At 51.0% G+C, this 69,637-nt stretch overlaps 3 protein-coding genes across 6 annotated transcripts; 2 read left to right on the forward strand and 1 right to left on the reverse strand.

Annotated features, from left to right (window-relative positions):
- Window positions 1–9,211: 9,211 nt before the first annotated feature.
- Window positions 9,212–17,381, reverse strand: SPATA2 (spermatogenesis associated 2). Of its 4 annotated transcripts, none has more exons than XM_086622978.1 (4): window positions 17,272–17,311; window positions 14,304–14,376; window positions 13,951–14,107; window positions 9,212–12,148 (listed from the first exon to the last, which is right to left on the reverse strand). In XM_086622978.1, the coding sequence occupies exons 2-4, from the start codon at window positions 14,315–14,317 to the stop codon at window positions 10,895–10,897; spliced, it is 1,425 nt and encodes a 474-aa protein (XP_086479104.1). In that variant the 5' UTR covers window positions 14,318–14,376; window positions 17,272–17,311; the 3' UTR covers window positions 9,212–10,894. The 4 variants fall into 4 exon arrangements, with proteins under 4 accessions (XP_086479104.1, XP_086479103.1, XP_086479102.1 ...); XM_086622977.1 differs by having other exon boundaries at window positions 14,234–14,376; XM_086622976.1 differs by lacking the exon at window positions 17,272–17,311 and adding an exon at window positions 17,348–17,381 and having other exon boundaries at window positions 13,951–14,376.
- Window positions 17,382–18,724: 1,343 nt separating this feature from the next.
- Window positions 18,725–25,611, forward strand: RNF114 (ring finger protein 114). Its single transcript, XM_086622740.1, has 6 exons — window positions 18,725–18,855; window positions 19,512–19,662; window positions 21,362–21,468; window positions 22,253–22,367; window positions 23,276–23,383; window positions 23,607–25,611. The coding sequence occupies exons 1-6, from the start codon at window positions 18,725–18,727 to the stop codon at window positions 23,670–23,672; spliced, it is 678 nt and encodes a 225-aa protein (XP_086478866.1). The 3' UTR covers window positions 23,673–25,611.
- A 4,633-nt stretch (window positions 25,612–30,244) lies between these two features.
- SNAI1 (snail family transcriptional repressor 1) lies at window positions 30,245–32,842 on the forward strand. Its single transcript, XM_086622970.1, has 3 exons — window positions 30,245–30,323; window positions 30,875–31,378; window positions 32,661–32,842. The coding sequence occupies exons 1-3, from the start codon at window positions 30,245–30,247 to the stop codon at window positions 32,840–32,842; spliced, it is 765 nt and encodes a 254-aa protein (XP_086479096.1).
- The last annotated feature ends 36,795 nt before the right edge of the window (window positions 32,843–69,637 follow it).

The raw sequence follows: 69,637 nt of genomic DNA on the forward strand, positions 1-69,637 counted from the left end.
TAACAAGCTACAAAAGAATCAGTGTCTTGTTGCTCAAAACATTGTGGAGAGACACGAGAACTTGCACCAACCTCTCCTGTGCGTTTCCTAGCCCTGTGAGCAGCACTGCAGGTCGAGCTCTCTGGCACAGACGAAGCCACCCAGCCCCACATTAGGCAGCAGCATGAACCAGCCATTTCACACTCTGAAATGAATTCCTCTAATTTTTGTTTTATTCTTTTCCAGTGTTCAAAGTCTACTTTGAACATATGCAGACTTAGTATCTCATCGAGTTATTTTATTTTAGGAAAACACATGGCAGATTAATTTCCATTAGCAATACATTAATTTAAATAGATCTTTGGCTGGACTTTCAAATTGTTTCTAATTAAAATTCCCTTTGAAATCCATCAACTTCATTTGCTACTACCTAGCTTTTCTGCATTAGAATATAAAACTAGTATATCAAGGAAAAGTTACTTTTGCATGTAGAGTCATTAGATACTACTTTGTTATCGGTCTCAATTTTTAAGCCAATTCTTCCTCCTCCTCTCTGAAGGACTGTCAGGCAATAGCTTTCTCCCCTTATCTTCCTACTGATACTGTTCTTTGGCACTAGTGTAATTTCTTTCCCACGTTTCTTTACTCCATGGCTTGATAGTTTTTAATGAGCCTTTCACACCTGTGGCTTTATCTAGCATTAATTCTGTACCCTCAGTTCCTCTCCTTGTTGTACAGAACAGGTTCAACCACACCATAATCAGTGGTCCTCCACTAGCATAAAACCAGCACAAAGATTACGGTGCCAGGCTTTGTTTTCAATGTAAAACTGTGTCAGTCATGATTAAAACACGGTGCCTTGGAGACTGGTGCACAAGGTAGTTTGGTGGCTCAATCAGGTTTCTAGCAGACAATTTTCCCTAATCACAAACCCACTTAAAAACCTCTTTGTTTGCAGATGATGGGAGAGCTGTTGACTGAACAGAACTGGAAATTGGGTTCCCCTGCACAAAGCTGCTTCTGGGGCAAAGCTGTCAGGTGTCATGACATTATTGTATCAGGGGAAAAAAACTTTTCAGCTCAGCCCGTCAGGGAGGTGGGTGAAATCTGGACATCCCCAGCAGCTAAGCTGATGCTTTTCACAAGCATTACATTCCAGGGAGTGCAAATGGAGAAACTGGGACATGACTTTCAGTTTGACAGGGAAGGTGTCTGCTGACAATGAACGAACCTCCCTGTGATTTCAAGCTTTGTTGAGGGAAAAAAAAAGACAGATTTTAAGTGCCACGGAAATAAAAATATCCCATCACTTCATTTTATCGCATCACTCTGAACAAATGCAGTGCTTGTTTTTCAGACTACTTTTCAGATGGCCCTACAATTTCTGAACAGAAAATCCACAGTGCTGAGCACTGACAGAAAGATCACTGCTTCTAGCTATTTTCTAGTCATATGGAAAATATTTGACGGAGGAAATGAAGTCCTTCATTGGAGAGCTTGAGTGATAAGCTGCAGGCAGAAAAAGCAGAATCAAATCAGTGTCAAACCTACATTCACTCCCAAGACATGCGAGCATCCTACTTGAGCTCAGTAAAAGTAATTTTGCCAACAGGCTCTGAGCCTGTTGAAAAGAAGTACGAAGTACAATGAAAGGAAAAAGAGAATTTTTAAATCAAACATTGAAAAGTACCAGACGATGCCCACAACCTGCCCCAAGACTACAAACTCAGGAACAGCCAAGAAGCAAAATACAGTGACTGTACCCTAAGCTTGTACTACAGCAAGGAACATTCGGGTTTAATCATTCCTAAGCAGGTAAAGTTCTTGTTGGCAAAGTCCTGTAGGTTTTGCACTTCTGCAGCTATATGTTGCTTCCTAGGATCTCTCATCTTTCTTTCCCCCAAATCATGTTTATAGACCTCACAGTGTATAACACACCTCAAAAATAATTTTACAGAAAACATATTGTTTTCTTCCTCAACTTCCCATTGTATTGCAGCTAAACCCAAATAGAACAATGGCTACATGCAACATCTTCATGTCTCAACCCTGCTTCTGCTTACCAAATTCCCTGCAGAACAAGACCAGACACTAGGTTCCAAAAGTATCTAGACCATTCCAACATTCAACAGGCTGTATTTTAAGCAGAGAGCACTAAACCAGGATGAAAGAATTGAACTCCAGCTGCAGGCAATAGAACAACACTAAAGACAAATTTGTGCCAAAAGTTTTAGGTGTGAGTTACTAGTATCTGAATACTGCACCTTCTCTCTTTCATTACGAGAGGAAGTTCTTGGCCAGGAGCATCATTTTATTAAGCAGCACATAATGCTCACTGTAGTATATACAGTAGCACAGTTATCATGCTCTATTTCACAGCATTAAAATGAACTATTCTCCAAGCAGGAGAAATTTTCATATCAAAGATTCAAACACTACAGGCTTCAATGCTGCCAGAAGAGATTCTTTTAATTTTCATATGCCTCTAAATAGTCTAAGACTTCACAAGTTGCAGCGGAAAGTGAATCAGACTTTGATTCCTGAAACAGGCCGAAATCACTAAAAGAGTCCAAGCAAACGGCAGTTTTGAAAACCTAGACATGGCAGACTCGTCACAGAGCCAGGCAGTGATCTGTGGAGTAGAGAAGGCATTTCAAATGAATCAGTGCTTCTCTACCTGAATATCGAAATGCAGGAGTAAGAAAGTGGGGAAAAAAAGGATCCCTAAGTCTGTGCACGTAAAGCACCTTTGAAGTTTGAACAAACTCTGAAAATGTAAGACCCTCCCAGTGGGACAAGGGCCACACACAGAGCAAACACTCCTTTCTATCCTCAAGTACTCATCCATTCTAAGTCTTATTTCTATTACTGATTTACATGAAGAGGTTTTGTGCTCTCAGGCTGAAATTCTCCACTGGAGACCTAGGAGTGGGAGACAAGAGCCTAACGGCATCCTCTGCCTAGCTGACATCTCCCCAGTTCTGTCCTGGAGCAGCACCAGGACAGCCAAGCCCCTGAGCAGCACAGGCACTGCAGCCCATCCCTTTGGTCCATAGGGCACCACGGCCTCCAGTACCAGTTCTTAGGGCATGGAAAGCGTGGGCAGACAGTGAATAAAACATCCCCTTAAACAAGGTACAAAGATGCCTTAAATCCTTATCAACACAAGATCCAAAATGCTAGATCATCTATGTGGAAGCACTGTCTATAAAAATCTGCAGTATCCCTGAAATATGATGCTGTTCTGCCATTAGGGTTCATCTTATTCCTTAAACTTAGTTTCTACCCTTCCTACTCACACTGTGTGTTCACTGCAGAAACTATACATAAATTCTTCTCCCAGAAGCTGACCAAATTGATCTTACTCTCCCAAGACAGAGTCTCACTGTGCTCTGTGTCCTATCATCATGAAAGCAGCTAAGCACAAGCAGCAACCTATACCAGAGTGCCATCTATAGCTATTTCACATGACTTCACAGCAAAGCAGAGCAGAAAATGCACATGCATGCTCATTCCCTTTCCTGGCATTAGCAATATCTCTCGGAGAAACTTCTGTCATTAAGGTCTGGAGAATAAGAAAATGTAACCACAGCAAAAGATTTAACAGTAGCTGCCCTAAGAGGGGCTTTACTTCTCCCAGAGTGAGAGGCGGAGCGTGGGGAATAAAGCCCCTCTCCCCACTCTCCCCTAAAAAGGAGAGGCAGAACATATGCATACAGCCCACTGATTTCTGCTGAGGTGGCTCAGAGCCAGCTTATAAAACAGGCTTGTTACAGCTATAAGGAAACATCTTCTCGTTTAATACTGTGTGAAAAGATGCTAGAACAGGTTTGCATTTTTAGGGCCAGGAACCAAGCATAAAGCAAACAGATGGAAATGGCATTCACCCCTCAGTGCACATCCCAGGACCGACACATGAGCCACCTCTACCGGCTCTTTCCTAGGGAAACCAAATTCCTGGGGAGGTGTTTCACAGCGGCGCTGAGCTGACCCCTCCGGACAGAAAGGCTTATGGCTAACCCCAGCAAGGCAGCCTGAGGAAACAGGTTTTGAACAGGTGATGTGGCAGATGGCATCCTTGTCCCCTTCTGTGCCTGCCACTGAGTCAACCCGCGCTAGCTGCAGCCAGTAAAGCCACACAGCCACCCTCCTCCCTGGGCATACCCAAGCACTGGTGCCGCCAGGCACAGAGCGAGCTGCCAGTGGCACTCTGCTGATTGTCTCCACCATCACCTTTGGGGTCACAACACAACCCTCTCCATGTGAATAATTAGACTCCACTGCATGCTTGGCTGTAATGGAGAATATGTCCCAAAAACCTGGCCAAACAAAAATCCCAGCACTTCAGAGTTAGACAACCCCACCTGCAAATCCCAACCAAGTGGGCAAAGTGCTGTCAGGTGTCTGCTGGCTTCTAGTGTCAGAAACTGCCAAGGAACAATTAGGCAGCTATTTTCAGGGGTTGCATTCAGCATTCCCACCCAGGTACGCTTCACCTAGGAACACAGAAGGAGTCTTTGTGCCAGGACTCAGGTCTTCAGGAGATCCTCCAACCCTGTGCTAACATAGGTGTCTAAAAGGGTTCCTCTGTGCCCTTTAAGGGACCACACAGCTTCTTTTCATTAGTCAGTGAGCTTCTACCAGCTTCTGTGGCTCCACTGTGGGACCACACGCACACTCACCACTCCCGGTGATGCAAGGGACACACACAGCAGACCACACAGGAGAGGAAGAGGCCTCTCCTCTCTATCACAGAGCTGCCTTGTGGGAAGGTTCACCATGAATATACTAGTTAGGGTAAGTGCACTAAGACATGCAAACAGGCTGTTCCTTTTTAGACTTGCTGGCTGGTAGCATCTATTTTGATTAACGGTTAATTTATTAGGGTTTGGATCCACAACTGGGTCACTACGGAAGCTTAGCCTTGCCTAACTGGAAGGCAAGGTGCAGAGCAGAGTTTACATATGTGCAATGATGGAGAGACGTGCAGAGATTGCTGCTTTGGTGAAGACAGTTCACCATTACTGGCCATGCTTTAGAAAGCTGGTCTGTGAAAATTTCAGGTAAGGCAGTTAAACTACAGCATGTTGCACACAAAGGTACAAAACAGATTTTACTTACTCTGGAGGAAAGCAACATTTTTCCCTAAGGAGTTGATGAGCAGTTGTGGGTTGATTTTTCTTTTTCTTTTTTTTAAAGCAGGTTGATGACAAAAAATCTCAACAGTATGACTATCATGAGAATGATTTCTCAAGCAGGAAGCATGACAGCCCCACACCCACAACAGCAGAAGCAGCTGCCACATGCAAGTTGTCAGCCACACACTGCAGGTCTGATCCTGCACTACTTAAAGCTACTTGGAGTTTGACGTTGTCTTCAATGCAGTGAAATGCACAATGCAGAATTAACTAAAAGCCCAGTATACGAGAGGAAAAACAAATGGGTGGTACCACCCAAGTCAGAAGGTATTTTGCATCCTCATCTCAAAGCAGGAACTTCTATGACAGAGTCCACCCTGAACAGAAGTACCAGGACCACCACTTATACTCAGGATCCGCAGCACTAAGAAAGGATCCCACCAATAAGAAATATCAGTAATTAAAGCAATCTCTAACCTCATCTCAAGTTCTCTGCAATATGACTTCAGCGCTTCCCAGATTCCGAATGCTGAAGAGAAACTACTTCTTGATGGTAAGCAAAAAAAAAAAACCAAAAAAAAAAACAGAGCAGGTTGTTTCATTTTTATCTGGAACATTTCCACCTGCCCACCTCTCTTCTACACAAAGCCTTTCCAAGTTCAGTGGAAGTCTATGCCTGGCTTTAAGCACAGGCAACATAGGAAGCTGCTGGGTGTCAGGAAGATTTCCATAGCCCCTTTGCCTCTGCTACCATAGCAGAAAGCCATACCTGCTGCTGCCAGAGAGAGGATGAGGAGTAGGGGGAGCTGACTGTAGTGGTGGAGCAGCAGTAATCATAGCCTCTGACCCTGCGGTTCTTCAGGGTAAGGAAACAGCAAACCCAGCTCTCCAGGAAGGTATCTGTGGCATCATGGCCCAGATGGGGGAAGAATTTTGCCTGCATAACAAAAAGCTTGGAGTAATTCTGCCTTACAAAGCAGCAGAAACCAACTGGCAGCACCCCACTGTCCCTGAGCAAGGCAGTATCTCCTCTGCTTACAGAGACTCCTAAGGAGATGAGATCCTTTCTTTTGCAGAGGTCAGGGCACCAAAGCAGCTGTTGCTAAAAAAGCAACAACTCATAGCAGTGACAGAGGTCCCCTAGCCTGTGTCACACTGTGAAAGCAGCAAAAGCAACGCAGGAGGGGAAAAATTAAGGAATTCTAAGGATTGCTGCACTTCAGGCACTACTATGTGCCAAAAATTCCTGGTTACAGGTCAATCACCCCCACAGCTCTAAACAGACAACCTGGTATTACAATTGCCCTTTCTGGCTTTGGCACAGAGTCTGGCTGCAGGCAGCTGCCCACCAGCACATCGTCTGCCTCTACACGGGTTACCTTGTCGCAGCGCTCCAGACTCCAGGCTGAACCGAGGACCCACTACACAGTATAAAATGTGCTAGGACATTTTCAGTGCAGAGAGCTTCCAATGCTGTAAAGAACAGCCTTGCTTTCCACACATTAGCACATTGGAATCTGTACAGCAAGCCTGTCAAACAAAGCAGCTGCTCTCTGGCTCTCCTACACCTCTCCTCAGATGGAAGAGCTTCAATTATGTGGCATGTCTGCAGGATTTTACAGTTAAAAGAGCTGCTGCCATATCACATACTTGAACCTTCTGCCATATCACACACTTGAACCTTCCTCTAGGCACTGCGTAAGAAGATCTGATGCACTAGTCTGTTTTCACATGGTGGCTCAGTGCAAAAGGTTGCCCTCAGAATTTGTTTTTCACAGCAGAGGTGTAGGAGTATAACACCACAGAAAGCTACTTAATTACTGATTCCCTGCCCCTACCTTTTCAGACTGGCAAGACAAGTTATAGAAAATATTTTCTAGGGAAATACAATCAACTGTAGAAAAAAGTAATTAAAAGTAACTACAATATCCAATTCTATTTAATACGAGTTCTAAGACATTTACATACCTACAATCTTTAGACAAACACAACCACATCCGATGATTTTCAGGAGGAGGCATGGAACATTCTTCACAAATGGTCAGAAACATTTGTAGCCCAACTCAGTTGCTGCTTAGATACCACAGTAATGGCCATGCTAAAAGGCCTAATTAACTCCCACTGATTTCAGAGAAGTAGCTAAGTTAGAGCCAAAACAGGTCCCTCAACATATTACCTTAACTTACAGTCACCTCCTGCTTTTCTCTGTCACTCTGGCAACATATCAATTACCACCATGCTCAGACTAGCTCCTGTTTCTAAACAAATACTGGAAAGGTGGATCTTTCCCCTTAAAAAGATTCTACAGCATAATTAGCAACACACACTAAATGCTTGTAATCCACAGTCATCTTCCTGAAAAAATAAATTTAAGGAGCTGTCAGTTCAAACCGTCAAATCTGAACTACTTGACAGCGTACTGAACCTTTAAACTTCTATTGAGAGCAAAAGACAGAGCAGACACGCACAGAGGTCTGTAATCAGAAATGTCAGACAGTAAGACAGCATGAAGTCTTGTTTTATATGCACCAGAAATACATCAGCACAAGAAGCATTGCGGTGTAAAATAAGATCTCCTGCGAGAGCATTTTAGTCACCTTGAGCCTGATTTTTATAATCATCCCTGATACTCCCAGTAACCTCAACAGATCGTAAGATCAGAGGACTTGTAGAAATGGCACTTCAAGCGTTTAAGCATTCACCTGACATGCTTTAACAGGAAGAACAAACGAAAAAAATAATGTAGTTTGGAACTTGAGAAATTATCCTGCTCCAGAGCTAGCAGGATGAAAAAGAAGCCAGAAGGCCTAACTCAAGTGCCAAAGAGTGCATCAGTAGTACCATACATCTTCTGTGAGATGCAGTTTACATCGGGAAGCTAGTTAGAAAAAGTGCAGATGATATCAAGAGTCAAGGCTGGAAATCAATGTAGGTTAGCTTCACGTCACACATGAAACCTGTTCTCTACCCCACATTAGTCCGTCTGCTGCAGATTGCTGACATATTGGCTTACATGCTCTTACGGAACAAACTGAGTCATGCTGCTAAGACTTGAAAATAGACATTTTTAAAAAAGCTCTGCATTCTGCAGGCAGTACATCCAATTTCACAAAGCTGAGCCTCACGATACACACGCCCCTGCCCGTTTTGTCCCCAAGATTACCTTTGTGCACCAAGTCATTTCTGCATGCAAAACACAGTTGTGAAACAGACAGCTACATGCACTCAACTTTAAGAAAAGTTAAGCCTTTTCTTAAAGGCCTCTTTATTTTTAAATTCCTTCAAAACATAAATTAATTTAAACAAATCAGATGCAAAACACCTGCATTTTAAATTAGCATATATTTTACTGTATCAATCACAGCAACCTCATACAGTAAGATACACAAAAATAGAGCATGGTATCACTTCAATTCAACACAGTTTTGTACTACAGTATTCCATGACATATATACACAGGACTTTTCTTTTTCAAAGCAAGTATAGTCCCTGCTATGTTCACCGTAAAAATTACGTGGCATCACAGTTTTAGTTATTCACTGTAGTGTGAGTAGCTGTATGGAAATTGAACTAGTGAACTAGAAGATACACTGTATAGCAGCCAAACAGGCATGACGCTTCAGAAGATGAACAAAAACAAAATAACCACTAAAATGAAAACCACCCTTAGACTGTATTTTAATAGTAAAATCATTTTTAAATTCTTCACTATATACATAATGTATCTACATTTGTGTCATTTTATATATATATGTATATATTTATAAAAAACCATACAAGATTTTGAAAACCTTAAAATCATTCACCTAAACAATATTCACCCAACCTTCAGGGTCAGCAAGGCAATACTTGCCTGTAACGTTATGTTCAGCTGCAGTCGCTTGATTCAGAAATTTCCCTGATTGCTCTCACACACCATTCGCTTTGTTTCTTAGTGCAAACTGTACAGTAACTTATTGTTCTCAGCCCTCTGTAAGACTCGAGTTTCGTCTTATTTCCATAATACTTTTGACACCCATTTATGGCTAAAATTATTTTAGCTATTTTACAATGTTAGCATATATAGTCCCCCCCCCACCTCAAGCCCTCCCCCACCCAAAAAACGTAAGACAAACGATCATTCATGCATGTTTCTGTCACACAGGGATCAATGGACATTTAAGTTTAGAAGTCTAGACTCTAACAGTGTTTAAAAGAAAACCCTAAGTGAATAATTTTAGTGCAAAGTGGACTACATAGTTTACATCTCAGCTAGAGTTCTTTACAGATATTTTAAACACATTTAATCCTGCACATGAGATTGTGTTGCCTGATAGTTTGTTCTAACTAGCTAGTTGGAATAAGGAAGTCAGAAAGAGTCTTGTGGGTTTCCTTTTAATAAAAAAACTAAAGCCTATTCATAATCAGGTGTGGTTTGGGAGTCAAACTGTACAGAGCCTAGCACAGAGTCCTGGTTCTCGGCTAGGGTTCGTTCCTATGTGCTACAGTAATACAGATAAACATTATTATCTGATTCACATCCATAACTGATGGGTTTACTTTAACAGGAGTCACAAACGAGCTCTGATTTTTAACCAGGTCAGTGCTTTACTTGCTACAGACTTCACAGTGAATTTGGAAGCAAGCATAACATTTATACTTACAATTTCCATAACCACAAAGGAAAAGCGTGCACTGAGAACCAAAATCCTGCAATTCTTAGACAAGACTCCACTTAGACTAGTGGTAGCCCTATCAGAGGGGAAAAAAATGTCACATTAAAAAACCAAAAATTGATCAGAGCCAAGAACATCAGTCTTCCACAGTGACTATAATAAGCTATGAAATACAGTACAAGGAAAAACAAAAAGTCACCTGAACAAATAACCCAGAGAGACTTCATAGTTATAATGATCTTACCACTTTTAAGAACTCAACATATTAAATATTTATTAAAAATAAACTGTTTCCAAATTACCTATTTACAGTACAAAGAACAGTACTTAATACATGTGCAACAGAAAGTAAAGAAAATTAGTACTCATCTGGAAGGACAACACTCTAGGCATAATTTAAGTGACACGAATATAGATTCACCTTTTTAAAATACCATACAGAAAAAAACAATAGGATGATATTGGCAACACCAGAAAATAAAGCACGTATTGTCCAGATTCAGAGTATGTAAGCTTGAGATAAACAACTGGGAGATAAGGGGAGAAGGAAGAAACATAAAGACAAAAGGAAGAGACGCTGTGGTGTTTGCATTTCGGAGATCAAGAAATGCAGACACACTTCAAAAAATAGTCCTTGTTGGCAAAACAAGCCATTCATATATTTCTTGCACATTTTGAAGTCATACTTTATCAAAAACCGGCAGTAGTTTCATCACTCATAGAAAATGAGAATCTTAAACTTTTAGACTTTATTTTCAAGCCCGGCATGGTCTTATTTGGGCAAGGAGACGACTGCAATGTAATAGGAAGGTGTTCTCTAAAATACAACAGCTGCCAAGTTTTAAAGAAAAATGTGCTCTTCTCCCCCATTTAAATTGAAAAGCGATGATCATTTAGGAGTTACTAAATTATAGCAGCATGAAATCTAATGTATCTGCAGCATCTGTGAAGCCACAAAAATCAAGAACTGGCACCTGCTCACTGAACCATGGTTCCAAATACTTGGACACGTCATTTTGGTAAAAGGTCAGTGTATTTTCTTATCAGTGGAGTTAAGAACATTAGTTAGGATAGCCCTTTCCTCTCCCCCTTTCCCTCCCCTCCAAAACAGACTAATCAAGTCTATCTATAAACTACATGGGACAGCTGGGACGATTTATAGTTTAACTGATTGTTAGGCATGAACCTGTGAAGCTCGCTTTTTCTACAGCAGGGATCATAATAGTAAGCACTGAGGCAAGTGTCACATGAGACTTTTGAGCAAAACGTGCAAGTGTTTGCAGCTCCAGATCGGTTACAAAAGCCGCAGCGTGAGGTGCCTGAAGGTTTGGATTTTGAACTGAATTGAGCAGCTCTCTCTTGACTCTGAGTCTGTGATGCATACTGAGATTTCTCCCTTAGAGCAGATGCAGCAGACAAGCCATCACTTGGAAGTGGTTTGATTGAATAGGTGCTCTGTTTCACTGCTGGGTATTCCTGCCTAGAGTTGAACAGATTGTCACACTTTTGGCAAACAGAAGTGCCACAAGGTATGCCACAGTTTTGGCACTTGAGGGAAGCTGTCTCTTTGGCTAGGTGGGTGCGTTTGTGGTAAACAGGGTTGGCATCATTTCTTAATAGCCACACATCAGGCTTAATAGCTTCTTGTCTTTTAAAATTTAACATACTTCTAGAATCGGGATCAGTATATAAATCTAAGTCCTCTTGAGCAGAAAAGTAGGAACTGTAAGGGACATTTGTTCTTAGCATGCCATTGTGATGAGATGAAGTTGGCAAGAATTCATCTGAACACCCATGTGGGGAGCTTGACACTGTCAGAAGAGAGGGTGATGGACGGATAATTTCATCTTTGATGTCATCTTCTGCATCAACTAAAATTGGTTCTTTCCTGAGACTCAGTGAGCTCATCAAAGGTGGTTTCTTACTTTCCCAATAATTATCATATGTGTCCACTGATTTAGAAGGCTTGCTCACCTTTGGCTTGAAATAATCTTTAGAGGCCCGTTCACTTGCTGATTTCTGAAGTACCATTCGTGCCATGGAAGTGTTTAAGTTTTCTTTGCACTCTGCACGCCGTTTCATGGCTTCTGAGCAGCCTCTAACATCTTCGTTGCTATTTTTTCGTTCATTTATGACATCGATCTCTGAATAACCTTTATCCTTCACTTGCAAGTGAATTTCAAGAAGCTGCTCACATTCCACTTTGGCCAAAAAGAGTTCAAATGAAACCATTTTCACTTGAATGGCATCAACCTGCTCTTTGAGCTTATACATTGTTCCCAGTTCTTGGACATAGCCCATGTAGTTCAAAATCTGCCTTACATCATCTTCAGTTAGAGCAGACTTTACATAATAAACAAAGGGTCCAGTGTAGGTCTAAGGGGGAGGGGGGAGGGAATAAAAGGAAAACTAGGTTACAAATTCAGTGGTGGACTAGATGTTCAGATAATTCAGTGACAGATACTACACAACTAAATAGAATAATAATGACAGTGAACACATGCAACTCCCATGGCAAGATGAACTCCATTTCTGCATCCCTCCTGTTCAGCAGATGGAAATTCCGCATGAGGCAAACTCAAAGTAGGAGAGTTTTCACTGAAATTGAAATCCTGATTAGCATAATGTCCTCCCTGTTGATTTAAATCACTGTGCTATAGACTAACATTAACTTTTATGCGTACCGGACACGCTTGCATTTACAAGCAAGTCTACCACGAAAGGCAAAAAGGCAGAGATTTCATGTTTTGCCCCTGGACAGGGGCTAGCTAAAGGTAACAGGAACTCGGAATTACTGTAGCAGTACCAAAGTCCTCTTCAATTCAGCCTTAAATACAGTTGAAGTGTACACTTTTTTGTGAATTACTATGCAGTTTCAAATGTCTGTTTTATTTAATTTTATAGCAAGTCAAGAACTTCCACTAAAAAAAGCCCCAAACCCAAAGATATGAATTTGTGCAAGTTGAAATATTCTTATCATCTGGCATACCTGAGGTATGTTCTTAATCCAGTTCAAACTGGTTTGGATTGCAGGCAAGAGCAGCCTGCCCATCACATCTTTGTACAGAAAGGTACTGGATCCACAGTGCACAACCAAAGTCAGTATCAGCAGTTCATCAAGAGATATTGTTATGGTTTGAAGTGGGGGGGGAGGTCTGGGTGGCAGAAGCCACGACAGATATCCTCGTCGGATCAGTCAACATTTCAAAGGCCAGAACTTAAGTGTAAGGATGAACAAGATTTATGGAGAGATCTTGAAGAAAGGTAGTTTCCCCTTGGGGAAACAGAGAACTCAAATGTTCTAATAACGTTCAAATTGTCTGCTACATAGTGAAATAGTGTCTTTTTAAGAAAAACAAACAAAACCACTCATTACCAGTGCACTCGACCTGCAAATGACTTTAGTCTGTACCAACAGTGTTTTTATCCAGGTTTCAAGTTTTAAAACTGTTCTTGTAAGTCACCTGCAGCATTCATTATTGAAATGCTGAAGCAGTTTTGAATAAGCCTATAAGAACAGGTAAAAATCAAACAAAAAAAAATTGACAGCGGAGAACTCACTATCTGACTTCCAGCACACAAGTTGAGCAATATACAAGTTCCTACTTTTCCCTCTGAGATCCTGGCACAGGTAAATAATTTGAAAGTATATTTAAAATCAAAACTTCATGAACTGAGAACTGACAAGCAGATAAAAGATATTCTGGAAAAAAATCTTTCAGAGAAGTTCCTTTACCATTATCATATAACTTGTGGGAACCTCAGCAAAGCATCCACTTGAAAGCATGCACTGGTTGTGCTCCATTAATAGCTGTTGCAAGACAAAAATCAAACTTTGCGTGAGCTTAAACATGACTTGACTGCTCACCCTAGAAATTAAGACACTGTAGTAGAACAGGCCGAACAAAAACCTTAAATAAGATCTTCCTCTATCTTATGGTTACATTATAAATGCAGATGATACTTGTACTTCTGCTCTCAGGATACTCTCACCAGCACAAACTTCACTTTACATAGGAATTTTCCTATGGCTTCTGTCTATGTACAGTTGGTAAACAAATATATACGTCATGGTAATAGGTAGAAGAAAAGAAGTCTTTAAAGGAAATGCATGAAATATGTTAAAAGAAAGAAAAACGAACCATGTTCTCACTATGGCCACACATAAAATGTCTTACCTTAATACTTTTAAACTCCTTTTTCCAGGGGTAAAGAAAGAGATTAATTCCAACTGTCTCGAGCATGTTGAATGCATTACGGAGAGAATGTAAACTTGAGGATTTCACAGATCTCAGTGAGTTTTCAGCCATCTCGTAAAATTTTATCAACCGGAATCTATAAAAGGGATCAATTTTGGGAAGGCAAAGTAAGGCTGCCGCTGCCACTCGCAAATACTCATCATTAATAGGACGCTGCTTGTTGTCAGAGGCATTCAATTTGCATTCATGGAACTGTACATACTTCCTAAATAAATCGTCTTTATACTTTGTATCCATTGAAATCAGTTTTTATCTCACACTTGGGCAGCTACCTTGTCTCTTTCATGGTTATTCGGCAGTAGGTTGATTATCTGGCATTAAGAATCTTCAGTAATGGCAACTCTTCTGAAATAGAAATTGAAAACAAAGACAAGTCATCACAGTTGCATAAATCCCAGATGTCCACACCATCTAACTGCTTCACAGGATACTATGAAATGGTTCAGAGTAGCAGCTCCAGAACAGCTTCTTCAGGCTTCTGAAAAAGCACAAGTCTACAGAAACACTGTTGCCCTGCTTTTCCACTGTCATCCTCTAGTCCTCTTCTGTTACCCGACTAAAACAGCACAACAAACCTGCATCGAGCAAGGCACTGAGAGTTTGATGCAATAAAGGTGGTGTAGGCACAAGCCCAGACTGAGGGTTCCTTGGCTTAGGAACCCAAGGCTAATGCAATTCACAGCAAAAAAGTGAAAGGAGAAGCATGAGTTTTTAGGGTTTCTTCTCTGTGTTTTACTTTGCCCTTTCAGTTCAAACAACTTACACAAACATTATTTTAATCAGTCACTGTTTTGTTGGGGTTTTTTTTGCCCTGCACAGTGATATAAAGATTTAAAAAAAAAAATCCCACAAAGAAGTCTCATTTTGCTCAACTTGGAAAAGTATCTACTTCCCCGCCTCAGGTGGCACAGGACTGTCCCTAGACTGAGCAGATTAATTAACTTTACCTTTCTATTTCTAACATTTTCTAGGCTTTTGACTGCCACTCATGTTCCACCTGATGGCACACCCAGGCCATCACTGTGCTGGGAAAGCTCTGCAGCCACCCTACAGAGAACACTCTGCAAACTACAGCCAAAGTTTCAGCTGAATGCTGGCAGCTGCAAAGGAGATGGTAATCTTTTCAGCAAAAAAACCTACACCTGACATTTGTAGCTGCTTTATTACAACAGAGCACAAAATCATCTCTGTTTTTACATCATGTATGCTTTTGTTTGCAGGGATAGTTGCTTTTACGTATATACTGATCTACATTTTCACCTCACTGAGCTCACACACTGCACAGAAAGAGCTGGTGACAAAAGAAGCTTCCTAATGCTACTTTAACAAAACCAAGGTAATTAACAGGCCGACAGACTCCATATCTCGACTGCCTGAGGAACTTGTGATCAAAAAGCAGAATGCAGGCTTTGGTTTTTAAATGAAATTGCAATCTAGCCCTTATGGACTTCCCAACTGCATACCAAAGGGAAGGGGAGGCGGGGGAAATCAATGTACTGTTTCGGTTACAGTCAGTCTGAAACAGCACTTTAGAAAAGACTTTCCACCCAATATTAATTGCAGCTGCTAGAATACTGATCAATGCCCCCACACACTTCTGTTAAAATGAAAATCGCTGTTAAAAGCAAAATTAACTGAATGAAAGGAGCCATAACACAAACTACATGGCGGGGGGAGTCCACAAACCAACAACTAAGAGGCCAGAAAAACAAACAAACAAAAAATCAACAGCCAAGCAGTTAATATTACTTGATTAAAGGCTGCACTCAATGACAACACCATGCGGGAAAAGTTAACTAGCAGTTCAATTTCTGCTCAAAGGCACACTGCTCTCGGTCTTTCCACAATCAGAAATTGCACTGATGTCAAGAGACAAGCTGTGAATCACACGAAATGTGGAGTTCTAAATTAACATCTGAGCATAAGGGACAGGAGTAAACTCTTCTCTCTCCCCAGATCTTTCCTCCTTAAGTTGTGCAAGATGAAGTCTGTGGACAAAGACAAGAGCACATCTGTTCCTTAGCAAGAGCAGCTCTGTGAGAGAATTTCAGAGAAAGATCTTAGTCTGGCACATCAGTAATACACCCCCAGGACAAAGAACGATCCTGTGCTGACAAGGAGCTGGATTAAGTATTACAGTTCTTCCACCTCCACTGTTAATAACTACTAAACGAAAGTGCTTGGTTACGCGTACAAGACGTCAGGATTAGGAAAGTCCCCAAATGAAAGCCCTTCATCACGGCCCTATGGACTGCGATGCTCGAAGCCACCGCCAGCTCTGATTTTGACTTGTGGTTTGTACACAAGCCAGAGTCCACACAGCTGAAAGGCAAAACACAACAAACTGAACAGGCCAGCAAGCCTTCGCAGAGCTGCTCCTGCACACGCACAGCTTCCAGAAGCAAAACATCCCCATCCCAGGCAGCCCACCCAGCAGCAGGCAGGCTCCGAACAGCTAACAACCATGGTTACAAGGCTCGATAAAAATCTCAATATGTGAGCAGGCACAGATAAATATAGCTTTAAGAAACACACTGGCTGACAGAGCAGATCAGGTAACAAGACGGTTTTGCTGCAAATTATTGACTGAAAACATCAAGATTTCATGGAGATGCGTCCAGTTTCCGTTGGTGAGACAAGAAAACATTGCTATCTATCTCCTGGGTCAAAACCTCCGCTGAAGGAGCCAACCGCTCTGCCCACTCCGGGCTGCTTGGCAGGGCACAGCCACGCAAAACCTTTACAGCACCAGGGGAGAACATAGGACAGGGACAATCTTCTCCTGACCCAGGCTGAGCAGACCAGCGCTGCCAGGCTTTCACCAAACACTCGAAAAGAAAGCCAACCTGAATACAAAGGCTATTTAATAGCACAGGAGCGCGCCACATCGCCGAGGAATTCCAGACCATCAAACACGGGAGAAGCAGGGAACAACACGCTAATTAACACCCGCCCGAAGCCGTTTCGCTCCTCGGTTCTCACGAAGACACTTGTTGCAGAGACGCCCAGCCCGGCCGGGAGAGCGGGACGGGGCCGGCCGGTGCGAGGAGCCGCGGACACGGCCCCGGGACACTGCCTTCGCCTCCCCGGTGCGAGCGGCACTCGCTGACCGCTAAGCCCCGGGACGACCCCACAGGACGACCCCCTCCAGCCTCTCACCGGTAAAAGGGTGCAGCGCCCGCCACCCCACCCCGCCCCGCCGCCCTCGCCCCCGGCAAACCCGCCGCCCTCTTCCCTCACCAGTCAGCGCCGCGCCGAGGGCCCGCAGCCCGGGCGGGCACAGCTCCCCACCCCGCGAGCGGGGCCCGTCCCTCACCGCTCCGCGCGGGGCCGCGCCTGCCGCCCGCGACCCGCCGCCGCTCAGCCGGAAGCGCCTGATGACCCGGATGCGGACCGCGGACCCTCGGCCCTGGCGCACTCCCGCGACGCGCCGGTCGCGGCCGGCTGTCTGGGAGGGCTGCCGGCGGGTCGCGGCGGGCCACGCCCGCCCTCACGGCTCGGCCTCCCGGCGCCGGCGCTGCCTGCGGGAGGGGGCGGCTCACAGGGGCGCCCCGGAAGTGAATGGCGGGGGGAGCCGCGGGGGGGGGCGGCACCGCCCACTGCCGTTCGCAGCGCATCCGCCGCGTGACGTCAGCGGGGCGGGGTGCGAAGGGGCGGGGCGACCTCGGCGGGGCCCGCCCGGCGGAGGGGCCGCGGGGCTCTGGGCGGCGCGGTGTCCCCCGCCGGGTCGGGGAACCCTCGAGGCCCGCCGAGCTGCGGAGGGCCACGGGGCTGGGGCGCAGGCCGCCACAGCCAGGGGCAGCCCGGGGGGCGGGCAGCGCCCGCGCCCCTCTCGTCCCCGCGCTGGGTGGCCCGCGCGTAGCGCGGTTGTGTTTGAGAGCGCGGAGGCGGTGCGTGCGCGGGGCCGCGGGAGCGAGTTGAGCCGGTGTGAAATACGAAGGGCTCCTGCGCAATGCGGGCTGCTGGCAGCCGCGCGCCTGCGGCGCCGGGACCGCGCCGGGGCGGCTCTCAGCCCCAGAGCCGGGAAGGCGCCGCCGTCAGCCGGAGTCTGTGGGAACAAAATGGATGAACAGCCTCCCACCCAGCCCTCGGGGTGCTCCCTGGGCTGAGAAGGCAGAGAGAAGGAATGTAACCGGGAAACGAAGTGGCTGTTTAATTTCTGTGGGATGTATTTATGCACTAACTGTAACACGGATCGATTGTTAAATCATTGTTCTCTTATAAATAGTTTTTGTACTGCCCTGTCTTGGAAATCGCAGAGAAGAGCTGCGCTGCCCTTCCCTTGAGAGGTCAGTGGTTATTCTAGAGCCAGAACAGCCTTAAGGGTAAAGGGAGGAGGCAGCGCCATCGCATCCTGCTGCCCGGCGATGCGGACACCCGCTGACAATAGAGCAGACACACGGACCGGGCCTCGCTGTGAGCCCGCGGTGAGACACCCCCCCTCTTGCCGCTGTGTGCCGGGCTGCTGTTGCAGTCGCTCGTTTCCCATGCCCGCCCTCCCCTCCGAGCGCAGCCCCGCGAGGAACCCGCCGCCGACACGGCAACGCCCCGCCGGGCCCCGGCTGTGGCCACGCCCCCGCCGCGGGCCACGCCCACCGAGCCTGCCGCTGGGGGCGGTGCCTCGGCGGCAGGGGCGGTGCCGCGCATGCGCACAGACCCTCCCGCGGGCGGGGCGCGGCGCGGCGGTGGGAAGATGGCGGTGGCTGGATGCGGCGGCGCTTCCTCCCGCTCCCCGGAGCGGCGGCACGACCCGCTGTCGCGCTTCACGTGCCCTGTGTGCCTGGAGGTGTACGAGAGCCCGGTGCGCGTGCCCTGCGGACACGTGTGAGCGGCTGCCGGCGGCGCGGCGCGGGGGTCTGAGATGGTGGCGGCGGCGGCGGTTTGGGGCCCTTTCAGCCCTCGGTGGGAGGGGGGCTGGAGCTGGAGCTGGCGCCGGCTCCGCAGGCGCCTTCCTCGGCTGGGGGCCGTGAGGCCTTGCGAGGGAACTGCGGCTCCGTTGCCCGTAGCCCTCCTTTTCGCTCGCCCGGGAGTGGGCCGGGCCGGGCAGGGCCTCCGCCTTGGCGGCGGGGGCTGGATCCCGGTGTGGGGTATCGAGTCAAGCGGCGCTGCCGGAGGACGAGAGGGCTCCGCAGGCAGCTCTGCTCTTCAGCAGCGTCCTGTGGGTGGCCTGAGGCTTCCGTGAAAGGAAAGAAAAACCAAAACAGTAGGGAAAATAGCTAATATTCTTTCACTTTCGATTGCTTTTCCTCCTGAAAGATGTGGAAACCGAGGGAGCGAAGCACTGTCCAAAAACCAATAACACTGAGTGTAACAAACTAGAATCTTGTTTCTCCCTTCATGCACAAACGTCACCATTTTATTAGATATTGTTTCTTGAGGCTTCCTTATCACTTAGGGTAGAAGACAGAAGGACTCTGGGTATTTATGCCGCATGTCTAGGAGGGCTATTCTCACCACCTACTGTTTTTCTTCCACCCTAGCTTTTGCACTCCGTGCCTACAGGAATGTCTTAAGCCGAAAAAGCCGGTTTGTGGTGTCTGCCGCAGTACCCTGTCACCTGGTAGCAGAGCTCTGGACTTGGAAAAGCAAATTGAAACAACAGAAGCCACTTGCAACGGCTGCAATAAAAAAGTATGAAAGTATTTGAAAATTAAGTGCATGAGGTGCGCCTGCTTGGCCGTACTGCTTAGAGGAAAATAAAATGCTTGTTATTCAGTATTCTGCAGAATCAGATCAAAATATTTATTGTAGTGTCCTGGTTTTGGCTGGGATAGAGCTAGTTTTCTTGCTGGTAGCTTGGTAGCTTCTCATAGTGCTATGTTTTTAGATTTGTTTGAGAACAGTGCTGATACTGTGCTGATGTTTTTCGTTATTGGTAAGCAGTAGAGCTAATTTTCTTCTTAGTAGCTGGTATAGTGCTGTTTTCAGATTTAGTAGAAGAGCAATACCGATACAACACTCATGTTTTTGGTTGTTGCTAAGCAGTCAAGGACTTCCAGCTTCCCGTGCCTTACCAGATGCGCAAGATGAGAGGGAGCATAGCCAAGGCAGCTAACTCAAAGTGACCAGTGGGATATTCCATATCATATAACGTCATACTCAGTATATAAACTGGGGGAGTTGGCTGGGGGTGGTGCGATTGCTGCTTGGGAATGGGCTGGGCGTCAGTCTGCAGGTGGTGAGCAATTGTATTGTGCACTGCTTGTTTTGAATATTCTTTTATTATTGCTGTTGTTGTTTTCTGTCTGTCCCATTAAACTGTCTTTATCTCAACCTATGAGGTTTTTTTTGTTTCTTCTCCCTATCCTCTTATGGGGAGGAGTGAGCAAGTGGCCGCATGGTGGTTAGTTTCAGTTAGGGTTAAACCATGACATCTGATAGGTGCTAAAGATATTTTATATAGGCAGCACCCAAATGCTGACATTCTCCACTCTTTTTTTATTATTACCTCTTCAGGAAATGAGTTTCAAATTAAAAAGACTGATTTTAAAATTATACTAAAATACTGCTTCTGAAGTTGCTTCTGTGAGCATGTCTCTGTGGGAGGAATGTTGTAATGAAACGGTGGATGTGGGCTTTAGATAGTGATCATTTTGGCTCTTAAACAGAAATTTATTTGCTTTCTTTGAAATAGTTATGAGTTAAAGTTGTCTTATATGGGTGGTGTATTCTGTAGACTTACTGTTTGCATGTTGAATACCTGTATAGCATCCTTCCTGTCATTTCCCTTCTCTTTGTAAAGTTAGGCTTCTTAGCAAATATCTTAGCAGATGGCAGAACAACAGGAAAAGGTAATTAGACACGCAAAGGTGGGGTAACAGTTCAGTTAATTTCACTTTTTGTTTCTGGATAGTGTCTTCCTTCTGTTTTCATTCCATCTGATAGAAAACTGTAGTGTCTTGAATTACAGATTTCCTTATTGTAAATCTGAATTTTCATTAATGGGATTGAACAATTAGCAGTCAAGCTGCAGCAAGTTCTTTACTAAAAACCAAATTATTTGCCATACACTGTCTCTGCTCCTCAGCAACCAGGTAAACAGCCTTTATATGAAGCATTTTTTTTAATACAGTATAGCATAGGTTAAGAAAAGTGAGCTGTCCTGAACAGCATTCTATTTGTAAAATACTACCAGCAGCAAAGTTACAGATTAACTAATCTGTAATCTCAAAGCTTTCTGCCTTGCCAGCTGAAGTGTTTGGGTTTTTCTGCTTTAATGCTGTCTGCAGAAAGCTGCTTTGTTTTACATGTTTGCTACTTCTGCTTAAAATTGTAGAACTAACTGCAAATAGTTTAAATTAACCTTGCTATGCGTTTGTTGCCTTCACAGATGTATCTCTCAAAGATGCGTAGCCATGCAGCTTCTTGTTCAAAGTACCAGAATTATATAATGGAAGGTGTGAAAGCTGTAACTAAAGAACCACTTCACAACACCAGGTAACTAATTCTTCTCTGGAAATACTCAGGAGTTTTTTTGTCACAAAACCAGGGCTGTTACTGATTAATCATTATAAAAATCTCAATTTTGATTCTTCTGGGAAGAGTCCTTTTATCTTTAAAAAAAATTAACTGTGTTATGGAGTTTCATGCAAACTGCAGAGTTTTGGAGTAAAAGCAGACTTTGCCTCTTTGCTCAGTTTGGGTATTAATTGTTTAATCCTTTCACATTGTTAAAAACTAAGCCTTAATCCTGCATCAGACTGCACAGGCAAGCTGTTCTGCTTTCTACATAGTCCGTGCATTAGACATCTTAAAGATCAGGGTACTCATTAGCTATTTTTTAAATAAAAACTTTATCTTTCTGTCTCTTGATTGTAGTAACTTTTAGTGAAGGGAAGCTGGAATTGATTGCAATGCCCTTATCTGCATTGTAACATACTGAGTGATATACCTTCTGCATTTAAAAAAAAAAAAAAAAAAAAAAAAAAAAAAAAAAAAAACATAAAAAAACAAGATGGTAAATGGCATTTATAACATTTGTAGAAGAGCTCTCTTTCTGTGCAAATGTGGGTGATATTAAGAGTTCCTTAAGCTATTGTTGAGGATTGAAAAGCTGATTCTTAAAATGAGCTTGTCTTAATTGCATCAAGTAAGACTATTGCTTTAAATCATTTGTATCCTTTAGAGCTGGTAAGACAACTTTTGAGTATCAAATCCTAAAGCTTTTACTTTTAACTTTCTTACAATGATAAATAACCTCTTTTTCTCCCCCTCCACCCAGGAACTTCCCAAATCGCTTTACCTTTCCTTGTCCGTATTGCAGCGAGAAAAACTTTGATCAAGAAGGATTAGTTGAACACTGCAAAACATTGCACAGCATGGATGCAAAACAAGTGGTAATAAAAAGTCTTGGTGCAAGAATTGCAATGAAGTCTAGTCTTAAATCCCTTTGAAACAATGAATTAGAGACTTACTCTTGAAGTTAAGTACATATTTATAATTACTCCTGTTAAAGTCAAATGTGGGTATGCTGTTCATGCATTTAACTTTGACATAATTCTGATGCTGGTTTTCGATACACTCTCTGGAGGTTGCTAGTCTTTGTTACTGTTGCAACTAGATCACATCCTCCTTTCATATTTGAGAAATGGCAGACAGTCAAAGTTAATTAGGCATAATAACAAATACAAAGTTAGTAAGATACAATTTCAAAAAAATGTCAGGCATTTAATTTTGCCCTCTGCTGTTTTCAGCAAGAAGATACTATAAACCATTGGGAAAAATGCTTGCAAAAAACAGTGTATTGTTCTAGTCATCTTTATCTGCTGATACTTCCTCTCATATAAAAGGAATTGTGAAACATGAAATTGAACTTGAAACTTTGATTTATCTGGAAAGTTTTTTTGAATTCCAAATTATTTAGAAAAAAAGTTCCTTTTTTTCCTTGGAGAGGAGTGATCTTTGCCAAGGACATCAAGGTAACTTTTCTGCTACTGCGAAATAAAGGCTGAAATCTTACAAAGCAAACAGCTATAGTCAATTCTGATTTTCAGAATGCAGAGAGAAGAGTAAGCCATTCCAGTTCAGAGGTCTAAGAGTTGAATTAAAATTATTTGGGGTTATCTGAGGCTTTTGTATTAAATATCCCAGGAACTAGTTAGCATCTCTTTGCATATAGAATAGTGATTGTCACAAACCTTGAACTTCAGTCTTCCATGCTGTCTCTGTCCTGCCCTTCCTACTATAAATGTTAAAGCACTTAACCATTGGGCTGTAATTAGGTTTGTTTGGGTTTTTCTTGAAGGTTTGCCCAATTTGTGCCTCAATGCCATGGGGAGATCCAAATTACAGGAGTGCTAACTTCATGGAGCATCTTCAGAGACGACATCGCTTTTCGTATGATACTTTTGTGGTATGTGTTTCCTCACCCTTGGAATACAGCCTGATGACTCTTAAAACTCGGCTTTTTTTACATAGCAAATGCTGTGAAATGTCTTCCATGCAGATGCTATCGTGAGAGAAATTGGATTATTGGCAAGTCAAAGAAACAGACAGCTTTTGTTCTGTTCTTGTTTGGTGTTACATTAACCAGCATGGCCGTTGAGTAAAAGAATTTCTGTACCCTTTGTTCATAGGATTATGATGCTGATGAAGATGATATGATGGCACAGGTTTTGATGCGTTCTTTGCGGGATAAATGAACCACCTAGAAGATTAACTGTAAAACCAAGCTTCCATGAGGGGGAAATGCCCAGCATCCTCGCGCTTCTCCCTGTACATCCCAAGATGAACTCAGGCATCCAGAAATATGGAAGACTTTTTAATCTCTATCTCAGTTTCAAATCCTGGTTTGATAGTTCTGTACCACTCAGCCTTTTGTTAACATGGTCTATGCTATTCAACGCTGTCAGTCTAATTTTCTTAATTGCTTCACACAAAGCTTAATTGTAATTCAACATGGAGGAGACAAATCTGTTTTCCTTTACCTATGCCGATTTCTTGGTTTCTTTTGCAGTTGTGCTCATTTGACTGTCTAAAAACAAAAACGTTGCAAATGGAATAGCCTCAACTAGTTAATAAATATCTCTTCCCAATCTCATTTACGTATCTTAAATGATAGTATGAGAGGTGTATTTGTAGCTGTTTTCCTTTAGTGAGACCTCTAGGTGCTAACTGTAATTGTCAGACCAGCTCTTGTTTAAAGTGACCTATGATGCCTGTGATTTCATAACGTTTCCCAGTGTTTAAATTCTTCTACACAGCCTCTCACCTATATGGAAAACATGTCTTCAGTATGAGTCTTCAAACTACAAACTTCCTTAGCAAATCTTTGCACCTGTGTAAGCAGCTAGTTCAAATTATTTTAGTTCTATGCATGATTATTACTTCCTTCCATAGTTTCGCCATAATTTCTAGCCTGAAAAATAAACATTAATGTTGATCTTGTTTAAAACTGATGCATTTTAACTTATCTTAGCAAATATTAATCATATTTTCTGGCGTTATGATTAAATTTGTGGTTTTGAAACTGATTTTCTAGTCATTTTAAGCCTTATGCTGATAGGGGAATTCACAGATATTTTTTTTTTTGTACCTCTGCTTTTTATTTAAACTAAAATTTTCGTATATCTTCCTAGTTTTTCTGTCTCTCAAGGCAAGCTGGTAGCAAAGCTTACCAATAATTCATAGCACTTGCATAGCACTACCTTTCTGCATTACAGATTTTAACAGGTATTTGAATTCCTGTTTATTTAAATGTTGCTAAAGTAGCTGAAGCTGTACTTAGATTGTTTTCCATATAATATTATATGTATAGTATGCAGGTATAGCTTTCAAAGAAAAAGTAAAATATAACCCAGAAAGCAGGATGACAATTCCAGTACATGGTAAATGGATACTCTATACTCACGTCTACACTTTTACTATAGAGATTTCTTTGTAGTTTCGTGTTTTCATTAACTGCACAGTCAAGATGCTGAGACCTACCGATGAAAGACAACTGACCAGAACGTGCAAATCACAGTAGTGTTGAGATGTCTAGTCGAATTTAAGCATCTTTAATCGGAGCAGTGGACCTGCAGCACCACAGAATTGCATTCTAATTAATTTATTTGAGCAGTAAACTTAATACGATTGCCCTCTGCAGACTGCAGCATAGCCTTACCCTTAAAACAATGGAACACACCCCAGCTAAAACCTCATGATTAAACTTTGTGTCCAGCCAGACCTCTAACATTCGAGTTGAATTTGGTTTTAGTATGTTTTCTCCAACTTGGTATGGGCTGTTACAGACTCAAGTATATCTGCTTGGTGACTTGAGGCTCAGTCTTGGGCGGGTGGGGGGGAAATCTCATGGTACTGTGGAAAAAGTAACTGTGTTTTGGGTTGGTTATTTTTAGTGCTCGATAAGAGATTACAATGTGTCAGTGGTTGGATGGGGATTTCTGGGTTCTGGCTAGAACAGAGTTTGGTGATGCTCATTGACCAATCTAGATTTCTGCTACTATTCTAAGTGCACTTCCATGCAATTGCGATAAAATGTTTAAGGAGCAGTTAGAAGCTTCCGAGCAATTACTTTGTCATGTTTTTGACTTTTGAAGACAAGTTACAAATAAAGGTAATTTAATTTATAAAATCCTATCTTTGTGTCAACTCTTGTGATTTCTTCATTGTGGTCCATACGTTTCATTTCAGCACCTTCCTAGAAACACGTCTTGCTGGCTGTGTTACGCTGCAGGGAGCACAACAGACATTGAGAAATAGAGGCTTCAACTTGTGGCTTCCTTTAAATACTTTGTACTGATCAGTTGTAACTTTATTTATAATCTTTCAAACAGCGGACCATGCAGGTTATGAAAAATAGTTCAGATTGAGTTCAGAGCAAGTTTGAGTAGAGCTGGCCAGACTACTGCAGGTGCAGCCATGTATTTGAATACTCTATAAGCTGTTGTAGAAACAACCCCCAGAGTTTCTTGTTAAATCGGGAAAGCGTGACTGTCCAACAGGGCTTTTCTGTAGATATCTTTACAGCTGCCATAGTTTTAACTCCTCTGGCTGTCGAGTTTGTGATCTTTACAGCTTTGTGTTGTCCTCAGTTTAAGTAGCTCCAGACAAGGAGGTGAAGGCTGGCTTGCAGCAACGACCAGTCAGAAATTGCTGGTGCTGAGCGATGGTACCCTCACTGTCTGTGCAGACCCATTCCTTGACTATACAGCTTCGTTTTGATTTGCATCAGTTTATTACTTGGGAATTATTTCACAGAAAGTACAAACCAAAAATATTGACTGGAAAGTGCTCGCTGGTTCTACTTTAACTTTGATTGCGTTAGTGTATGAGGAAGAAGCAATGTCCTGGTACCTGCTGCCTTGATAACAGCAGAATTTACAGCGCTGCTTTCTGTGCTGTGATGAGCATCCGTAGAACTGCTTGGTGCTACCTGACTTCTTACTCCAGCTGCTGAAGAGCTTTGTGTCTCTATGCTGCTGATGTTATCGACTTAACACTTACAGACACATTCACACATGCTGTGGTATGTCTTGCTGATACTTGCTAGTTGATTTTAAAAAGACATTCTGTTGAGAGGCACGTGTGCTCGGTGTATGGCCTTGATTCATCTCTCTTGTATGCACAAACTCCTGATGAAAAAAAGCCTTATTATAGAACAAGCTGGTCTGGGCTTCTAAATTCAGTGGAGTGTTACTGCAGGAGAGTGAAGTACTCTGCCAGACCTGCTCTCACCTCCTCAGCAGCTGATCTTGTAGCCGCAGCAAATGCCAAGTGCCCATTGTTGGTGATAATGCAATCGGGCCACCTCGGACCTGTGAAATTCACAGCGTCTGGCACAGGGAGTCAGCCTTAGGATGACAATTAGCCGGAGGGACAGAATGGGAGGAGACAAGTTTGCAGTTGAGCTATGAGCTATTTTTTTAAATGAATCTGTCTCAGGTCAAAGACTGATCTTAATAGATCTGAAAAATTGTTGTCAGCATTAATTACCTAACACAAAGACATCACTTCACCTGGAATTACAGCAATAAATCCCCCTGGTCTCCTTACACTGGGCAGATGAGATCTTGTGAAGGATTGTATCTACAATAAAGCATTAATGGTATATTCTGGGTCCCCATGTCACCTGATCAACACAGACACAGCAAATTTGTTTCAAGGTCTTCAGCCAGCTATACTGGATGATCACTGGTAAAACCAGTGTAGAAGGATTAGTGTCTCACGCGATACCAAGGCCATGTTCAGTCAGAGAAAAGCAAATGAGGGATGCGCTTGCAGTCCTAAAGCTTTTATTTGGTTTAAATATGCTAAAAATGACAACGGGGCACTTGCCTGTTTTGGGAGTGGGTTTTTGTTTTTCTAATGCAGAGCTTCATGTCACAGTTGCGTTGGCCCATGCTTCGTTCTTCAAAAGCAACTGTTTTTTTTATGAGTAAACTATATTATTCTTCAGGTGATACAAACGGGGACTCTTGAAACCACTAGGAAAACTTCCTTTTTCTTCCTCACTCCTTCATCAAAACTCCAGAAAATACTCAGAGCTTAGTGAAAAGAGATCTCGTCGCTACAGGCTTGGGTCTTCTACTTCTTCTTAGCTTTTTTCTGCCTGCACCTTTTAAAAAAAAATAATAATAATAATAATACAGTGATGCTTCTGGGAGCTGTTTTATACCCCCATGCAATGAGGTTCCCTTCCTTAACCTGAGTGGGGGGACGGACCCCCCCTGGGCGCTGCAGTGGCGGCCGGCACCGGCGCGGCGTGCGCCGACAGCAGAGGGAGGTCTTGCGTTTTGGAGAGAACGGGGCTCGCACCTCCCGGCCCCCTGCTCTTCCCCGTCCTCCTCCACCGGGCTCAGGAGCCTGCGGAGGGTTTCTCGGAGCTTCTCTGGTTTTGCAGTGGGGGTGCACAGCTCATCCCGGCGCCTTATGGCCAGTACTTCTCTTCACCCCGTCACAGTCTCCCTCTGCAGCAGGAGCTTTGCTCTGCAGCAGGACATTTGGGATACTTCACGTAACCATGGGGCCAAAGAAGGTAAAAAGAAGAGTTTGCAGCAGACTTGCTGCTCTGGAGGTGGTTAATGTGTGCCTGCGAGCTCCTTGGGCCAGTCCATGTGGGTCTGGGACTGGAGCTGTGCCAAGTGCTGGTGGCAGGGCTGCTCCAATTGCCCTAGGGCCCAGCAGCTGCCAGAGCCCAGTGCTCTGGTGCGAGGTGGGACGACTGAGAAACCACTGCCATTTCCAGCCTGTGAATCATTGCAAAGCTTCCCCTTACCTCTGGTCTCCTGCTCTCTGTCCCATAGCTTGCTGGCTCATGGGCACAGGCAGGTCAGGTTGCTCTCTCCCTTGATCTTGATTTTTCCTCTAGCACATGCAAGTTTTTTCCACGCGCAGTGGTTGGAACAGATCTGATTATTACCATTTCAGAAAGAACAGAGCAGCAGGCTTCGCTTCTTGAAAGAAAACCACCTAGTTGGGTTCCTCGTACAAGTGCCCCAGAGTAACCACATCCGCGGCAGGTGGAGGAGCGTGGGGGGGCACTGGCGAGGCACCGAGGGAGGCACCTGTGGCAGCACCCAGGCTGCTGCCCCCTGCACCATGGGGTGCTGCACCTCTGGACCCTGCAAGAAATGAGTTGGACCTGGCCTCTGTGATTTGCACCCCCAAGGTCTTTAGGGGCACATTTTCCCTTGAACTTCAGGCTGATCCAGGGCTGAGTCGTGCAGATAGACACCTGCTGAAAGCCATGGGCAATTCTGCAGCAAAGGAGGGATGGATCCAGCTCCAGAGCATGTGGCTGCAGGGGAAGAGTTTGCAAACACGTCTGGATTTCGCAGGACTTTGTGTGGCTGGCAGGACAAGCTTTCTAAGCTGTTCCTGCCCTGAGGAAAGACTGACAGTGAGCTCAGCCTCCTGCACTGCAGCCGTGCCAGTGGAAAGCTTTGCTCCCCACTTCTGCATTTCATATGGCTTGTGGCTAAACAGTAAGGTGTGGTCAGTGGGGGCTGGTGTGTGTCGGTGGTGTGTGACGGCTCAGTCACAAGTGGCCCAGGCACCTCGAGCCCTTTTTCAAGTGGCAGGGCCTGGCACTGGCTGGAGTGAGGAGGCATTCCCAGCAGGTCCCGTTCCTCCACCTCCCGTAGCCGCCAGCCGCCGGCAGCTGTCTTGGCCCAGAGCTCAGCGCAGTTCCCGCAGCAGGTGGCTGGATCCGTGCCCTGAGCTCTTCTAGCGGGGAAGTCCCCACGTGAGCTGGAGGGATGGGGTGAGCTGGAAGCCTGGGCTCAGCTTTTTAACAACCAGTTTTGGGGGGGGGGGGAACACTCTGGTTCTGCTCACTGCTCCTTGAGCATCCACTGTCAAAGCCTGGGCACCTTCCCACAGGCACCTTTCCCTGAGGAGCAGAAAGCCAAAGGGCCTCACTGGGGCTGTTTGACCCACACTGCCATTCGCATGGGGAAGGAGTCAGGGGAAGGCAGGAAGGAGGAAAACCAGAGGCAGCTTGCTAGGGGAGGCTGCGCTGCCTGAAACCTGCCCAGCAAAAGGGAGAAGCATGTCTGGGCAGGTGCTCCTGACCCCTGCCTGGGGCGAGGGACTCAGCGAGGGCTGGGCTGGATCCGTCCCGCTCCTCCACGAGTCCTTGCCTCACCTCGGAGGATTAATAACCTGCGGCCAAGTGTGCTGTCCACGCCGGGCTGTGTCCCAACAGTGCTTTGGAGCAGCCTGGCACGGTGGAGCCTTCTCCTAATCTGCACCGCAGTCCCTGACAGTGGGACGGGGGCACGGACAGCCACGCGTGGGGGGCTCCGTGTCCCCCTCCCGGCACAGTGCCTTCCTCCAGCCCCATTGCTGCAGGTCTCCCAGACTCGGGCGAAGAGGCCGTGGGTCTATCTTATGGCTCCTCGCCCTGCTTCTCTCCGGAGCATCGTCTGCTCCCCGCGGGGAGCACCACACAGGAAAGCACTCGGGAGAGAAGCCAGAAGTGGCTCGTTCAGCATCAGTTTTCACACCGGCGGCCGGGCAGGCAGCGCGGCCGTCCCGCGGGAGCGGAGCCCCGTGGGCAATCCCCGCGGCTCGCACCGGATCGGCCCCAGGCGACCACGGGACCGACACCTGCCGAGCGCCCGCCCCGCCCGGCCCATTGGCTCCGGGGCCCGGGGCCGGCCCCGCACCGCCCTCCCCGCCCCCGCACCGCCCCCCCGGCCCCGAGCCCATATCAGCGGGCGCGGCGGCACAGCGGCCCCGCAGCGGGCGGCGGCACCGGGGCTGCAAGATGCCGCGTTCCTTCCTGGTGAAGAAGCACTTCTCGGCCAGCAAGAAGCCCAACTACAGCGAGCTGGAGAGCCAGGCCGGTGCGTGGACAGGGCGGGACGGGCCACGCACGTGGGGTGCTCCGCGGGTTGATGCGGGGGCTCCGGTGCGGGCGCGGAATGTCCTTATATCCCCATACGGGAGCGGGTGGGAGAGTGATTTTTTGCGGGGGTGTTTTTTTCCAATTTCGTGCGTCTTGGGTGGGATGGGGTGCGGCATCCTTCGGGTCCCGGGATGTGGAGTCGTCGCCTGATACCGCGGGGTGGGTGGAAGCGTCGGGGGTTGCTCCACGGGGTGGGCAGGGTCGCGGGGTCCCCTTTGCCTCATTCCTTGCAGTAGGGCGGGTGAGGGCGCCGAGCCCTCGTGGGGTGAGATCTTTGCCCCGGGGTGGGCTGCGGCTCTGGGCTCCCGTGGGGTGGGCTGGGGCTCCTTTCCCGCTCCGGGGTGGGGCGCAGGGTTCCCACAGGATGGCCTGGGGTCGGGCCCCATCGCCCCGGAGGTGGTGCGGAGCTCCCCGGGGGTGGATCGGGGCCCCTTTGCCCCCGTTCTCACGGGAGCATCGGGCCCCGCTGAGCGCTGCCACCTCCCGCAGTTCTGGCCGCCCCACTGCTGTACGAGACGTGCCCGCTGCCTGTCATCCCCCCGCCCGAGGTGCTCGGCCCCAGCGCCTACTACCCGCCGCTGGTGTGGGACACGGGGCTGCTCTCCAGCCTCTTCCCGGGCGGCCCGGGCAGCGAGGCAGCGGGCGGCGCGACTCCCGCCCTGGACCTGACAGCGCTTTCCAGCGAGGAGGATGAAGGCAAGAGCTCGGGGCCCCCCAGCCCAGCCTCGGCCCCCGCCGCCGCCGAGCGCTTCCGCTGCGCCCAGTGTGCCAAGGCTTACTCCACATTCGCCGGGCTCTCCAAGCACAAGCAATTGCACTGCGACGCCCAGGCCAGGAAATCCTTCAGCTGCAAGTACTGCGAGAAGGAATACGTGAGCCTGGGGGCTCTCAAGATGCACATCCGGAGCCACACGCTGCCCTGCGTCTGCAAGATGTGCGGCAAGGCCTTCTCCCGGCCCTGGCTGCTGCAGGGCCACATCCGGACACACACCGGTAATGCTGGCTCTCGCCCCTCTCCCTCCCTCCCGCCCTTATCACCTTCCACTTCCCAGCTCCGTGGCCCCCAACGAATCGGCAGGCCGGGTGTTATCTGGGAAGATAAGGGCTTCCCAAACCCCCTTGGCACATCTCTCTAAAATGTCCTTTAAATATCCTCTTGGCTGGAACTGAGCGAGGGGTCAAGGCTCGGCTTGTAAATCTGTGCCACTGCTGCTAGGGCCATGCCTGCCCACGAGCCGGCCCATCGGCCATGGCGTGATGGTGCACGCTTTGACCCAATTTCACAAACTGGGGCTACGAGACCGCTGGAGCACTCCCTCCCTGTGCACCACCATGTCCGAAGCATCCCTCCCTGCCTGCATCGAACGCTCCCGGCCAGGCTCCCTGGCCAGGGCAGCACCCAGACCTGGCTGCCCACCACCGTGGCCTCCAGCCCTCTGTTCCGCTCAGCAGCGATGAGCTCTGCTCAAAGCACACCCGCTGCCCAGTTGCATTGCAGCAAGGCCCGACGAGGCCCGCGGGCAGGTGCTGGGGGCACAGGGCCTGCCACCCCCTGCACCTGTTGGTGCGAGTCCGGGTGCCGCAGCTGCAGCCCACCCCACTGCCACGGCCGCCCCTACAATGCATCTCCCGAGCATCCTTTGTGGGGCTGCGAGGACAGTGTAATTGTTACTTGGCACTGATTTCACACGCTCTTAACGTACTAAAGATGATGGCTGGAGGAAGCCGGGAAGACTTAATTGTGCTTTCCAAATTGAGCATACGCATTTGTTTCCTCCAAAAGAGTCTTTCTGGGAGGAATTCGCCCTGGCCAGGCTTTTCAGTGCGAGCCGGGCGGGAGAAGGGGGAGCACGGGGTTTGGCGGAGGAAATAGCTATACTCACCCTGGCGCTGGCGCCTTCCAGCCGCTGCCTGCTATGATATAATTAACACATAGTGCTTGGCTTTCCTGCCTCCCTGCAAATGGTTCGCTTGGCTCCAGGCAGGAGACGAATATCGTGTCTTCGGTTGTATGTGCAACCGCCTTGCTGCTCGCAGATGTTTCCAGCGTTCATTTTCCGTGGTTCATAGGAGAGGGTTTTTCTGTGAGTAGGAAATTCCCAAGTCCGCGGCTTTTCCCGAGGTGAATGCTGCACATACCTCGCCCAGCTTTCCCTCCGAGCAGTAACAGCCAGCACTTCTTTTCACAAACTTTGGCTAATGAATGGCTGCTTCTTTGATATTCCCCATGTGTTGATGCACCGGTTAATTGGGAGCGTTTTTCTTTGTCCCATAGGTGAAAAGCCCTTTTCCTGTACACACTGCAACCGGGCCTTTGCTGACCGCTCTAATCTCCGAGCCCACCTGCAGACCCATTCAGATGTAAAGAAGTACCAATGCAAAACCTGCTCCCGGACTTTCTCCCGTATGTCGCTGCTCCACAAGCACGAGGAGACGGGCTGCTCCGGCTCTCGCTGAGGACTCCGCTCCCCCCGGCCTCTCACCACGCAAATTCCTAGATTATAACCAGTTTCTGTAGGAGTTAGTTTCCTCCGTCGCCCTCGCAGCGCGCACCGGGCCGGACGCAGCTACTCCGGCCCTGGAGACCCTCACACTCCTCACTCGGTGCCTCCCGTGCAATGCGAGGGCCTGACCCCTCTCCCGTCTCCCAGCATCCGAGGGTGCAGGATGGGACTCCGGTGCCAAGCGAGTGCGTGGAACTCGGCGGGGCTCAGCCCCGAGCCCGACCCGCTGCTGTCTGCGCTCGCAGGAGGCACTCGGCACCTTCCAGGGTTGAACCCGCACCCTGGCCCCACCGCCGGTGTCAAACATTGCGACCATGTAGCTCGGGGGGGGGGTTGTGGTGTGTGTTGTTTGTGGATTTTTTTTGTGTGTGTTTGTTTTTTTTTTTTTACTGTAACCACTTGGTAACTTTTAAGAACCGATATTTTTTTAATGAAGGACAAAATGTTACCCCCTCTCCCGCCCTGAGTGTATATACGCCGCCTGTAGAAGGTGTAACTATGCAATAATACAGTATCCCAGTAGTTGTGAAGCAGCTGCTTTTCCCCAGCACAATGACAATTTGCAATGCCTGCGAGATTAACAGTGTCCATAAAAGGCATGGGTAGCCATTTCAAACACCAACCCTGTTTACAGAGCAGCTATGCACTCAAGCACCTGTTAATATGCCTCTTAACAACTGCTTTTCAAGAGAACTGTGACTAATAGCAGGCACTTGTCAGCCGATACAATGGTGGCCTGTCCCAAGGCTGCCCATCGACAGGTGTGTGCCAAAAGCCCTATTTATGGGTATTGACAGGTGCCTCCTGAATGCATCTTTCTTTGGACATTGTTTTCATGGAATCATTACAAAGAGGATGTTTACATTTCAAAGGTACACTGGTATTTATATTTTTGTGCCACGATTTTGTACTGATGAAACGTTTTATATAATTATATACAGTTTATTGATATTCAATAAAATGTTTAATTTATAGTAGGGTTTTGTGGGTGCTTAGGGTGAATATGCAGCTGTGGGTGGGACGTGCTGGGGCTCCTTCCTGTGCTGTGGGGACTGGGGCTCTGGGCTGGGTGGGAATACTGGACTGGGCTCTCCTGCTCCCACCCTGTGCTTCTGACTGCAGGTGAATGGCAAGTGGCGATAACACGGAGGGATCTGCAGAGCCGTTACCTCTCAGGGGAGGAAGAAGCAGGCTGAGTCAGTTCCTGGGCAAGAGGCAGCTGCGCGGTGATGCAGGCTGGGGAGAATTGGGCTGCTGGGGGGAATCAGGCTGCTGGGGGTGCAGCGGATCTCCCTGGCTCCATGTGGGAAAGTGTAAGGGCTTGCCCTGTCCCTCCCAGCCTGCCCCGGTGGGTGCTGGCTTCCCCACGGGGCTGCTGGAGCAGCGGTAGCCTGGCCTGTCCCTCAGTGCTCCCTGGGGTGCAGGTCTGTGCTGCAGCACGGGGGACTGTCCCACTGGGGCGGTGGGGCTGTCTCTGGCCCTTGGCAGGCTCCTGAGCCTCCCCGGGGATGGCTGAAGCACCAGGCACCTCAGCAAGCTGAGCATCCGGTGGGTGACCCGATGTGGGTGGTGTGGCGGTGAAGGTGACACATCCTGTTGTCACCACAGGGCCCTTCAAGCAAGTGTCCCTTGTGTGCCCACAGCCGGGAGGGGACCGAGTGGCAGGTGCTCTGGGACACCGCAGGTACCTGCCTCTAAGATTCCTATAATGAAAATGCCAATGCCCTGAACCACCTGCCTTGCATCTTCCCAGCCACCTCTGAATTTGGGACGCTTTAGGGGTGGTGCAGCTGGTCTTGTTGCCTGCCTCCTCCAAGGGCTGGGATTTTGTCCTTCTCCCCCTGTATTCCCTGGGTGCCATCTCCAGGACATTGCTTTTAACCAGGGAAGAAAAGCATGCACCACTCCAGTACTCATGCCCCTCCAGCCCACTGGCGCCTGGCTCCCTGTGCCTCTCCCAGGGGCTGTTATGGAGCAGGAAGATGTGTGTGGTTGTAAAAGTGAGCAGAGCTGCTGCTCAGCCCTTCTTTAATTAAGAGCTCGCCCAGTATACACTGACTTTCCCAGCCGAGTTGGACTCATTACTTGATTATTAAGCAGGGCAGGAAGTTTTGGGTTTGCTCTCGTGTGTGCTTTTTTCTTCCTTTTCCCAACAGGAAGCGGGGGAGGGGCAGTAATTACTTTCAGCTTTCCATCCATAAAATCCTGGAGCCGCAAAAGCAGCTAAATAGTTAAAAAAAGACCAGTTTTGAGAACGGACCACCTGCAGGAGCTGGAAAGGAGGGTCGAGGAGTGGGTGAGCAGGGAGCAGAAGCGCGCGGAGCCCTGCGTGCCGGGGAGGCGGCACAGGCTGTCCCACTGGCTCAGCTCGGTCCTGGCTTCACGGCTCTGACGTGCAAGAGCCCTGGGTTACTGCTGAGCGTTGGGGCCTTGCAGCGCACATCCAACTGCACTGGCGGTGCCTTGCCCCCATCCACGCGTGTCACGGCTGTCACCGATTCAGATGGGGACCCTTTCCTGTGTCATTCAGGCTGTTGCTTTGTCCCTGTGCTGGCACCCACCGGGGAGCCCTGCCAGCATCCTCTCAATGGGCTTCGGCTAATATTGGTTAGGCAGGCAACAAGAGTTGTGAGAAACCTCCTCCTTAGCAATCTTTCCTGCTCTCAGTTGTGTTCCTGGCTTTGTCCAGAGCCTGGCTGGGACGCAAGGCTTTTAGAGAGAAGGTATAAAACGGGTGGAGGACAGCCTAGGCTCCCACTGTCAAATCCCACTGGCATTCAAACACAAATGCAGCCTTAAAACACTGGAAAAAAAGAAATGCTGCCTCTTCTGAATCACAAAAGCACAGTCCACTGGCACTTGGGCTGCTGCTGCATCTGCTCCCTTCCTCACCCTGCCCAGGCACCGTATGCATCGGGGACATACCCCCCCCCCCCCCCCCCCTCCCCGGCCGCTCAGATGATGCCCTGCAGCTTGGGCAATGCCTCTGATCTCCCCAGGTTATGTCCAGGTCTGGACCAGCTGCTGCCTCGTCGCAGGATGATGGATGTGGCCCAAATCAGTTTTCCTAGTGAAAAAATATTTCTTATTTCTACATTGAGGGCTGTTGGGCTAAGCAGAGGGCTGGGGCTCAAGACAACACCCTCGCGTCCAGCTCAAACCTGCTGGAGATATGGGCAACCCCCTCTGTCCTTTCTCTACGCCCACACACCTTTGTTGCTCTGTGATGGAGAATTGCACCCAGGAGCTGGGCCTGAGGATGAGCTGCAATTGCTTTTTCATTTCATTTTCAGAAGGAAACCCCCTGGAGCAGCATCCCTGGCAGCGAGAGCAGCTGGCAGCAGTGCCATGGTCCCCTGCCCGTGCTCCCTTGCACTAGCACAGTGAAGCCAGAGGGTTCGTGTCAAAACCTCAGCATTTCTTTCCCCTGTTTTTCCCCCTCTCTGTTTTAACACACCGTAAAGCCACCGCCCGCAGCCCGGCTGTTCCATCCAGGTAACACAGGCTGCAGTTTCCGCGGTGGGGGCGGCGGAACGGGGGGCAGCCAGTGATTAACGGGAGGAACCATTTGGTGACCACCTTGTGTGACCATCTGTAACAGATTACGGTGTCAGCGCTCGTAAAAGCCGGGATTCAATCAAGCGCCCGGCAGGTAGCAGGGGGCCCCGCTGGCAGAGGCCGTGGTGCCGGGGTGCAGGCTGTGCCGGCTCCGGGCTGCCGCGCTCCCCGGGCGGTGGCATGGCCACGGCGTCGAGTGTTTGAACTCTGCTGTTTAATTTCCACGGACCTCCACAGGACCTTTAAACAAGCACGTACGTCCCCTCGGCTCCTGGAGCCCTTTCAAAGGCTCTGAGGAAACCACAAAGTGCCTTTTCTTCCCAGAGATGACTAGTTTTTTCCCTCCTCTTGGATACAATGCAGAATTAAGGGTGTTTGGAAACCCACCCTGCCATGGGACCCTCCCTCGGGGCAAAGAGCTGGGGCAGACCCATGCAAGGATACTGGGTGAAAAAGGGCTTTAAGGCTTCCATGCTGCTGTTTGAAAAAGTCCTGTCTCTGCAGGCATCTGGAGCATCCCAGAGTGGACAAGAAGGGAAGCGGGTGAATTACAGCCACCTTTGCAAAGGCTAAGCTTCATCTACTTGGTGATTTGGAGGCTGCAGTTCCCAAAACTGCCTTTTTCACCCATTTCTGTCCCCGTCTCTGTCAGGGATGGGCACAAGGGACACTTGGCCCTGGTGCAGTGAGGGCAAAGAGCAGCTCTGGGGCCACTCTGCACCCAAAGTCCTTGGCAAACCCCGGATGGGGGTATGGACATTGGAAACAGGAAAAAGGAGAAGACCTGGAAAGTGTTTAAACAGAAGGAACACGCAGAGCCTGTCTCACACTCAGCTGAGCTGGGGGCTTCCTGCAGAGCTCACCTCAAGGTAGGGAACAGGTGGCAGGTGGGGGACAGCCTTGCCACTGCCTCCCAAAACACCTCCCCCCACCTCCAGGGCAGTAGGAATGAAAAAAATTTCAACTTTCTTCTCCTGTTGCTGCAAAACCGTGTGATAGAAATGTTCTTGTGATCTCCTGGATCCCCCGCAGCCTCCAGAGAAGAGTTTCCAGTATCCAAGCATGCGGTCCCAGGAGAAGGCAGCAAAAGCTCAGCCTCTACAAAACGTAGCAGCCTAATTCTTCTCTGGCTCTTACCTTACCTAGAAAAAGCTGAATAAACAAAAAGAAACCGGGCAAGATCCAGGGAAAGGCCCATTATTAAGTCAATCGCTGGGCAACTGTTTCTGATTTGGGGAAGGGAGTGACTGGAGCTTAGTGGCAGAAGCCAGGATGGCTCGTGGTGATTGGCAAAGACGACCCAGGTTTCTCACTCGAGATACCTGGGACTACAGGAGGCCTTGGAAGAGGCATGCGTTTGTCCTCGGCTGGACAAGAAGGGCAGCAGGTGCCGGTGCAGGGCTCAGCGAGCCCCTGTCAACAGGCAGTCCTGGGGAAAGCCTCCGTCCATTAACAGCTCGCCATAAGGCACGGGGTTCACAAACAAGCTGCAGGTGTAGCTATTGTTTTTCTGGCTCTGGGCTATTGACACGAGCAATAATCTCAAATTAATCTTTAATCGGATGATGAACTGATAGCGTGGGGCTGGGGAGGTGTGAGTCTTCCCCTGGAGACAAAAAGCGTGACGAATGCGGAGAGAGGGAGCCAGGGAGACCTGGGGACAGGGAAGATGAAAATAGAGATGCTTTTTCCCTGCGGAGGCAGGTGGTCTGGGTTGCAGCATCGCCATGGTCTTGCTGCCAGCTGCACTTGCCTTTCCAAGGGCATCGCCTCTCCCCAGCCACGCTGCCTGCAAGCGCCTCCCTGCCTGCCCCCACGCCAGCGGGGCGAGGGTTGATGCCCACCCCAGGGCTGCACTATGCCTCGGCAGAGCATCAGCCACCTGCCAAAACAGGGCAAGCACACATGCCTTGCTGGCTCAAAAATCAGACCATAAACCCTCCCGGTGAAGGCCAGCTTTCTCCTGGGCGAAGCGAGCACAAACTCCCCACAGAGCATGTGGGGCAGCTCTGCTCACCCCGCAGGGTTGAGAAACACCTTCCCGGGGCTGTCTCACCCTCCAGCTCTTTACGTCCCTTGCACAAATGCCACGGCAGTGGCCGTGGCTGGTGGAAGGATGGGCAGCGCCCGCTGCACTGGGGGGTTTGGGAGACGGCGGAGGGACGGACAAGCTCGATGCTGTTGTGGGTTAAACGGTTGTTTCTCCTCTTGCCATTGCATTTAATTTCTTCACCTAAGGATGAGCAGTTTGGCACGAGGGACACAAGTGCACGCACAGCAGCGACCCGTGTCCTCCCCACAATAAGAAGTGCAGGAGCTGCCGGCCTGAGCCGACAGCTTTACAATAGCAACGCTGTGCTGTAACTTACTGGAGATCTGCCTAGAAAATCATCAGAAAGTATTTTAGATCCAGCATAACATACATATTTATGGATCACCTTCTGTTTTACTGGGCTCCCTGAAAGCAATGCGAGGCCTGTTTTACTTTCTCAATAAAAAGGCTCACGTTTCACATGCGAGGAGATTGGCGTCTCCCGAGCTAATTAATCCGGGTTCCCCTCCACCTCCGCATTTTCCACGCAGGGTTATGCTGGCGACACTTTGTCTGTGGCCGCTCCGGGGAGGACGGTGCCGTGCATTAAGCCTCCTTTGCCGGCGATGCGCTGGAGGCAGAGCGGGGCAAGGCGAGGAAGTGGCGGCGTGTCGCGGCACAGAGTCATGGCCCGTTATAAAGAGCTTCAAGGGCCTGCATTATGTCATTACTCAATTAGCCTGTTGGTAATAGCACTTCATTAGAGAGACAGCTCCTATTCACTGGCCCTAATCCACTTTCTAAAGACAGGGCTGGAGGCATTGATCGCTTTTCCCGCTTTTCCGAAGAGGCAGAAAGCAGGTTTGGAGAGTGGCCCCACAGCAGGTAGGGGAGAGTGATCACACCGCCAAGGCTGGGGCAGCCCCCCGCCACCCTAAAACCTGGATGGGGGCAGCAGCACCCAGCCCTGGCAGTGCGGGGATGTGCGGGGGTGCAGAGCACCTGCCCTTCTCACCAACCTCAGAAATCAGGTGTTAACCAGGGAACAAAAGAGTTTTGGTGTCAGCTGGGGATGTGACCCCTCCTCGCCTGGCTGGACACGATGGGTGAGCCAGTGCCAGGGATGCACCTGGCTGGTGCACCGCCTGCCCAGCCTGTGCATCGCTTTGGTCCACAGTGGGGGCAGAAAGAAAAGCCAAAAGCTGCTCTTTTTCTTTTTCTTTTTCTTTTTCTTTTTCTTTTTCTTTTTCTTTTTCTTTTTCTTTTTCTTTTTCTTTTTCTTTTTCTTTTTCTTTTTCTTTTTCTTTTTCTTTTCTTTTTCTTTTTCTTTTTCTTTTTCTTTTTCTTTTTCTTTTTCTTTTCTTTCTTTTTCTTTTTCTTTTTCTTTTTCTTTTTCTTTTTCTTTTTCTTTTTCTTTTTCTTTTTCTTTTTCTTTTTTCTTTTTCTTTTTCTTTTTCTTTTTCTTTTTCTTTTTCTTTCTTTTTCTTTCTTTTTCTTTTTCTTTTTTTTTCTTTTTCTTTTTCTTTTTCTTTTTCTTTTTCTTTTTCTTTTTCTTTTCTTTTTCTTTTTCTTTTTCTTTTTCTTTTTCTTTTTCTTTTTCTTTTTCTTTTTCTTTTTCTTTTTCTTTTTCTTTCTCTTTTTCTTTCTCTTTCTCTTTTTTCTTTCTTTTTTTCAATTCCCCCTGCCCACCCCCCGCCCCCCCCATGACATGCAATGCTGGGTGGAAACTGAAGCGGGGTAGGAAGTGGCACGAGAGCTGTGCACAGGAAACTGATGTGTGTCAGGAAAGGATGTCAGCGCCGGCGGTGGGACCGAGGGGCGAACAGCCGGCGTGGGAGCTGCCCCCGCCCCACTGCCGACTCACAGATGAATGGGGCAGGAAGTGAAATGGAGCTCTTCCTCCATAAATAAAGGCATCTACTTCCATTCGAGGCAGTGATAGAGCAAATCCGGAGGCACAGGGAGCTCCCAGCCGGCACAGCAGTGCCCAGCCGGGGCAGCACCATGCAGCTGGGAAGTGTACCCCACGTCTTGCCCAACCCATTGGCTTCAAGGCCGGTTGGCTCCTGCATCCCGCAGGGATCTGGTTCCCCAAATCTCCCCACCACAAGGGACAAAGCATCCTCATCTATGGTCCCGTACAAGGCTGCTGCATGGCTGGTGCTTGGGGTCTCATCCTGCCGCAGCCCCCAGTGAGACAGCAGCCCGCAGGCACCTCGCCCGCCCACGTCCTCCTTTCACAGGGCATCCATCAGCCAGATGCCCCCTCCATGCCATGGGAGTACCTGGGCTTGGGGGTTTTCCCTGCCCTGTAAAAAATAACCATTGTTCATAATTCAGAAAGATACAGCCTAAGCACAGAAGTTATTTTAGGTCAAAAGAAGTACTGGGGTAGGAAAATGTGCTGCCCTGGTTACGGCAGCTATTATCTGGGAACAATATCATCCAAATTTTCCCTCCAGAACCTCACTTTACAGCACTGACCTTCCATCATCACTTCCCCTGGGCTGGAGGGCAGCAAAGCAGGGCCTCCTTTCACTGGAAAAATTAAGTTATTAGTACTTGTAACTCAGATGAGGACCTGAAGGCCAGTTTTTAAATGAAGACACCGGTAGATGGAAACCATTCATCCTCAAATGGTCTTCACAGCATCCCAGCAGCCAAAACAGCAGCTGCCACATGCCTGAGGGACAGGGACTGTGGTTGTCACTGGTGCAGGGGTGGAAGGGAAGGCTGCGGCATCACACACCATCACCCATCGGAGAGTCCAAACCTTCCACGATTTAAGCAAACACCTTGTTTTCATACAAACCCTTTTGCCATTTCATAATACTGGCTACTTCTCTCTGAAAGGAAATAGCTGTCCCATAAATAAAGGAAGGTGGGAGGGAGCGTGGGGGAGGCTGCGAGTGCAGGCGAGGCAGATGCAGAAAGCTTTTCCTGGCGTGTTCCAGCTCACGGCCAGAGGATAACATCGATAAACAGAAGAGCAGAGAGGGCCCATGGCGCACACGTGTACCAAGGAGCTGCTTGCACGTGGCTGTGCCTGGGGTGCCCCCACCCCTCCCCTTGGCACCCCCCGAGCACCCATCCTTCTGGGTGGCTAGGCCCCATGCACCAAGTTCTGAGCCAGGCTCTGGGCATCCAGAGCTGTTTCCCAGCTGCAGTAGGAGCCTCAGATGGGGCGAGCTGCAAAACCACCTTGTGGCACTGAACGAGGGCAGGTTGGTAGCACATGGAACAGCTGGGCAGGTGCGGGAATCACATCCCAGCTCCGACACCAATTGCATCCTCGGTCATGGCACATCATCTCCACATGCACTCCTTTCCATGCACCGTGGGGAATATCATATTGCAGCTGCAGCCATAAGGAGCTCTCCAAGCCCGGCAGCAGAGAACAGGCGTGCCTGGCAGACATGCCAAGACACGAGAAGTGGCACCAGGACCAGCACCCTCCCAGGGACCCTTGCCGGCAGCCCCACGGGGAGGCCCGGGACCCACTGGCCCTGCATACCTGTGGGTCGGGGCTCTGCCAGCTGCGGGTTTCTCTCTGCTGGCCTGGCCTCAGCACTGAGCCATTAATAACCAGCTCCAGTTGTGTCTCTCCAGCCCACAGCCCCTATTTTCTTTCAAAACCAAGCTGCGATGGGAATGAATGATCTCTCTTCATTTTCATTTTCCCTCTGTCTCTGCTGCTGGCAAATTAACAGCTTCCCTTGATGCCAAACGGTCTGCAGTTTATCTCCCGAAGCACAAGTTTCACTCCCGATCTGCACTGGGGAAACTTAAAGTAATTGCAGAAAACTATTCTGAAAGAGATCCAGCAGCAAAGAAGTCAAACAAATAGGGACCATATGCACCGTGCCAGTCCGAGGCGCCGCACAAGGATGCTGTCACTGGCGCTGCTGGGTCCCACCCCGAGCCGGCGGCATGGCTCGCCTGCCCGCACACAGAGCTCTGCTCTGCTACGGAAAATTTCTCTGGGGGTGGTTTGCAGTGCCCGAAGCTGACTGGGTTTGCAGACTGGGTTTTGCACACATGCTTGCTGGGTGTGTTTTTGCCCAGGGTTTAGCTGGCTCTTGGCGGACGGAGAAGAGAGCTGTTGCTAACATGGTGAACTGCTGCCAGCAGTTATTTAAACTGCCCTCTGGGTGTGATGCTGCAGGGAAGATTTCCATGCACCACGAAGGACTCTTGGCAAGGGCCCCATTTGCTGTCGGGCTGCACAGGGGCTTGCCAGCATGGTCTCATTCTAGCTAAGGCAGAGACTCGAGCTTCCTCAGCTGCGCCAGACTTGGCTGTTTTGCTTCCCGTGACCCATTTTCCCCCATTAAATGAGGTGCAGTCACTGCGAGGTCTGGTGCTGGGCCCGGGGTGCACTGCCAAGCGGGATCTGGCCCCAGACCTGCACCATGAAGGTCTGCCATGGCCCTCAGCGGCTCTGCAAGGGAGGGTGGAGGAGGATGCAGTATTCCCTAAAGCAGATGACACCGGGACCTTTGATCCCTGTGCAGCCCAGCCCTGCCTGCTCATGCACATGCATTTCAGGTGCCTCCTTGGTCCCCGCTGGCAAGGCCAGCACTGCCTCGCTGCTTGGTGCCACTGGGGCAGCCGGCCCCCTTCCTCCCTGGCCAGGAGAGGTGGCAGCCAAAGGGCTCATAGAATTATAGAATCATAGAATGGTTTGGGTTGGAAGGGACCTTAAAGATCATCTAGTTTCAACCTCCCTGCCACGGGACAGGGAGGGGAAGGCACAGTGGAAAGGACACTTTCCACCAGATCAGCTTGCTCAAAGCCTCGTCCAACCTGGCCTTGAACACTTCCAGAGATGGGGCATCCACAACTTCTCCGGGAAACCTGTTCCAGTGTTTTGCCACCCTCATTGTAAAAAATTTCTTCTTTATATCTAATTAAAATCTCCCCTCTTTCAGTTTAAAGCCATTGCCCCTTGTCCTATCACTACATGCTCTTGCAAAAAGTCCCTCTCCAGCTTTCTTGCAGGCCCCCTTTAGGTACTGGAAGGCTGCTATAAGATCTCTCCAGAGCCTTCTCTTCTCCAGGCTGAACATCCCACAGTCACCTTCCCCCAGTCCCTGTTTTACATCAAGGAGCCCCCACTCAGATCAAAGGGCTCTGAGGTTTCCCTTGCACAGCCCCAAGTGCTCTCAGAGAGTGAACGGGCTGCTGTCAATAGCCCCCAGCCACAGGGATGGGGTTATTCCTACACCATCATAGCCACCTCCGTATCGCTGCTCCTCCCGCGGGCGTGCGGGCGGGCACTTGGCCAGGTCTGCAGACCCTCAGCATCGCTTGGCACCAAGCTCCCGCACCGGTTGCCCGAATGCCTGGGTTTGCAGCGCTGCCCTGCCCCTCGCTAAGGTGCTGCTGGGTCTCCTCTTTCTCTGCATCGCCTGCGTGTGCCCATGGATGGAGGGTGATGGCAGCGCTTGGCACAGCACCGGTGGCTGCTGCAGTGTGGGAGCTGGAGAGGGTGACGGTGCATGGCCCCTCCTGGGGGGGCACGAAGCACTCGGATGCCTGTTATCACCAAGCGTTGGGGAAAATACTGTGATTAGACAGAAAGAAGGAAAATAATAATGTCTAATGCTTCCAAAAGTAATTTTGAGAGCCTCAATTTAGAAAGCCAAAATTGAGCTCCCGTGAAGAGGCTGTTTTTCAGAGGCTTCTCCAAAACGTCTGGAGGAGTTATCTGTCATTTGGCACCAGTAGCTCTTGCCATTTCTGCAAGCTGTGGCTGGGAACTGCTAGTTAAGTTGCCCACCTGCCTGCCTGGCACTGGGGCTGCCCATCGCCGTGCAGTGAGGAGTCGTCTTCCAAACCCTCTGGCTTTCAGATGGGTCAGCATGTGTCAGCAATACTGGACTGGTGTTACCCCGGGCTTGGGATGTTATCATCAGTGAGGTTTCTGAAAATACTCCCTGGCACTCCTCCATGCAGCCGGGCTGGGCCAAGTGTCTCCAAGACTCCCTTCCAGCTTCCCCACAGCCCCAGTGGGAAGAGGAGCTTCTTCCCATCCGCACTGCCTTGGCCCCCTCTGCCCCGCTCCCCCGCCCTGGGCAGAGCCCTCGGTCCCCCTTGCTGCCTTCCAGCCCTGCAGCCATCCCAACGGCTGTGCCAAAGGCAGCCTGTGTATATAAAATTAGCACCCTCGCAGGAGGCTGTGAGGGGAAACCTGCCCGGGGTGGCTGCAATGGGAAGCAGATGCTCTGTGATTAAGCCCACATGCACAGGGCAGTGCCGTTCTCCGAGCGGGGCCGTGGTGCCCAGGCTGGGGAGGGCAGTAAGGGCTGCTTGGGGCAGGGACAGCTGGTTCTGGGAGCTGGCAGAGGGGCTGGACGCAGCCTGGCTGCTGCTGGCCTGGGCTGGGGAGGGCTGGCAGGATGGAGCCAGGGGACCTGCTTCTGTGTCCCCATGAGTGACATTCAGGGTGGAAACGGTCTTAGACGCAAGTGCAGCTTCCGCGATGGCAAAGCCCTGCACTAGCAGGAGCCAAACAGAACTTTTTGGCTCGCTCAGGCCGAGAGAATTGCTTGAGACGAGGGCTGGGGAGCAGCATCCCCACAGCTTGTGCTGCCAGGGAAGGAGCAGGGGAGGCCAGGAGGGCAAGGAGAGCCCATCCTCCTGGAGAAGTGTCCCCAGCACAAACAGGGACATTTGCACTGGAGGAACAAGTGTCCGGCTCCAGCCAGCAGCTTGACTCCCCAAACCTTCCCCCTCCACGCAGCCCTGGGTCACTAAAACACCATATCTCTTCCCTGCAGTGAGGGATGCAGAGGGGTTTCAAAGTCCAGGGGCCGGTGACCCTGGCAGGGCCTGTCCTGCACGGCCGTGCTGGGAGGTGCAGAGCGAAGACGCGGAGTTGCCGTCTGCGGTCACCTCTTGCACTGTCCGGGGAGTTAAAAGCCCGGCACCGAACAGGCCAGGTAACCTGAGAGCAATTTTCTAGATAAGATCTTGGCAAAGAGGGGGGAAGTTTGCAAGGTCAGGTCACAGGGGGCTCACTGACCCCTCCAAACACCAGCCCGGGACCCCAGAGCCAGCAGGCGAGGGAGGAAGCTCATCAGTTCGCCAGCTTCTTTTCTTCTTGTTTTCTTCCCTTTCATGGTTTTGTCTCTGAAGGGGGGAAGTCCCCCCATATCTCCAGCCTCCCCAGTGTGGTTGCTTCAGCCTTGCAATACGGGATGGCCACTTCTGTTTCTTCTCAAGACATTTTTCCACCCACCCTCTCTGGCTCTGGTGGGAATTGTCAGCTTCGAGATAACAAGAAGGATGAATTGTTCGTACAGGATGTTGCATGAAGCCCAAGTGCTATTTGCAGGCAATTTTAATAAGTAATAATAAGGAGAGAGAACTCCAAAGGAAGTAACCTGGTACAGAAGACAAGGCAGATTTATCAAGGCAGGGAGGAAATACTCCCCAGAAATGAATCTGGCATGAGTTCCTGCACACCAGTCCCACGATCCTGTCTGCCACCACAGGCAACTCTTATCTGAAACAGTCCAGTGTTTAAAATAGACTGGAAAATAAATAGTCTTCCAGCGCGACTGATCCTCCAGAGCCTGCAGTTCATCCCAGCAGCATTTACAGTTTTCTCTGGAGTGTTTCCGACATGTACTTCAAGGCCTTCCAACTCTTGTCTCCTCCCCTGCTTGTGACATTAATGAACCTTAAGGGAACCTTAAAGTGCGTTTTATGTGGATGTATTTTTAAGCAGGAGAAGGAGAGCGCGGTTCCCAGCCCTCTGTGCCTGGGGTGGATGGAGAGTCGCTTTGCGAGGCGCACTCCAAACAGGAATCCATCAAACGCCAGGGCTAAGTGTTGCCGCAGCAGCTCCGCTAGCCATGAAGTTGTTTAATGTTCACTGTTCACAGCTGTGTCACCCTAATAGAGTATTTTATTGTTTTTCCAGTTGTACTTAAAACCATCATTCGTTATCCTGCCCAGCCAGCGAGTGCCTCACCTGTAATTGATGACAGGAGATGAAATGCCTGCTCAGAGTTTCCAGTGTCTCCACCACAACTGGGACAGGCTCCCTGCCACCCTGGACTCTGCTGGCATGGTTCAGCCCCAGTGGGTGACCCCCTTCATGGTAAGGGGCACGTGGCCACCGAGAGCTTCAGTCCCCTGTGGTGCGGCTCCCAGGGGAGCAGGGGCTGCTGTGACGGACCCGGCATGGAGCAGTGGTTGTACGTGGGCTGGGGCAGCTGCTTGGTGCTGTTGAACTGGGAACCCTGAGGAGAGAGTGGACACTCCGAAGTGCCGGGAATGCTGCAAGCCACCCCCTGGGCTGCAACAAGGACAAGTCTGGGCAGCAGCAAAGCCCGCGGGGCCACCCCTGCCCACCTGGAGAGCCGGGCGTCCGCAGCCGTCGCCTGGCCCTGATTGAATCAGCCCTGCCTGGGCGCTCTCATGGCCCGCGGCGGGAAAGTGGAGGCAGAGGTGAGGTCCAAACAGCCCCGGTGCTTCACATCCCGCTGCGCCCAGCTCTGGCATCCTGCGGGTACACCTTGCTGCATCTAACAGCCCCAAAAAGCACCTTTTTGGCCCGTGGATCCATATCCCTGCGTTGCCCATCCATGCCTAGCTGGCCTGTCCCCTGTCCTGCCCTGAGCCACCCTGACACCCACCCACCCACAGGCTGCAACATGATGTTCGCCTATGACAACTAATAGCAGTGACTAAATTTTTGCTGGAAAACAGCCCTTTTCGCAGGCAAGGAAGCCTCTCTGCTCTGTGTAAGTCCTGACAGACTCTCTACAGTAGTTAAAAGGGACAGCATTAAAGAAAAAGAGCTTAAACAACCCCAAAGTGAAGGGCCTGTAATTTATTTACTCCCCTCAATGAATGCTGGTTGCAAATCACTCTGTGTAAAAATAACTCCTTTCTCCAACTTTTGATCTCTGATATTCCTGTATTTCCCTGGGGAAAATGTAAATCTATGAACTTATTACTAATGTTTCCTGTCCCTGACAGTGGAGCCAGTTGATATTTTACTTGAGAAGCCGGAGAGAGAAAAAAAAGCGGCATAAACTTAATGACTGCGGACTGTTTCCAATCTTAGTTTCACTTTTCAGATGGAGAGTTTCCATCTTACAACAGGGAGAAGGAGATTTTTAAATAAAACATGATTTAACTTTAGCCAAACTTCCTCCTAGTGTTTATGCTTTTGGCTCAGGGCTTGATCCATTTAAAGCTGGTTCCTTTTGAAGCAGCCTCGGCTCATCACCGCGCACCAACACGATGGCTTGGAAATTGTCTGTTCCGCTTCTGAATCCGAATTCCTCAGCCTCTGCCTGCCCCGCTGCCCTCCTGCCTTGCCTGGCCTTGGGGAACGGCTCCTGGCTCCTGCTCCCCTATGCAGGCAGTGGTGGGTGATGGTGCTGTGGTGACATGTTGGACTCACTGGGCATCCCCTTGGCACTGCTGCAGGCACCTGGCTTGGCCATATACAGCGCAGCTGTAGAAAGCATCCCTGTGTCACCACTGTACCCAACCAGGGTCATTTCTTAGCCCCAAAGCTACATCCGGGAGCGGCTGGTCAGGAGGTGTGGGGTGGGAGCTGGTGCTCAGGGGTCCACAAAATGTTTGGAAAGTTTCTGAATTGTCTCGTTTTGGTGTGTTCTGCCCCCCAAATGAAACACCTTTCTGGTTCACAACAGGCTTTGCTTGGAAAGGTGAGCTCTTCCCAAAGCTAATGGACGTTTGGAGGTGATGACAGTGGGCGGCTCTGCTCAGCCTGCCGTGCTCCCACCCAGGGCTGTGCAAGTACAGCTCATCTCGGCAAGACTGTTCAGTTTTTCTCCTATTTCAAGACAGAAAAAAAAAAAAGTCCCCCAGAAAATCTCAGAGCACAGGAAAATCCTTTCCTGGCAGCGCCGGGGCTGGGAAGACCGCTGCATGCAGGCAGCCCAAGCCTGACTCTGGAGAAAACGGCCTCTTCGGCTTCTCCCTCCTGGCTTGGGCTCCTCTCCCCATCTTGCAGAGCCCTGCCAGAGCCAGGAGCTCTCTGAGTCCAGGATGGCTAGTGTCAACGGGGAGCACCAGCCCCTCTCCTGCCTGCTCTGCCCTCACCTGCGGCCCCAGCCCTTCAGGGCTCCTGTCCTGCTCTGGGCTAGGTGCCGGGGCTTCCCAAGGGCACAGGGGAGCCGGGCGAAGTGGAGGCATCCCAGCCTCGCAGCCGCTGGCCAGAGCGAGCGGCAGACCTGACGCCAGGCGTGGAAACCGGCTCCCACAGGAGCAATTCAGGCGCTGTTTTAACGTCAGCCAAAACGCAGGGAATAAAAGAAACTTTAATGGGGTCTAAGTCGAGCTGTGCACCCTGGAGGATTCCTGGCTGCCTCTGTTCGTGTCAGATAAATAGCCCTGTGACTGCAGTAATGTTTAACATCCCCTCTCATTATCTCGCTGGCATCCCCGGGCTCCTGCAGGGATTGCAGCCAGCCCCTGGCCACATCTCCCCCCAAGTCCTCATCCCACTAGCTGGGCTGCTGCAACACTTAGGAGCATTTTTGAAATGCAGGCTGTGAGCTGAGCTCAGCGCTGCTCCCACCGTGAGGTGAGAGCCCAGGAGCTTCTCCTGCCGGCAGGACAGCCCCATGCCCTGTCCCTGCAAACCAGCCCTCTCCCAGTGCCGCTGGCTGGCCAAGAGGACTCTGTGACAGCCTGAGTTTCTCTTTGCCTCTGTTTCCCCATCTGTAGGAAAACCAAGGACTTTCCAACTTCCCATGCTTTGCCTTGTACATAGGCAGTCGAAGTATTATTGTTATTAAGAATTAATACTTACTAAGGCCCATAAGCATCATCAGTTATTCTGGCATCCCAAAGGATCTGTTGGAAGGAAGGGTCCTTGTGTCCCATGTCCCATGTCCCACATCCCATGTCCCACATCCCATGTCCCTGCCACAGCAGATGCCGTCACTCATCCCCTCTCACAGACTTCTGCCCAGTGTCTCCCTTTCTGCTGGGAAAGGTTTGATTTTTCTAAGAGGGAAAGCTGGAGAGAAATACTACCTTCGGAACTGACCCTGAGTGCGGTGCGGGTGCTGCCACCCCACTCCGCCAGCGGGTCAAAACAAGGGGGGATTGAGCTGAGCGACCTGCTGGCCCGTAAAGGGCTGCTTGTGCCGGGGACCACTGGCACCGCCACGCTGGTGGGGGACCGTCCCCTCCCCTGCCACCGGGGCGGAGGAGCCAGCGGAGGAGCCGTCTCCAGCTAACCGCACATTCCTCTCTCCTGGCTGGCCGATCCCTGCCGCTGATCCCCGGGGATGCTGAGCATTAGCCTCTGCAAGAGGGGCTTGGGCCGAGCCCCATATGGCTCCTGGGAACATGGAGGGGGGTGTCTTTCCCACACAGCTGATGATGCAAATCACAAAGGCTTCCTCGGAGTGCTGTCTTGCTCACCCCCAGCTCAAGGGGAGACCCAGTGCTACAGAAGCAGGTGAAAACATCACCAAACTGGCCCCATTGCCTAATCGTCCCCACAGAGTTTGGATAAGCTGTGACATGCCCCTTCCGGGCATGACAACCCTTGCACAGACCCCCAAAACCCCCGGGATGAGGGCGGAGGGATCCCACCAAGTTCATCCTGCAGCAGCAGGATGAAGGGTTTGGGGCTGGGGTCTACAGGAGGGGTCCTCATGGCTTAGCATGAGCGAGTGGAAATCCCAATGCTGAAGCTGCTGTGCCTGACCCGGGGAAAGGCCCGGCTGTCCTGGCTCAGCTGTGTGCCCCACTGCCCTCGGGCACCGTGGGGACAGCGATGCTGGCTGGGAGGCCAGGGCAAATTTTGGCTGGAGTGTCTTGCGAGAGCTGCTTCCTGCACCGCAGTGGTGTGCACATGGGCTCTTGCTCAGAAGCACCCTGCCTTCTTCTTGCCTTTTAGCTCCCCAGATGAGTCCCTCAGCAGCACAGGACACCCACAGATCATCAGGTGAAGCCACACAGACTCTTCTCCACCCCAACAGCTTTTCCATTGTCTTGGTTTTGCCTGGGATAGAGTTAATTTTCTTTTTAGTAGTTAGAATAGTGCTGTTTCAGATTTAGTATGGGACTTGGTATGAGAAGAATGTTGATAATATACTGATGTTTTCACTTGTTGCTAAGAAATCCAGGACTTCCCAACTTCCCATGCTTTGCCAGTGTGCAGGTGCATGAGAAGCTGAGAGGGAGCATAGATGGAGCAATGGACCTAAATTGGCCAATGGGGTATTCCATACCATGCAACATCCTGCTCAGTATATAGATGAGGGTGGGCTAGAAGCTTGCTATCTCTCTTCTGGGATTGCGGTTTCAGGATTTTTTTTCCTCCAGGAAATATGGGGATCGCTAGCTGGGGAGGGGCTGGATGTTGGTCAACGAGTGGCGAGCAATTGTACTGTGCATCACTCATTTGTATATTCTATTCTTACTATTATAATTTTTTTTAAATTATTTTTTCAGTTATTAAATTGTTCTTATCTCAATCCATGAGACTCCTTACCTTCACCCCTCCAATTCTCTTCCTCATCCCACCAGGGGCAGGGAAGGGTGAGAGAGCGGCTGCACGGTGTTTGGTTGCTGGCTGAGTTAAAATCATGACGGTGGTGACAGCACAGAGATGTTTTTGTTATTGCTGAGCAGAGCTGACACAGAGTCAAGGCCTCTTCTGCTTGTCTACGCTTAGCTCGTATCCGGGGCTGAACAATAGCCAGCTGTTCTATTCCCCAGTGACGCCTGCCCACTCGAGAAGGGAAATTCGGAACAAGAAGGAAGACCCGTGGGTTGAGGTAAGAACTATTTAAAAATTGAATTGAAATCAAATCAAATAGAGAATAATAATGATAATGATGATAATGGTGATGATGATGATGATGATGATGATAATAATAATAATAATAATAATATTATATACAGAGAAGTGGTGTATGATGTTCACCACCCCTTGACCAATGTCCAGCTCATTCCCAGCCAGTGATCCCAGAGCAGGAAAATGCCAAAACCACAATCCCAGAAAAGAGAGGGAGAGAGGGCCTCGGGAGCAGAATGATGGGTGAGACCGCCCAGGGATGGTGACCACTGAGAAAGAGAGAGAGCCCGTCCCCAACAAACTTTCCAGTTTATAGCAAGAATGATGTTACTTGGTATGGAATACTCATTTGCTGCTTCAGGTGTCCATGGCCCTGGCCACGCTCCCCCCAGGTTCTTGGACATTTGGCTCGTTAGCAAAAGACAAATTGAAAAGTCCTTGGTGACTGTGGATACCTGCATACTGGGGCTGGCTCCAAACTAAAACAAAGTGTCTTATCAACTTGGTTCTCACCAAATCGGGTGCCACAATCTTGTTAAAAATGCAGCTTACTTTAGAACTGTCACTTTTCTGAACAGAAAACTGATTCTCTGACTCTATCCCAGTGCAACCAGGACACCGCTTCTCACCCCATCCCATCAGCGAGTGGGCTGGGGGTGCACGAGAAGCTGGGAGGGGACACAGCTGGGACAGCTGACACTGACCAGAGGGATATTCCAGACCATGTGATGTCATGCTCAGCATATAAAGCTGGGGGAAGAAGAAGGAAGGGGTCACGTTCAGAGTGATGGCGTTTGTCTTCCCAAGTAACTGTCATGTGTGATGAAGCTCTGCTTTCCTGGAGATGGCTGAACACCTACCTGCTGATGGGAAGGAGTGAATTAATTCTGTGTTTTGCTTTGCTTGTGTGCATGGCTTTTGCTTTACCTATTAAACTGTCTTTATCTCAACCCATGAGTTTTCTCACTTTTACTCTTTCAATTCTCTCCCCGATCCCACTGGGGGAGCGAGCAAGCGGCTCGTGTAGTGGAGATGTTGTGTAAAACCACAACAGATTGTTGTCTGAAGCACATGGCTCCCTGGACCTTGCAGAGCCACTACAAAACTGCTTCCCGTCTCCATCCGTCTACAAAAGGCACTTTATTAACACACATCTTGTACAACAGATGTGTCTGCTGGCAATCAAACACTCCTGAGTAAGCCAAACACTGGCGGCTCATCTTCCACATCTGTCCCACTTTCCAATAAAGTATGGCTTATGCAAAGCAACCCCCGCTTCGTCGATCAGAGCGAAGCATTCCAGTTCGAGTGCTAACGATCACCCTTTTTCTCAGCAGTAAAAGCCCTGGAGCATCTGTGTCATTCGTCTGCACCAGTTCTCTGCGCGGATGAGCACGTTTCCTGGGTAATGTGGTGGCAGGAAGACACACTCCTCGTGCCACAGCTGGCTGGGAAGCCTCCCGGTTGGAAGGGCCAGTGTCCCCTGCACCCCTAAACATGCCAGTCAGCCTGGGCAACACGGATGGCTCTGGATTACGTGACTGCCCACGCTGTGGGGTCCCTCCACGAGCTGTTTTTTGGCACTGTAGGCTCCTCACCTTGCACTGACGTGAGGCTGTACATGTCTGGGGCCCAAAACAAGCAGGGCATTTCCCACTGTCTCCCCTTGTCTCTGAGCTCTCCTACTGATCCCATCCCAATAGCACTCCATTTTACTGCTGTTTCTACTCCTCTCCCTCTCCAGTCTGGGCTTGGGGAGCAGGACAGGCTCCGTAGGCGTGCTGACTAAGACAGCCATCCCACCACGTTTTCAGGCACATTAGGAGACAGTTGGAAATACCATGCTTTTATTTTCATTTCCCTTCCTCATAACTACAACTCGGTACGAACCCACTTCCCAGCTGTGGAGCCTCCCCACGTGGGCAGTGCCACAGCGGGGGTCCGGCAGCGCCCACAGCCGCCCCTCGCCAGCTGCATCACCCTGGCCGAGTTGTCTCCTGAGGGCAGCCGAAACCCAGCGCTTCTCCCACCTCTCGATTGTGAGCAGCCAAGTGTGTCTCCGAGCAACCCTGCAGCTCCAGGGGCTGCTTTGAAGACAAACGTTTCACTGCGGAGACCCACAGCAAATGAGCAATTAGGCTGCCAGTGCAAAGTTTCCGGGATTCCACCATCCATGTGTCGATCCGTCATGCCCACAGCTTAACATCTGTCCTCTAACACCCGGCAGTGCAGGGGCAGCACACGGGGCAGCGTAGGGCTCTCGCCTTCAGTCCTGTCCTGGGAGAAACTCCTTTTTCCATCCAAGCTCATCCTTCCTCCATCTGATTTCAGGCCAAGCATTACCCACCAGCTGCCCAGTTGGGGCTGTGCTGTTGGGATTTCTGTGAGCAGAACCAGCCCTTCTCCGGCACAGCCGGGGCAGGACACCAGCGCAGCTGATCCCTCGATGGCAGTGGAGGTGACAGTGGGTGGCACTGGGTCGGGGGCTGCTCTGGCCCCCCTTGGTGCCCCCACACTCAGGGGAACCCATCAATACTTTTCACCCTCTCGGTGAGGCCCCAGGTGGCTTCCTGGCACTCGAGGCAGGATTAGCTCTCAGCACTTGCCAACTGGCAAATGTCCTTGTTGTCACCTCCGTGGAGTACAGGGCTGGCCCTTGGGATGCGGTGCTTGGGGGCTGCCTGACCCCAGATCTGCCTACAGCCTGCCTGTCTCACTTCTCATTTTGGGCATTTCACACTGTCTGGAAGCTGAGTCTGGGGAAGAAGAGGAGACAGACAGACGGACGGGAGCTGCTCTGATGTAAAACAGAGCCAGGCGAGCAAGAGCGGAGCCAGCGAATGCCCCGGTGAGCAGCCCAGTGCCGGGGACAGGGTGAGAAGCACGTTTGTGTCATTACTCATGGAGAAGTTGGCAGGGAGTTGTGCGGAGAGGGCCGGATCCCCACTGCTACAGCACTGCTGACTTCACACAGGCGTATCATGAGGGAGTGCAGCCCCACTGCTGCACCAGGATCTGTCCTCTTCCCACTGCAGGAAGCACAAAGTGAGCTCGAAGCATGGAGCCAGGATGATCCATGGCCCTGGGGCTGGTGCGGGACGGGACCTGCTGCAGGGATGTGTCACAGCATCTCTGGCTGAAGGGAAAGAGAAGGAGGTGGGCAGGGTGCTGGGGAGGACAGCCCCACACCGGGACCCATGGCTCTGCACAGTCCCTGCTGCACGCTGGCCAAGCTTTCCTCCACTGATTTTCACATACCGAAATAGGGGAGAGAGAGAGAAGGAAAAACCGAGGGGAGGAAATGGCCCATCCTCAGCAGCCCTCAGCACACGTTTCCTCTGCTGATGGGCAGAGAAGAGCTTGCATGGACTATGGGGCCATCTCCACGCTGAGTCCTGGAGCTCTGGCTCCTACTCCTGTCTTCTGGCAGGGAGACTGCACCTTGGCACGCAATGGGGCATGAAGCATGTTGGCACCTCGGGGCTACCAGCACCCCTTTTACTGACTCTGCCTGGAGCAGCTGCAGGAATAGCCAGACAGGTCCCTCTTCCAAGGATGGCAGGGCTGTGATACAACCACACGCGGGCTCATCCCCCAGCCCTGTGCAGCCTGGAGTTCCCTTTGAGGCCATAAAATGAGCCGGGAGCCTCACTGCATTGGTTTGGGAAGAGTGTGATTTCCCTGGGCAGCTGAAGCCAGCAGCCCAGTGAACGGGGGAGGCGGGCGGCAAACCGTGCCCTCGCCGGGGAACACACGGCTTCCAAGGAACAAGAGCAAACTTTCCCCTCCTAGCTTCTGGCAGTGGGTGATGTGGGAAGCAGCACCAGGAAGCAGGGCTGTGGGAGCACACGGGGTGGGACAGAGCTGCAGAAGGCACTGTGCTCTCTCTTGGCTGGGACTTTCCCAAATTGCCAAGGGTGCTGGCTCTGCAGCCGAGGCGTGGCTGCAGGGAGGTGGCCGCAGTGTGTGGCAGCGGCTCAAGGAGGTGCTGGGGGAGGATGGGACCACGCTTGCCAGTGGTGGGGAGGGAAGCCCTGGCACCCGCTCCTGGGAATCAGCTCAGTCCAGATGTTCAGCACTGGGCATTTGGAGACAGCCCAAAGCTTTGTTTTTGTGCGTGTTTACATCCCAGGTCAGGGTAAACTTGCAACCAAAACCCAAAAGCTCTGAGGATGCTCATGGATGAATCCTGCGTGGTCTTCATAGTCCAGCTCCACCTGCCGAGACTACCTTAACCACCACCACAGGCCTAGGGTCAGTTTTTAGCTTCCCATGCTGGTTAGTTGATGCACCAGGTGGGTCACTCCAGGCAGCCCTTTCTGCCAAACCCGAGCTAGCTCTTGTCAGGTCCTCAAGACAGCCTTGGAGAATGGATCACTCTTTGAATTAACACCACTAAACTTGCCATTCTTGGACAAGCAATTCTTGGACAAGCAATTCTTGGACAGACCTAAACCCTCTTTTTGTGAGTGTGTAGAGATTGCTACCTTAATGAGCAACCAAAACCACCCCTCAGCAACAGCCCAGTGCCATAGCTCAGTGCAAAGAGCGTTCTGGGTTACCCCACAGGATCATCTTGGATCATCCCATGGTGTTGTGGGGTAACCCAGGACGGTGTTGCACCAGCCCCATGTTAGATGGGCATTGTCTACTGCAGCTATTGAAGCACAGAGCAGCAAAGGCAAGTGCCACCCACAGTGACAGTGACAGTGGCAGTGACAATGTGCCAGTCCAGCAGAGCCCTGTGGGTGCCCACTCCAAAACTTTTTGCCAGGACGGGGCAGCAGCACAGCTGTGGGTCACAGCTGGTAGAAGGCAGAGGCAGGGGGAGTGCAGGGAAGCCCCTGCCACATACCCCAACCAACCCCTCTGCTGCTGCTTGTCTGGGTACGAAGGCAGAAGATTTGTGAATGAGCCTGAGCTCAGACAGGAGGGAGGGAATCATTCCTGAGCCACCCACGGGCTGCCCAAAGCAGGGCTGGGCAGGGACACGAGGGTCACCCTGCACAGGTGCTCAGGTCCCCACCTGCACCCACCACCTCTTCTCTCTGGCACTTTCTCATGTCATAAATAACCCCAGGAGCTGCTGCGGCAGGAGCAGAGGGGTTCAGCAGGAGGCAGCTGTCCCCCGTGGGCTGGGGCAGCTTTTGCTGGAGCATTAGTCACTGGGAGAACTCACGGCTCCACGGGCATCCATCCCCCCATCAACCCTTGATGGGGCTTGGGGAACAACAGGGTGTCTGAGAGATTTGCATTTCCCCCCAAAATAAACTGCTGCCCGTGCAGACGGTGTCGGGAGGGGTGCAGCACTGGCCCTGAGGTGGGCACGGACCCTCCAGCGGGCAGGTGGGCGGTGGAGCCGCGGCGCTGACGTTAGCCCCGGGAGCTGGAAAGTTTTCTACATACCAGCGTTAGCAGGAATGTTATTTACTGAGCGAGGGAGAGCTCTGACAGCAGAGAGCCTCTCGCCCGGCTCTTCCCCATGTATGGATGTGGACCGGCGTTACTCAGCAGGATACGGCACAGACGGAGGCACCGGCGCCGGGGGACGCCTCTCCTCGGAGGAAGCTGGACACGGGGCGGGGGGCACCTCCCCACACCCCCGAGCAGCCTGTTGGGCTTTGCGGGACAGTGGAGCACCATACCCCTGCTGCCAGCGGCGGCTCTATCTGAGCTGGGCTGGGGCTGCTCCCCGGGACCCCCGCGGCCGCTGCCCCAGCTCAGCTGGATTTTGTAGAAGGAGGGGACACAGGTAGGACACGGTCATCAGCACAGAGCCCTGGGGACAGGCAAGAGGCTGCTTCATGGGGAGCGGGACGAGCGGAGCATTGCACTGAAAAGAAACCCAAACCAGCCTCTTCCCTTAATAAGCCTCTTTACAGCTCAAAGCAAATATTTTCATAAAAGTGAGATTTCACTTCCCATTTGTATTTCTGATGTTTGGTGAAAGCTGACAGCGAACATGTTTAAAGAGGAACACTGTTTCCCAAACCTGCGGACTTTTCCCAGCCCCACTGTGGCCCCGGGGAAGCCCATTTGTGTCTCTTCTGCTGTCCAGGGCTGCCCGCAGGTGGGGGGATGCCTGCTGCCCCCCCCCCAGCTTCCCGGCTCCCCCTTGGGATAATTATTGGTCATAGAGGGGGTGGATTTTCCTGAGTCACAGGCACATCCGAAGGCCAGGCTCTTGTCCCCAAGGACTTCAAAGGCTCCGCAAACATAACTAGGTGCAGCCCCAGAGTTAAGTCAATAGAGCCTCCTCTGCCAGGGGGACACATCGGGGTGCGGATCCCGGCCGCCTCAAAAGCACCCGAGTTTGCTGGTGTCAGTCATGCATGGCCAAGTGATTAAACACAGGTACTTTTCTTCTCCCACATCCAAATCCTGTGCTGTTTCCCTCCCTTGGATGCTCTCACCGCTCCCCCTGCACCCTGGGCCCTGGGCTGTCTATATTCCCGGGAACGGCCTCAGTCGGCACTGGGAGCGGGCAGGAAGGGAGAAGTGGTGGGGATTATTCCCGAGCAGGAGGTGTTCTGAGCAGATGCGAGCATGTTACCCAGCGGTGACTGGCCGGGGAAGTTCACAGCGTGACTCATGCTCTTTCCCAAGTCCCTGAATTGCAGCATTGTGCTGAGAAATCAGAAACGCGCTGTCATCCTCCTGCACGGCAACATCCCTCCTTGGTGCCCGTGCCACCATAGCCTCTTCGGAGCCCCGCAGCACAGGTCCAAGAGGAGCAATCTGGGGAGAAAAGCAACAGTTTCTCCTGGAGCAAATGCCTTCTCCGAGGGCCAGGCTCAGTGCTGAGCCACTGATCTGCTTTGGCAGAGTTCTTGACCAGCTACTTTAAAATGCCTCTCTTTTTCCTAGGCATCCTGGGAAGCAAACAACTTGCACAGGAAGGCATGCATACGTGTGCTCCCTCTGCAAACAAGTTGGGGAAAAAAAAAAAGAAAACCAAGAGGAGCTTTTTCCCGGCGCCCCTCTGCCAGCACCACACCTCTCCCGCACGCTGAGTACACAGTTTATTTTCCTTCCTATTAAAGTCTCCCCACCAGCCTGGCTCTGGGAAACTCAATTTATGCTCAGAGCTCTGGGTATATTATTCCTAGCGGGAACAGAGAAGGGCAGTCAGCGCGGAGGCGGCTCAGGCAGCCGAACAAGCCGGTCTTTGGTTTCGCGCCGGCAGCGCCGTGCAGGGACGGGAAGTCCCCGTGCAGACAGAAAGTCTGCAGCACGGCCGCCACGGCCGCCCCGTGCCACCGTGGGGCTGGCCAGGGCCGGGGCTGGGGCGACAGCGATGGGAGGGTCGGGGTGGCTGCAGCGGTGCCGGGGCAGAGGGAGGGAAGCGGGTTGCTCTGGGGCTGGAGTCCCAGGTCAGCACGTGGCCCCAGCTGGAGCAACGGGCATCTCCTCTGCACTCCGGGATAACAGCCTCGACGGGTCCTCCATGCCATGGGGCAGGCATGCCCAACCCCACGGCACAGAGCCACCCTCTGCCAATTGGGGACACTGTGCCACAGCTGTGAAACTGGGAAGCTCAAAGGGTGGTTGGAGGAGGGAAAGGCTCATGATTTTGTTCCCAAAAGCCCACTCAAGCCCCTGCCACTGAACAGAGATGCTCCACAGGCTCTGAGCAATCCCATCCCATAGCCGATCCCCAGAAAACAACCCCAGGAGCAGGGAGGCTGAGGTTGAACAGGGCAGATCTGCACACGGGGCGCTCCCAGTGCTGCACCAGGTGTTTTCCAGCTGTTCCACTGTACCTGTGCTGGCTGCACCAGTGCACCTTGTACTTTCCCAGAGTTGGGCTGGTGCAATGTAGAGAGAAGCCGTGTCTGTGCCTCCACCGCAGCCTCCCACCCCACCTTGGCCACCTCCTTTACCCACTCCTCTTCTAGACTCATTTCATGTGACCTCAGCCACATTAACCCCACAAGTGTCTGATGCGAGCAGGAGGTGAGCAGCCATCCCCACAGCTGGTTTTCCCCTGCTTTGCAGGGTTACAATAGCTCCTTGTTCCTCCATACCCCACTGCTGTATCACATCCTACACGACTGCTTTGCAGTGACCTCATCTTTCTTTTTTTTTTTTCCATGCCTCCTGCTGAAACCAAGGCCACGCTGCTGTGCCCCAACCTCTGCCCTGCGCTGTCTCCTGGGGATGCCAGGGGGGATGGGGGTCCCCAAGAGCCGGCCAGCCCCCCTCACCCCAGTGCCCACGGGTAGCACTGGTGTCCAGGGATCCACACAACCAGAGCATGCAACCTGGGAAGATTTGCAGTTGTGGCTAAAGAGCCATCTGTGAAATCCATTTGCAGTTTTTTCCCGGATTTTTAACCCCTTTGTCTCCACCTCGTCTTGATCTGTCCTGTGATGCTGAGCCGCCCCTTCCACTTCTGCCTTTCCTCGGGGGTACACGGTGGCTCCATAAGGTGCAGTCCCCTGAGGGACTTCACCCCAGACCCATGCTCGGTATCAGGCACCTCTTCTGTTTCACACAACATAAATGTCTTGGCAACCCGAGGCTGCTCAGCAGCCCCACACACAGACATCTCTTGCCCAGGTGGTTTAGGACAACACAGTATGTCTGGCTGGGCAGCATTATTTCGGCTTGGCAACACGGCCCATTTCCAGGCACAAAGCTTTTTTCTCTTGAGACCTTTCCTGTGCCCTCTCCGCCTCCCCGATGTTTCATGTGGTGCTCATAGGAGCCTGGCTTGAATGAAGAAGGAGGAAATCACCAAAGGCTTTCCTGCCCTGAGGCCTGAGACCTTTACATGCGTCTGGGGCTGTGGTTAGCCAGAAGAAAACATTTGTGGTAGCTGAGGACCAGTGAGAAACCAAGAGAGCCGTCCACTCCTGGCCATGCTTATCTGGGCCAGGCTGCCAGGGGAAGGGACCGTCTGGCTGTGGCGGGGACCCGCTGGGAAGCAGGGCTGGGCTTCTCCTGCCTTATGCCCAAGTGCAGCCTACACACAGGGCTGAGGGACAGGGATGGGGATGAGCCCCTCCTTGGGTGCCATCCACTCAACTTCTGCCTGCCCAGAGGAGCTCCCCCACAGTAACACACACTTCCCAAGGTGCCACACTGCCTGTGGTTGATGGTGCCTCCAGGAGGGTGGCATTGAAGCACAGCCATGCTTTAGCAGGAGCTCCAGGGCTTGATTGCTCACAGCCTGGCACAGGAGCAGCTGAAAGCCATCTGCCTTTTAGCTTCCCACTGAAATAGGACCTTCCTGGCTCTGCCTCTGTCAGGCATCACCTGGGGAGGGAAGGTCTTGGCTGCCCTAAGGGCAGACTGGGGCAGGCAGCAGCTGCATCTCAGGGGCCATGCTCTGCCTCTGTGGTGCAAGCACCCCAGGGCAGTGGGAGTTCTCTGGGGAGATGCAGCATGAACCCCCCCTGCCAACCCCTGCACTGGTGAGTGATCAACTGGGTGATGTTGTGGGCCTGGGACTGTCCTCTTGTCAGCAGGGGATGCAAACACAGGATGTGGGACACCTACCAGTACCTGTATCTCCAAGTGAACTATGAAGGTACACTTGAGTGAGTGCAAAGGAGGAGCCAGGTCCTTTTAAGGCTTTCCTGTTTAAAACCCTGAGGCTGCCTTGCTTTGAGATCCACCCTGGCAGTAGAGGGGGGGGTTGCCTGTGACCCCACCTCTTGCTTTTCAGGTGGTGCTTGCTTGTGCAGTGGGGAGCTGGGGGAGATATTTTGCTGTGGGTGTAAGCCTTGGAGCGGAGCAACACATGCCTCAAGCATCAGCATGAGCTCACGTCTGCGGCAGCAACGCAGCCTGAAGAGCCTTAAGTAGGTGTTGAAAATTAGGAGTTTCTTTCAAGAAGCTCTCAGGGTGGGAGGCACCGTGTGGCTCAATGGTGATTGATAGTGTGTGGCTGGCTCGCAACCAGTCATTGCTGCCCCTGGCCACGGAGATGCCAATGCTGGCGGGGGGGGGGAGGGGGTAGATGGATGCGCGGGGGGGGGGGGCGGGGGCGGGGCGGAGGGGAGGGGTAGATGGATGCGCGGGGGGGGGCGGGGTGGAGGGGAGGGGTAGATGGATGCTCGGGGGGGCACAGCCAAGCCCTGCTCCCTCCATGCATGCAGCTGGGCATGTGGCCACTGAAATGCTCCTCTGGGCCTTGTCAATTGAACACAGATCTGAGAAGGAGAAGAAAGAGGTGCCTCTGCACTGAACTGTGGGCTAATGGGAACATGTGGCCCATGGGAGGTGGGTACAATGCTTGGTCCTACTTCTTGTGCTCCAGAGCCTAGGAGCTGCCCTAAAACCTCTGCATAGCAGTAGTCTTCCGTTACCTGTGATGATGTGTCTTCAGCACGCTCCATAACTTTCCTCTGCTCTTGTAGTTTGGGGTTCAGAGGTGATGCTTAGATTCCCCAATATGGTGACTGCGTTTGGGAAGTGGGACTGGGCTGGCTCTGTGTCTGGCCAGGTGTGGGGCTCCTGGCTCTGACAGTTGGGGCAGATCCTCCTGCCTCAAAAATAACCTCCATTTACTCTCACTCCGGTGTCTGTCTTTCCTGTGAATAGACTTGTTCTTGAATTCCTCCCAAGAGGGCCAGGTGAGATCATGGGGGCTGTACTTCCCTGTGGGCGCTGTAAGGGTGTGTGCATATGCTGAGCAGAGCTTAAGGGTCATCCTGCAACCGCAGCAAACCATTGCAATTCACCCCAATAAAGCTAACAGCAGAGCAAGGGGAAGCACACCAACTGCTTCGCAGCCGCTTGGTCAGGCCAGAACTTGTTCTCCAGTGTACCTGGCTTTGTGGGTTCCTGTGGCACTGGTGCAGCTGCTCCCCAAGGGTTCCCCCCATATATGTAGTACGTTGTCATGATTTAACCTGGCTGGACAATAAACACCATGCAGCTGCTCACTGACCCTCCACCATGCCTGGGAAACGGGAAAGAGAATTGAAGGGGAAAAGGGAAGGAGACTCATGGGTTGAGACAAGAACGATTTAATAATTGAAATTAAATTAAAAGTAATAGTGATAAAAATGATACTATATACAAATACAATAGTAGGTTGTATCACTTGTATACAATTGCTCACCATCTGCTGACCAATGCCCAACCCATCGTGGCTAGTGATCCTGAAACAGAAGTCCCAAAACTGCAGCTCCAGAAGAGTGAGAGCCCCGAAGAGACGTCCCAAGAGAGCAAGAAACTCCCAGGCTAACCCTTGTCCATATACTAGATGTGACATTGCATGATACGGAATATTCAGTTGGCCAATTTGGGCCTCAATCCTAAACCTAAACTCAAATCCTAAGATAGAGGTTGTAGGTCCTTTGTCCTGGCTGTGCTCCCCTCAGCCTGTTGTGCTCCTGCACACTGGCAAAACATGGGAAGCTAAGATAGTCCTTGATGTCTCAGCACGGCTATAAACATCAGTGTGTTATCAACGTTTTTCTCATAACAAATCTTGTACTAAATCCAAAACACAGAGCTTTTCTAGGTAGTAAAAAGAAAACCACCTCTGTCCCAGCTGAAACCAGGATATACATGAAGCACATCTGGACTCTTTCCATGTGATGCTGCCTTGGCAATTGTCTACCCAAAACGATGGCCAGGTTTCTCTGTGATGGGGAGGGTTTGGGTTGGCTGGGTATGTTGTGGTTAACACGCTCCCCGGGGAGGTGGTGGAGACCCCCGCCGAGCTTAGCCGCCCACAGACCCTCACCCTGGGCTTGGGTTGCAGCCAGGTGGGGCAGAAAGCAAAGGGCAAGAAACGCACGGTGCAGAGCCTGGGTGAGACTTGGGACACAGCAAGATTAGGGTGTTTTACACAGTGATTCCCACATCCAGCCAGCAGCTCCAGGTGTGAGTCCTGCCATGCTGGAGAGATTGTGGTTTGCAGGGTGGCAGGGTCCCCTGCCCTTGCACGCTGCTGGGAGGGCGGCAGTGTGCTGGAGGGAGAATGCCAAGGGCGAGTCATTCCCTGTGCTGGGCCAAGCCTTGGGATTTCTGGGCCGTTTTCCACACGTCCCTGCGTGCTGGAGCTGTTGGCTTGTAGCACAACAGCGCAGGCTGCTCCCCAGCCTCGGCGCCCAGCTGCAGTCTGGAGCACTCAGCAGCCGAGAGCAACCCCCGGCCCTCGCCGTGTGCCGCCACTAAGCCCCAAAATATGCCGATAACAGCCGCTTGTGCAAGACGCCGCTTGCGTTAGCCAGCCCGGAGATTAGGTAACCCTGTCCCGAGACCTTGGAGCAGGTGCTCCGGCAGAGCCAACGGGCAGGGCTCCCTGCTGCCCCGCACGCCAGCCTGGGGTGGTGGCTCTGAGCCCCTTCCCCTGAGCACCTCACGCCCAGGGGTTGCCGGCCTCCGAGTGCCATCAGTGGGGCTGTGCCCGTGCCCAGCGCTGCTCTCCGGTGCTTGACCTCTGAAATATCTCGTGGGAGGGAGTCTCCCAGTTATGCCTGTGCTTTAAACGGGAGTCTCAGGAGTCATCGAGCGTCTCCTTTTGTGTGGTGAGAGGAATGAAGTGAGTGCTGCTACCGGAGCCAGTTGAGAATGTTTTAGAGAAATGCCATTAATGGGAAGCAATCAATGAGTCGCAGTCAATGTGGTGGACAAGGGTTGATTCTGATTAATTTCTCTACTTGAAAGTATGCCCCCACTGTTGCAGCTCTGTCAAATCTCATTTTTTCCAATCCCAAAGGATTTTTTTTCCCCTCCATGAAATACAAGCTAATTAAATGCACTTTAAGATGTTCTGTACGTTCAAAATGAAAACAAAATATTTCAGAAGTGTCAGAGGGAGGATGGAAGAACGGACTGAAGCTGATCTAATTCAAGACTTGGTTGGGGACGAGCCTTGAAATTTCTTTTTTTTTCTTTCCCCCAACTTTTGGAGGGGAGATTTCTGAAACCTTGGCTGCTTTTTGTGTTGTCAGCTGATCTAGGCACCACGGTGGGTGTTTGCTGTGCTCTGGAGGTGCCAGGGTGTGCAGAGGGGACGCAGCCAGAGACCCCCAGGATGCAGTGGCGGGGGCACAGGGAGCCGTGCCTCAGACTGGTGCAGGGTCAGTGCCGAAATGTGGCACTTGTGGCTGCCTCTGCAGCCCTGGAGTCAAGGCACCGGCTGCCCGGGGTTGGCAGAGGAGTTGGGGGTGAGAGGCAGGGGGATGCTGGGGTCCCAGTTCAGGCAGTGCTGGTGCAAACCCCCTGGTACCCCGTTGCCACTGGTGGGGATGAGCCAGCATGGGCGAGTGGTGTGGGGCCAGACCTCTACGGGGACTTGCCTGGATCCGCTGTTGGGTATGTGCCACTGACTCATGTGTTACCAGCAGAGATGCCCTGCTGGCGGATGTTTTGAAGACAAGCCTGGATACAAGATGATTGTAAGCACAGCCCAGAACTGACATTGTTTATTAACAGACTGGTTTTATTGCAACATCTCAAGCCCTTTCCAGGACGCTCTAGTACAGTAGAAAGCCTCATGAAACAGGCTCCAGAGAAAGCAGTGGTGCCTGCCCTCCCTCCGGCACTGGAAAAGCTGGCACCCTAGCCCTGAAGAAGCAGCAGCTCCTCTGCAGCGAGATGTGATGTGCAGCTCCCAGGGACGAGACTGACCTGGCTGGCCCTGGTGTCACCGTGGTGCCACAGCGCAACAGCGGGACTGATGCTGCATGGCAAAGCTCCTTTCCAAAATTTCGGATTTGTGGTGAGCTGACGCACAGTCCCCTGAACCCTGGTGCAGAGCTTGTCCCCCCAGCACCCCTTCACGTGGTTGACAGCCCTGCTGGGAAGCTGTGTGCTGCGGTGCTGACCCCAGCCAGGCTGTGGTGCCTCCATGGGCTCCAGTGCCCAGGCAAGTGGGTGACACCTGCTTCAATATACACTTCAGCAGGTCAAAATAAAGCAAATTTGGAAGGGAGAGTCATCCTGCAAAAAGACCTGGATAGGCTGGAAGAGTGGGCTAACAGGAACCTTAGGAAGTTCAACAAGGACAAGTGTAAGGTCTTGCACCTGGGAGAACATAATCCTGGGGTGCAGCACAGGCTGGGATCTACACAGCTGGGGAGCAGCTCTGTGGAAAGGGACCTGGGGGTCATGGTGCACAAGCTCAATGTGAGCCTGCAGTGTGCTGCTGCTGCAGCAAAGAAAGCCAGCAGGACACTGGGTTGCATCAACAAGGGCATCACCAGCAGAGATAAAGAAGTCATTACCCCACTCTACTCAGCACTCGTCAGGCAACACCTGGAATACTGTGTTCAGTTTTGTTCCCTGATATGCAACAAAGCTGTGGACAGGCTGGAGAGGGTCCAGAGAGGGGCCACAAGATGATCCAAGGATTGGGAAGCCTGCCATATGAGGAAAGGCTGAGAGAACTGGATTTGTTCAGCCTTGAGAAAAGAAGGCTTAGAGGAGACCTTATCACCATGTTCCAGTATCTAAAGGGTGGCTACAAAGAAGATAGAGACTCTTTTTACAAGGAGTCACATGGAAAAGACGAGGGGCAATGGGTATGAATTACTCCTGGGGAGATTCTGACTGGACAAAAGAGGAAAATTTTTTTACAATGAAAACAATCAGCCGTTGGAATAACCTCCCCAGGGAAGTGGTGGATTCCCCAACATTGGGCACTCTCAACATTCAGCTGGACAGGGTGCTGGGCCACTTTGCCTAGACTGTGTTTTTGTCAGGAAAGGTTGGACCAGATGATTGTTGAGGTCCCTTCCAACCCGATATTTTACAATTCCATGATTCTGTGCTCGAAATCTGGGGCTTTCCAGGCCTTTCCTGCCCCCCCTTCCCAAATGTGTGTATCCGTCAGGTCAGAAGGAAGGCATGGGAACCCAATGCTGTCCAGGGCTGTGCTGAAAGCACAGGTCAAAATGAGCTAATTCCTGTGGGGAAGGGATGGATCAGGCATCTGAGGACCGCTCCCACCATCTCTAGTCTAGATAAACATCCCAATAAACATGGGCTGATGCAATTAGCACACGCAGGGGGACACCGGCCTGTCTCCCTCCTGTGCAGGGAGGAAGAGCAGCCAGGGAGGGCGGTGGGGTGCGGGGAGGGCCGGGGACCTTGGGGACCTCCAGATCACCCTCCCCGCCAGCCTGTTAATATCCAAAGTGGCTGTGATAAGAAGCAGTTGCTGGGGCCGCAGGTGGGAAGGTGTCAAGTCGTACGCACGGAGCTATAAACAGTGCGTGCCCATAAACCAGATCAAAGCAGAAAGAGTTTATTTTCAGAAGGTCTGCTTCCTCTGCAGAGCCTGGAGACAAAGAGCTTTTGGGGGAAGGGGGGAAGGAGAGGGAGGAAAAAAAGGGGGAGAGCTAGAGGAGGGGAAAGGATTGCACTGGCCGTGCCGATTTCTGCTGGGTGGATTGCGTGCTCCCGCGTGATGCGGGCAGCTGCCCCGCAGATGCTGAGCTGCTCTTTGCTGTGATTGGATGCAGCAGGTCCAGTATGTGCAAGCAACCAGTGCCAAGGGCGACAGCGGTGGCTTCCTGAGCCTTCCCGCAGCATCCCTGGTGCTGCTGTGTCCCAAGAGGGAAGTGGGGTCCCGGCCCCCCCAGGGCAGCAGGAGCTGGGCTCCTGCAGGCAGCTGGAACAGGGCTGCTTCCTGCCTGCCCAGAGCACCTGAGCGTGAGCCTGTAAGTCACAAGCCCTTCAGCAAACTATTGTGAAACCCTTGTTGGTTTGCAGAGTCTGTCCCCACCCTCCAGCCCCCAAATCACAGGGCTCGGCTACCGGAGCGCTGCGGGGGGAAGCGGGCGCCCACAGCTCCCACCTGCCCCTCGGCCGGGAGCTGTTGGTCACTGCAGGCAGGAGGAGGAGGAGGAAATCCAAGAGGGGGAAGGCAGCCGCGGCAGGTTTGTCAGCAATCAGAGCTCAAGAGGTCAGAGAGCAGATGTCGGGGTTGTAACGAGTGTGTGTTAGCTCAGAGGCGCCTGCATCCTGTGCTGCCCGGGCTCTCCTCGCCCACTTATTTAGACAGAAAATTCCCACTCCTTTCCCATTGCCTGGCGGTGAAATGAGCCAGACAAAGCTGTTTGGGATCTTGAGCTTGTTTAATTTTAATTCTAATTGAAGGTAGCCCTCTAAATCTACACGTGCACTGCCAGAAACGGGTGCCACAGCTGCAGGCTTGCACTGTAGCCTATTTTCGGGAAGAAGGAGCAGTGTCGCCACAGTGCTTTGTCCTCTCCTTCTTCTCATTGACACTGGCAGGCTCAGAAGGTCAAATCTTGATCACTGCTCCCCAAGGGGACAGCAAGAGCTTCTGGACCTGCCCCAAGCCCACCAGCACATCCTTTCCAGTGACACCTTGTTTGCAGAGGGCACCAGACCCATGCAGCCTCTCGTGCTCTCGCACCCCGGCCCCCTCCCAGCAGGCAGGGATACATCTGCAGGGGAATGGCCCATGGCAGGAAATAGGTAACATCTGGCCCCAAATCGCCAGCACATACTTCCGTGCACACAGCTCCGGTCTGCTGCCACCACGTCCACCCACTCACGCTGCACGGTGGGTACTGGCTGTGCCTGCAGAGCTGCAGGGGGATGTGGCCCTTGGTACTTTTTCTTAACCAGCCTTGCAAGGGGGAGACACAGCTCTTTAGAAACGTCACACTGGGACTGTAACAGCTTTTGCTCTGTCCCAGCAGCCTGGGGTCTGATGTGCTGGTCCCACAGTCCGCTGGACCCCTGGCCTGGGACATGCTGGACTTTGTCCTGCAGGGCTCCCAGAGGCCTTGGTTTTGAGCCACAGCAATGAAATGCCTAGATTCTTTCAGTATTGTTTTTCCTGCTGCCCCCAGCAACTTTCTGAGCCTGCTTACTCGGTGAAGTAAGAGTAACGCACTCACTTTCCCTGGGAAGGCGGCAGCACTGGTCCCACACCACCCTGGCAGCACCTGCCGCTGCGCCGGCCGTTACCTTCCCATTCATAACCACCGCGAGGGAAACACATTGCATGGCCTTCAAGGGAAATTTCACTCTGGTTTGCACAAATATTTATCCCACCTGTTTCCTGCCCGGGCAGGCTCCGGGCCCGGAGGACGCGGTGGGTCACAGGCAGCAGGGCAGAGGAAGCAGCGGGGAACCAGCTCCTTCTCGCACAAAGCCCTTTGGTCCGCAGGGCTGTGCGGTTTGCAGCCGCCGTGTTTCTCTCTGACGAGTTTTCATGAGCAGCTGGCTACGGATGTAGTATCTAATGCTGGTAATATCCCAGTGTTTGTAGGGGAAGGGCAGGGTGTGGGCGAGGGCACGGGAGGGCTGTGTGTCTTAGCTGGAGAAGTAGAAGGCATTTACAGCTTGTCTTTGGTTTGCGTTCACTCGCACTGGAGCATCTCTGGAGGGGAGCAAACTGGCTGGGAAACCAGCACGTAGTCCTGCCAGGGCGTCTCTGATGGCTGTCACCAGCCTGGTTTTAAATGTCCTCATTTCTTCACCCCTAAAGGTGGAGCTGGATGCCCTTCCCCAGCGCGCTCCCTGGCCACCTGGCCAATTGCAGGCGTTGCCACCCAAAACACTTGCAGCTGCTCACCACCAGCTCTTGCTTTTGGATGAGACAGAAGGGAAGAAATTCCGTGGCATGGAGCTGCATGGGATGGCACGAGCACCAGGAGTCAGCTGATGTGCGGCCAGGCACAGCCATGGCGCCACATCCACTGTCGGCCGTGGAGGCACCGCCCTGCTCAGGAAATCCCTGGCCCATGGCGCCGTGGTGGGGCTGGGGCGCCGGGAAGGATGGCCGTGCTATTCTTACCCTCGCCCCTTGCCTCCCTCCCAGCCGGCTGCAGGGGACAGGATATGGGATATGGGCTGGGTGGCTCAGACAGCGCACCACACTACCCATGGCAGCAAAGGTGTGAAGAGCTTGGACCCGGGGTCTCCTCCCCATCCCGCCCCTAAAATCAGACCTAACCGTCCCGCAGGCAGCTGTTCCCAGTGCAGGCAGCACAGGCTCGGCCCCAGCTGCCCCCAGGGGGCTGCTGCAGCCCCCCAACCTCCCGGCCTCCCTCCGTCATCGCTGCGTTTCTCCCCTCTTCCCAGCCAGCTGGTGACTCACGCACACAGCTCATCAGGGCCTCCCTGGAAAGCCCCCGCGCAGGCACAGCTCACCGACACATCTGCGCGGGCGGCACAATCACCAGCGGCACGCCGGGCCGGCCAGCACCTGCACCGCCGGCATTGTTCTGCCTTCCTGCGCCCGCCCGTTGTGCAGCTTCCACCCGCCAAAAGCAGAAGCGTTCGCAAAGCGGCCGTGCCAGCCAGAGCACCGCGCTGGGCAAAACGCTGGCAGGAAGGGTCTGACTCACGCTGGAGCTAATGAAAACAAACCTCTGCAAATAAATAGCATTCGCACTGCTTCC

Source organism: Tauraco erythrolophus, chromosome 18, assembly GCF_009769465.1.
Source record: "Tauraco erythrolophus isolate bTauEry1 chromosome 18, bTauEry1.pri, whole genome shotgun sequence".
Lineage (NCBI taxonomy): Eukaryota > Metazoa > Chordata > Aves > Musophagiformes > Musophagidae > Tauraco > Tauraco erythrolophus.

Bases quoted from the DNA above. Each gene is read 5' to 3' on its own strand.
- SNAI1 (XM_086622970.1), top strand. From the start codon at position 30,245: ATGCCGCGTTCCTTCCTGGTGAAGAAGCACTTCTCGGCCAGCAAGAAG. The intron at 30,324-30,874 runs GTGCGTGGACAG...CACCTCCCGCAG, and splicing joins CGAGCTGGAGAGCCAGGCCG to TTCTGGCCGCCCCACTGCTG. The intron at 31,379-32,660 runs GTAATGCTGGCT...TTTGTCCCATAG, and splicing joins CCACATCCGGACACACACCG to GTGAAAAGCCCTTTTCCTGT.
- RNF114 (XM_086622740.1), top strand. From the start codon at position 18,725: ATGGCGGTGGCTGGATGCGGCGGCGCTTCCTCCCGCTCCCCGGAGCGG. The intron at 18,856-19,511 runs GTGAGCGGCTGC...CTTCCACCCTAG, and splicing joins CGCGTGCCCTGCGGACACGT to CTTTTGCACTCCGTGCCTAC. The intron at 22,368-23,275 runs GTAATAAAAAGT...TTTTTCTTGAAG, and splicing joins GCATGGATGCAAAACAAGTG to GTTTGCCCAATTTGTGCCTC.
- SPATA2 (XM_086622976.1), bottom strand. From the start codon at position 14,268: ATGGATACAAAGTATAAAGACGATTTATTTAGGAAGTATGTACAGTTC. The intron at 12,149-13,950 runs GTAAGACATTTT...CCTCCCCCTTAG, and splicing joins AGGAGTTTAAAAGTATTAAG to ACCTACACTGGACCCTTTGT.